This window comes from Castanea sativa, chromosome 2 (assembly GCF_040712315.1).
Source record: "Castanea sativa cultivar Marrone di Chiusa Pesio chromosome 2, ASM4071231v1".
NCBI classification, from domain to species: domain Eukaryota; kingdom Viridiplantae; phylum Streptophyta; class Magnoliopsida; order Fagales; family Fagaceae; genus Castanea; species Castanea sativa.
The window spans coordinates 12,129,568-12,201,656 of record NC_134014.1 but is presented as its reverse complement, the minus strand read 5'-3'; the positions used below and the strand labels follow the sequence as shown (position 1 = coordinate 12,201,656).

General features: G+C 33.4%; 4 protein-coding genes, 1 long non-coding RNA gene and 1 pseudogene across 6 annotated transcripts; 3 read left to right on the top strand and 3 right to left on the bottom strand.

Moving 5' to 3' along the window:
- The first annotated feature begins 21,727 nt into the window (after positions 1-21,727).
- On the top strand, positions 21,728-26,395 carry LOC142623161 (acetate--CoA ligase CCL3). Its single transcript, XM_075796563.1, has 3 exons — positions 21,728-22,038; positions 24,367-24,954; positions 25,234-26,395. The coding sequence occupies exons 1-3, from the start codon at positions 21,829-21,831 to the stop codon at positions 26,128-26,130; spliced, it is 1,695 nt and encodes a 564-aa protein (XP_075652678.1). The 5' UTR covers positions 21,728-21,828; the 3' UTR covers positions 26,131-26,395.
- On the bottom strand, positions 26,100-27,292 carry LOC142623163 (uncharacterized). The gene is made up of 2 exons (XR_012842066.1): positions 27,010-27,292; positions 26,100-26,956 (listed from the first exon to the last, which is right to left on the bottom strand). It is a non-coding gene; the product is annotated as an uncharacterized LOC142623163 (long non-coding RNA).
- Positions 27,293-39,576: 12,284 nt separating this feature from the next.
- Positions 39,577-46,576, top strand: LOC142624206 (beta-D-xylosidase 1). The gene is made up of 7 exons (XM_075797745.1): positions 39,577-40,050; positions 42,106-42,387; positions 43,277-43,446; positions 43,613-43,710; positions 43,933-44,283; positions 44,901-45,314; positions 45,578-46,576. Exons 1-7 carry the CDS (start codon positions 39,616-39,618, stop codon positions 46,165-46,167), a joined length of 2,340 nt encoding a protein of 779 aa, XP_075653860.1. The 5' UTR covers positions 39,577-39,615; the 3' UTR covers positions 46,168-46,576.
- A 2,084-nt stretch (positions 46,577-48,660) lies between these two features.
- On the top strand, positions 48,661-54,360 carry LOC142623592 (uncharacterized). 2 transcript variants are annotated; one of them, XM_075797031.1, is made up of 7 exons: positions 48,661-49,001; positions 49,248-49,313; positions 52,963-53,025; positions 53,131-53,178; positions 53,282-53,344; positions 53,607-53,669; positions 54,185-54,360. In XM_075797031.1, exons 2-7 carry the CDS (start codon positions 49,263-49,265, stop codon positions 54,191-54,193), a joined length of 297 nt encoding a protein of 98 aa, XP_075653146.1. In that variant the 5' UTR covers positions 48,661-49,001; positions 49,248-49,262; the 3' UTR covers positions 54,194-54,360. The 2 variants fall into 2 exon arrangements, with proteins under 2 accessions (XP_075653146.1, XP_075653147.1); XM_075797032.1 differs by lacking the exon at positions 48,661-49,001 and adding an exon at positions 49,092-49,160.
- Positions 54,361-57,467: 3,107 nt separating this feature from the next.
- On the bottom strand, positions 57,468-60,147 carry LOC142623744 (zinc finger BED domain-containing protein RICESLEEPER 1-like; annotated as a pseudogene).
- Positions 60,148-61,611: 1,464 nt separating this feature from the next.
- On the bottom strand, positions 61,612-62,670 carry LOC142623745 ((S)-8-oxocitronellyl enol synthase CYC2-like). The gene has a single exon (XM_075797203.1). The coding sequence runs from the start codon at positions 62,668-62,670 to the stop codon at positions 61,612-61,614; it is 1,059 nt and encodes a 352-aa protein (XP_075653318.1).
- Positions 62,671-72,089: the final 9,419 nt, after the last annotated feature.

The window sequence follows — 72,089 nt, the reverse complement described above, 5'->3', positions numbered from 1 at the left end:
ATTAAGTAGTTGGGTGAAATGGGAAAAGTGGTGACTCACATGCAGTTTAAAAACAAATGGGATCATTTGAGAAAACAGTGGAAGGATTATAAGGAGTGTTTTGAGCATGAGACTGGGTTGGGTATTGATGCTGGAACTGGGCATGTTACTGCCAGTGATGAGTGGTGGGCCCAAAAGATTGCGGTTAGTTCATTTTACATAATTGTGAAAAACTCCACTGTCTACAACTATATATTGTGTTCTAACTACTGATTGTCCATATGTAGGCATGTCCCATGGTAGGAACCTTAAAAAAAAAAGGTTTGCCGAATCTTGACTCCATGGACATCATGTATGGAGGCATGATTGCAACGGGGAAAAATGCATTCTGCCCGAGTGGTCAAATACCAAAGGAAACCACCGAAGGGTTTGGGGGCTCCACTGATGCTCTTGAATTTGTTGACCCGTAATGTGACCCCTTTGTGAATGTTGACCTAATGGAGGTTGAAGGCCCATCATTATCAGGGGCAGGACCGGCAGTGAATAAGGGGAAAGGCTTGGCAACCGGTGTCCACATTTTCAGGTCGATTTGCAAGAAACCAAGAAAAAAGTGTTCAGTTGTCCAAGAGCTATCCGACTCTTTGAAGAGCATCTCAGATGTTATTGTTTAATCTAGAAGTGTAAGTACTCGTACACCATGTGCTTCGAAAGCAGCTGCTGAGCTTAAAGCAATTCTGGACATGGTGTTGAGTCTTCCTAGGGTGCAATCGAGTGGTCGCCTTCATCTTTTTAGCACCCTCTACTTCATGGAAAAAGTAAAGGGTAAGAACATGTTTACATCACTTGAAGATAACAAGGACGTCCAGTTGAAGTGACTATAGATGTAGTACCAAATGAACCCTCAACTTCATTTTTCCTGAAGGAAAGGGGATTGGCTCGATAGGGTTGGTTGGGCTTGGTGTTGTACTAATCGGATTTTTAAAATGTACTTGTTGTACTCTTTTTTTCTTTTTTCTTTTATTGGCAGAAACTATGCTTACCATGGGTGTGTATGTAAGACAATAGTTACTAATTAATTGTCATGTAGTCTATGCTTACCTGTTCCTTTTTCTTCTGCTATTGTTTATAATTGTCATTACGTTTTTTAGTGAACATTCTTTCTTTTTTCCCCATGGAGGAGTCAGCTTAATCAATCGATTGGTTGATTGTGCTATGACCAGATTTGCTTAACTTGCAGTTAAAATTATACAAGTTACACGCACAGATGCTTCCCCTTACTTGTGTTGATTGTTATCTGCGCATTAATTTTATCATTCCAGATTTATGTATATAGCTAATAACTGAATTCTATAAATTTATAATGGCACATCATTGAACACTTTTCTGTTGTTCTCATCTGTTATTGAAAATCTATTGTGTTTATATGTTGACAGGATCATTTTTTTATGAACTTTCGAAGCTCACGTCAAAGCTAGACTTGGTGGTGAGAATTCATTTCTTTTTTTCAATTGTTTTTTATTTCCATTGTTTAAAATGAACCGACCTGTTCATCTTCAATCACAGTAATTTGCAAATGTTTCACATGGTTTAATTTGTTGTCCTTATGTATGTCCCACTCTTTATCATTGAGTTTGTTGATAAGCAGGAAATGAAAAGTAGGAAGTATTCTTTGTAAAGATTAGTGAAATTTGTACAGAGGCTTTGCTTCTGGTATATATCAGACTTTACTTTGATGGGTTGTTCTTTATTTCCCTGTTGTATGTATATATCAAATCATAAAGGCTAAGATGTGGATTTGGATCAGATTCTTGTTGTTTGTCAAAAGGAGAATCCTATCAAATTCGTAGGTGTTGACCGTGATGATTGCTTCCATCAAGGCCTCCTGTACAGCCCTATTTGTTGAACTTGCATTGCTGCTAGCTAGACCATACAATTTGATAACTCCTTGCACATCCTTAGCTTTATAAGCCCAAGCACTTCTATTACACCTAGAGTTTCTTACCCCTGCTATCTTGATTAGTAGCTGCCAGTGTCCTGTAGCTGTGTTGTGTTCAACTTCTGACTTGAAGCATCTTCTGTTTGACTCATAACTGATGGAGTAGGCTTCCTTGTACCTGCAAAACAGATTTTGAGCTGTGAGGACAACTTCCAATGGTTTGGTTGTATTTCCTCATGTGAGAGATAGAAAAAAATCTAGAGAGAGAAAACCACTATAAACACGTTTCTCCAGAGAAAATCAAATGTATCCCATAGGCAGTTGAAATGTAATGACCTTTTGTGTTAGGAGTCCAACTGTCCAACTGTATGTGTGCATGTGGTGCTAATGGCCAGTGCGTGTGGTGCCGCAGAGTGTGCTTAGGCTGATAATGTGGGGGGTGTGTGTTGCTGATGGAGCATGCGTGCTCAGTTGATGAAGAGTGTGCTTCCAGTGCAGCTTGGGAGTGTATAGGACTGTGTTGCAGATAATGAGTGTATTGGTTAGTTAGCACTGTATATCTGTATTGTAGGATAGTGACACGTGTATTATTGTAGTGGTGATGTGGCAGGTGTGTGTTAACTAATGTAGGAGTTTTTGTTAGAATGCTTAGCTGTCAAGGTAGTTACACAGCTAGCATTAAAGAAGTGGCTGCGAGTATTAGACTTGGAAATGGGTTGTAAAGGATCCACAAAGTAAGACATATGTTCTGCATATAATCCTTAAAAACCTCATCATCTAAGCTATGAGACACAATTAATCCCCTTAACCATTGCTGCACACAGATACTAAGAAGATCAGATGTGTGAACAGCTAATGGTGACCCATGCCAACAAGCTCTGTTTCACAGTTGCAAAAGGGGCAAAGATCAACATCAATGATTCCCCTATTTCTTAAAAGTTGTCTTGTGGGAAGACCCTCCTGCAAGAGCTTCCAAATAAAAATACAAATTTTATGAGGTGTTTTAATCTTCCATATCAGCTTCCAAACTTTATTATCAGCATGGGCTTGGCTGTGATGATCATTGTAAAGTGTCAGGTAGTCCTTAAGCATAATACTATATGCTTTTTTAACTTCAAACTCACCACTATTTAAGTGCTTCCATAGCAACTTATCATCAGCTGAACAAATCCTAAGCAGGGGAGTTTGTAATATCTCCTTCCAAAGTGGAAAAGGATAAATATCCCTTTATAAATCAGCTTTCCACTTATGATTTGGGATGATCTATAAGGTCTGCCACTGTACCAGTAGTCAAATTGGGGTGAAGCAGATTATGAGGCTGACCCCTGCACCAATCTTGATGACTAGAGGAATATTGTTTCCTTTTCCTACCCCTCACTGCCCTTCCCTAAGCTTAGGGTTATCAAACTTGATTATATTCCTCCAAGCCTATGACTGATGTGGTTTAGGGGAACAATCCTGTATAGATCCCCTAGGAAAGTACTTAGCCTTGAAGGTTGTTGTAATTAAAGAATTAGGGTGTTGACTATTATTCAAATTATTGCTTAGCCAACATAGCTTGGTTCAATAAATTGAATCTCTTAAGACCTAACCCACCCCAAGACTTAGGCTGACAGATTTTCCAATTCAGCAAGTGCAACTTCCTAACCCCAAGGTCATGACCCCACCAAAAAGCATTGACTATGGACTCCATCTTTTTGCATATTGTTTCAGGTTCCTTGAAACAGGAAAAAGTAAATAAAGGGGGCATTTGAAGAACAGAATATATATGGTTAATGTTAGGCTAATTATTTCTATATATATATATATATTGAAAATGAAATCTAAACCATTGTCTGTCACATACTAATAGAGCTATTGTCAACCATTTCCTGTACAAATTGTTATGAAAACCAAAAAACATTTGGTTTAGGCTCTTTGAGTTTAGGCATTGAACAATAGTTCTGTTGGTCAGGCTGTAAATTTCAAGCAAACCTAAAAGTTGTGCATGCCCTTCTTGAGGTTCAAGAAGGATGATGCAATTGATATAGGGGCTCAGGATTTGGAATTGAGGCTACCATTTGGAGAGATTGAGGTCCTTCAAGAGAACTAGGACTTGATTAGGAGACAAATTGGTCTTGAAGAGGTGGAGACCCCCTAGTCTGCAACTGACCCTGATGCTCTTGCTAAAGCTGGTACCCTTGTTTCACTGCTAAATCAGAATCCTCCATCCCCTGGAAATCCAACTGCCATCTACTTGACTAGGTAAGACAACTTTGTGCATTTTAGTAATTTTTTGTGTTGATTGACATACACTTTCTTTAGATTTCTGCTCACCAAATATGCTTTTCTTTTTTAAGATTATATATTTCCATAACTCTTGATCCCCCCCCCCCTCTCCCATTGTTGTAATTAAAAATGGAAGTGTTAATTGTTTTGTCCCTCCATATTATTAGCTGTTGAAAGAAGAGTTTACTGTCTCTTTATGTTAAGAAATTGTGGATTTGAAAATTTTGACAAGTTGACAACATTAAAGTCGCCATTCATTTTTAGTCAAATGGTGCCAACTTTAGCTTGTAGTTCCATCTATTTATTGCCACTATTATTAATTTTGTTGTTGACAGTTTATCTATCCATCTGAACTTCTTTAAATGAAACCTGTTACACCCATGTGAATGGTGTTTGAACTCTTGCTTCCTTGTTTACTAAAATTCATAATTGGCTTTGGGTGCTGAATTAGAAACACAAAAAATGTGGTTGAGAAACTGCTGGACCAAGGACTTTACAACTTATTTTGCTTTTCACATGTTGATTAGCTACATTGTTGTTCTGTGATCAGGGGTTGCTGCCACCATCTATCTAAAAGTAATTGTGTAGTTATTGCACTAGTATTTGCTGCTACCCTGACTAAGCAATGTCATAGCACTAGTTATTGCTATTATTTTTCCTTGACTTTTTTGCATCAACTTTACTAGCAGGACCCGAAATGTGCAGATGATGAGATGATTTTCTTTTGTAAAGCTAAGTTTTTAATTCCTGAACAACTTTTGTAGTCTCATCCACGACCATATTCAACTTACTGATCTTAGTTTTCCTTGCTGGCATCAGGTACATGATCCCAGCACCAGGTCCCCAACCAAATAAAGAGCTTTCTATGAAGTAGGCCATATTTTCCAGTGTCCTTGGTGTTCCACAGGCAGAAAAAGAAAGAAGTCTTAAGGTATACAAAAGGATGGATTTGCTAAACGACTCATCTGATTCCTAGCACCATTGAGTTTCTATACTTTCCCCTCTAGATGTGAATATACAAATTTTAGAAATCTTGGATGAAATCGTGAAAGTATATGCTTAGGATTGTTAACCATTAAAGGTACCACCATAGTTTAAGCCTGGTACTAATCAAGGTTCAATAAAGTTTAACAACGTGTTTTTAGCCTACATATTATAGTATCACATTAATATTTGTACATGCAATTAAAATCGGTAACATATGCAGGGACACAGACTTCGACCTGAGCGATGACATTGTACTTGTAGCATATATAGCCGGGTGTGCATGTGTAGCTTACGTGGAGACCTATATGACCAAATTACCATTGCATACAAATATACAAACAGGGTATGAATGGGTACAATATATATTAAATGGAAATGAGCAAAAATGTTAAAGAACTTTTAGAATGTCAAGCCATGTGTTTCGACAAGTGTGTACTACATTGCGCACTTAGTATGGATATAACGGTACAAGAACAGTTTGCTTGGAAGAGTTTGTGGCAATGACATTGGTGGTACTTGCTCATGCCTCGGGTTACAGAATAGTGCAGGATAGATTTCAGCACTCGGGTGAGATAGGGCATCGACACGTGGCCACGGTAGTGACATTGTTAGCCACCGTTATGGCAACAGCCATTATCCAGCCTGCTGATCGTGCATTTTGTAACGTGCCAGAACATATTCAGCATTCAGATCAATATTGACCACATTTCAATGTTCTTTGTGAATTTGGTATCTTGACTTGATTTTTTATTCAAATTATTTTTATGGTCATATCATGTATTTCATTTCACATGGTATTTTTGTGGTAATGGTTAGGGTTGCATTGGTGTGATTGATGGGGTCCACGTCCCCGTAGTCATACCAGTTGATAAGCAAGACCAGTATAGAGGCAGGAAAGGGACCACAACAACAAACTGCATGTGCGCATGTGATTTTGACATGAAATTCACATTTGTGTGTGTTGGATGGGAAGGGTCAGCGCATGACACAAGGATATTTTTAAGCTGCCTCAATAATGAGAGTGACAACTTCCCAAAACCTTCAGCTGCTTTGTAAATATGTAGTTTAATTACAGTATTAAAGTATGTATTATGTAGTGAAAATGCTAATGTAGTAAACATTTTCATTTGCAGGAAAGTATTATCTTGTTGATTCAGGGTACCCTATGAAGAGAGGCTTCCTTGCACCATATAAGGGGGAGAGGTACCACATATTCGAATTTCAACGAGGTGAACGTCTGCATCGTCCAAAGGAGAAATATAATTATCTCCATTCCTCACTTTGTTCGGTCATAGAACGAACTTTTGGAGTTTGGAAGAATAAATGGAGAATTTTGAGAAGTATGCCACCCTTTCATATACGCACTCAATGTCACATTATTGTTGCTATAATGGTTCTTCACAATTTCATTAGAGCACATGAAAACAATGACGTTGAACGTTCCAGATCTACGCGGGGCACATATGGACATAGTGAGAGAGGTTATTACGATGCCATGGTAGATATGATCTCAAGCTTGGACGAAGCTGAGATGAAAGTCGTTCGGGACAATATCACAACATCGATATGTAGGATGCGTCTATCGTAGGACTTAAGTTGTTATGGTGACTATTATTTCAAACTTCAATAGAAATTAGTATGGTTGTAAATACCATTAACATTATGGTAATTTCTTGTGGGGACCATAACTGATGATTCACAAACTTCAATATAATACCATTTTGTTTTATAGTGATTTATTATTGTCGGTAAGCAGAACTGGTGGCTCACAAAACTTGATTGTAATACCTTTGATTTATGCATTTGTATATATCATTACAAGTGAAACTCATGGGTATTGCAACAGTAGATTTCAAGCTTACAGGGGACTTCTGAATAGACTCTAATCTTATTTGAACAAGAAATAAACTCAATGGATTTTAAGATTGCAACAGTAATCTGGAAGAAATTTGAATAAAAAAAGAATATAGAAAACAATATCTACCTTGAATTTGTTTTAAAGACATCAAGAACCACTAATTATCAATTGCTGGCAAAGTGTATATAGACACACATATACAACAATAGAACTTACAATCTCCATCAACTTGGCCATTAACATCATAGAGCAAATTCAAATGGGTCCACATTGTTTTAAGAAGTACAACTACATACATATATCATAAACCGTTGCTTGCAATAGTACAATTAACATACAAAACAAATGTAATAATGCAAGTCTGTATTATTACATACATACACATCCCATTATGGCAAACACATATGCCTGATTTTGACTTCCCTAAACCTAGTAGACAAGTTAAGCAATACTAGAAACATGACCCAGGATACTACTAGAGCTATTGTCAACTTTTTTGCTTTCTCTTCAGAAATCATGCGTACAGCCTTGGCTCTTTCAGCCTTTCGTTTTGCAACTCCCTCCCTTTCCAATGCTACGGCTATCAGGGCATGTGCTTGTCTCGACTTTTCATTGGCAACTTCCACCGCATGCTCTAGTCACTTGAATTTGGCGATAACAATTGGTGTTGTTGTTGCACCACGCGCACAACAAATGTTGGTGTCTAACCCTTGAAGAACTTGCATGCACGGTCATCATCCTGCACAATACAATACAACATATAAACAATAATACAACGAATTGGTTCTTTAATGTACAATACAAATATTTTGCCAATACTTGGATATGGTACTTATTGGCGACCAATAGCGACAAGTATAAAACCTCCTACCAAATGTATGAAGTTTCAAGAAAGTCCTAATGATGTAGTTGTCAACGTCACAAAAATGGCCATCATAACTAGAGAGATAGTTACTCGTTTCCGACATTGGCATATCTTGGGCTTGAAAAAGAATAATAGATGATAAGGTGCATATGTAAGTAATGAATATAACGGAAGAAATAAGAGAGTTATAAAATAAGCTAATTTGGCCACTTTTACAAATTACTCATATATATGATTATTGATAAATAAAAAAAACGGTTGTGTTCTTAAACTTATCTTATTTGGAGCTAACTATTGCACTATTCCCATTTTCAAATTTATTCAGAGTGAGAGAGCTTGAAGAAACCAATTGGGTAAAGATTGGATAAAGATCCATAAATGGGATTAAAAAAAGTCCCTCATTCTTTTTGTCATCTTCAGGCGTTGGGACAATCCCTTTTTATGTATAATGTGTGAAAGAGCTTCGTTTTAGACCATATGTTTACATACACAAATAGTAATAAATTATGTTGTTGTATGCAGAGACTTTTTACTACCATAATTTTGCAGTTAAAGCAACAAAATCTAGAATACTAATCAATTGCTATGAATTGAAAAACTAGACGGGAGTCGTAAGAGTAGAAATTGTAATTTTAATAATTTTTTTTAATTGGTAAGTTAATCACACAGCCAAAATGTAAGGAATGTATGAATTGATAGTTGAATTAGAGGACAACTAACCTCCAAGAACGGAGATAAGGAAAAACAGAGTCATGGATAGAGATATAGAGAATAGAGAGAAAGGAAGTATTCAATTAACAAAACTCTGCTAATGATCTTTTACAACACATTTCCAAGTCTAATACCCTCAGCCACTCCCTCAATGTTAGTTGTGTAACTACCTTGACAACTAATCATTTTAACTAAAACTCCTACATCAGTTAACACACACCTGCCACATCACCACTACTGTAATACACATGTCACGATCCTACAATACAGGTATACAGTGCTAACTAACCAATACACTCATTATCTGCAACACAGTCATATACACTCCCAAGCTGCACTAGAAGCACACCTTTCATCAGTTGAGCATGCATGCTCCATCAGCAACACACGCCCCCACATCATTAGCTTAGACACACTCTACAGCACCATCCTCTGCAGCACCACACGCACTGGCCATTAGCACCACACGCCCTGACCATCAGTCCCACATGCACGCATACAGTTGGACAGTTGGACTCCTAACACAAAAGGTCATTACATTTCAACTGCCTATGGGATACAAAGACAATGACATTCAAAGACTAAATTGTAGCCAGTAGTGGAAATTCAATATTGTATTCAGTTTCTCTGTTTTTGTCAACAAACCAAATTGGCCTCTTATAGTTTCTGTGTATGGAAAAGAATAAAAATCAATGAACCTTTTATTGACTGATTGAATTCAAAAACGTAGAACATGTAAAATATTTCCCTTTTTTTTTGTTCCCTTATTTTCTTTGTGGAAATAAATGCTATAACTCTCATTGTGTATAAAGAATTACTTTCACTATCCCTTTCTTCCTTAAAAAGCTACCAAACAACCAAGAATTTGAAGAAGCTTGAGGGAAGCACTTTGTCTTTTCAACAAACTTTGATTCTTATCTAGGACCTGCACTATTTCTATTTGTGTCAGATTAATGGAAACAAGGGAACCTTGTGCACCAATAAAGCTATGAAATATACCTGAACTCATACTCACCTGAGTTGATGGTATAAGGTTGTGGTTGGTACTGTCACATGGATATACACAGTCAGAGAGAATCAGATATTTTCCAATCTCAATCTACGCAAAGTAGGTCCATAAATATGTAAATACATTTACCAATCTCATTGCTAAACAAAAAACAGAGCTGATCATAAAGCTAAGTCTGAATCTTAAGCAAAAAGAACACAAAAAAAACCCCCAGCAGATCCACATAGAAAGAAACCCAGCTTTGATCATCACGCGTTTCAAACAACAAGTATTGAAATCCAATTCTCAAAATAGAAAGAAACAAAGAGAAAACACACACACACAAATCACAATAATGAGAATATTGTCAAAGTAAAATGTACTTGCAATCACAAACTCAAAAACCCATTTACACAGAAATTAAACAAATGGGTCAGCAAGTGAAATTGGAAGAGGCGTGAAATGGGTTTATGGGAAGAGAGGTGTTAGGCTTTTTTGAGGAGTGAAATTGGAAGAGGGTGAAATGGGTTTATGGGAAGAGAGGTGTCACGGGTGGGAGGGGAGTGAAATTGGGGAAGAGGGTGAAATGGGTTTATGGAAGGAAGAGTACATGCCGACGTCGGACTGGGGTTGTCTTCCTCGTGGATTTCTCATCTGACCTCTTCGTCGGCGTCGGACCAATGTAGGATTGTCTCGTGGATTTCTCTGGTGGGCGTGGAACTCTCTGAAGGCACAAGCGTTAGCTAGGGTGGGTGAGGAGTGAATAGAGAAGGAGACTTTTATTTGCTACAGTACTTTCAGATGAGCTACAGTATTCGTATCAAAATTTTATCATCTGCATTTTTCACTTATTTGCTATAGTGTTTTCAGTTTTCAGCAAAATAAGCGGTATCCAAATGGACCTTTACAACTTAAAATTTGTTGTGAAAAATGTTACTAATGAATTTTTTTAAGGAGTAAATGCACTTTAAGTCCCTATGTTTTGGGTTTTTTCCATTTTGGTCGCTACATTTTAATTTTACCACTTTAATCCCTAAATTGATTAATGCGTGTTATTTTTGTTCTTTTGGTCGGTCAACAGACGGAAATAGTTGAGGTGGCAGTCGAAAGAATTAAAATATTATAAAAAATGCCACATCAGCATATAAATTCAAAAAATTAATTTATTAATTTAAACTAAATTAAAAAAAAAACAGAATTAAAAACCAAAATTTACATGAATTAAGATCTAAAACTTCTTGAACAAGAACACAACCCAAAAATTTTAAAACCCAAAAAATTAACATAAGATCCAAACATGAACATTGTTCTCAAACCGGCCCTACACTTTCATCTCAAACTCAAACTCTATTCTCTCGTCTCAAACTCAAACTCAAATACTGATACACACACAGATTTAATTCGAGTAAAGAAATGTAAAGTAGAATCAAATCGAAGAAAAAGAAGCTGAAAACGGAAGAAATCAAACCCAAAAAATACCCAAACCCAAAAAATGAAACCAAAAAAACAAAAAACAAAAATCAAATCTGGATTACGGGTACTTGTTGTTGCGGCAACAGCTGGGCCGAGCGACAGCAAGAGATGAGAAGAGGAAAGGAGCTCGTTGATGGCCTTGAAGTCCTTGCGGCGGCCGAAGTAGTCGACGAAGAACGACACCGTTTTGTCGGAGTGAGTGAAGTTAGGGTTCAAGAGAAGCCATTGGTGGAAGCCGAGGACTGTACGGCCGGCTTTGGGGGAGAGATTGAGAGTGGAGAGGACTAGAGAAGGCATTGGGTTGATGTGAGAGAACTTGAGGTGGAGACTTTCAGAGATTGGAAGCGGGTCGGAGTTCGGGTTGTTAAGAAGCTTCAAGGAAACAGAGAGAGAAACGGGATCATCAGAAAAAGGAGAAGGGGATGGAGAAGAAGAGAAGGATTGGAAATGGGAGGAGAGGAAAGTGAGTTTGGGAGTTTGGTCGTTGTATAAGCATCTTCGGAGAAACAGCCGGGTTATTATCATTTTTTCTTCAGTTCAGTTCAGTTTGAGTGAGTGAACTGGCTGGGTTTTTTTGGGTTTGTGGGTTTGTTTGATTCAATGAGTCGAGTTGGCCAGGTTGGTTGATTTTGTTGTTGATTGTTTGAAATAAACTGGATCTTGTTTGAGTTTTTGGGTTTTTGAGTGTTTGAGATTTTTGGGTTTTCTTTGATTTTATGATTTTGGCTATGAATCTTTGGGGAAAAACGAGAAAAACTGATGGGTTTTTAGCATGGGTCTTTTAGCATTGATCTTTGTTCTCTTCTCAAATTTTATTTCATTATTGATTTGATTTTAAGTGGGAAAGGAAGTTGATTCAATGGGTTTAATTTTGAATTCATGTTCTTGGGTTTGATTTTCTGGGTTTGTGTTCTTTGTTTTTTTAAATTTGAGTTTGTGTTTTTAAATTTTTTTTTTTTTTTTTTCAGTTAAAATTGAAAAATTATTTATAAAAAAATAGATGCTGACGTTGTATTTTTTATAATATTTTAATTCTTTCAACTGCCACCTTAGCCATTTTCGTTAGTTGACTGATGAAAAAGACAAAAATAATACACATTAATTAATTTAAGAACTAAAAATAACAAAATTAAAATGTAAAAATCAAAATAAAAATGAGTCAAAATGTTTTACGCCTTCTTTTAAATTAAAGTCATAATTGTGAATTGGTCTCTCTTTTATTTTATTATTTTATTATTACAATGTCGACAAGTCAGTTTCAGTCTTTTCTCGGAGATTTCACAAATTTTGGCGCAATGCAGAAAAGTCATATAGATGTATGCCAAATCATAACAAATTCTCGAAGCTGCATTTCAGGATTTTCTATTAATGTACAGTGTTGCCAGTGGCTTGATTTGCTTTCCTAGGCTAAATCTTTTTTTTTATGGAATAGGCTAAAAATCATTTTAATAGACGCAGTTGTTTTCACTTCGTTTAACCATAACCGGAGAAGGTGATACGGTCGTTTTCTACTAATAATGTACAGTAGCCAGTGGTTTTCACTTCATGTAATCATTTTGAAAGGCCAATAGGCATATGATGCATATGTAACCAAATTGGCTACTTTTTTTCTTATCAAAAGGGAAATGTTATACGGTTTAACTAGTGTTCATGATAATAAATATATATTTTTATTTACATGAAAAGAGAGGTTGATTGATACTATCACTTTTAAGTTAATTAATGTAGATAATAGCTTCTTCATCTTTTTTTCTTTTTCTTTTTTTCCTTTTTCTTTTGGGTCTGTGGGAGCTAATAGCTTTTTAAACCTTGAAGCGGTCACTAACTTTCATTGCGTTAAAGAGATCTAAACTTGTATGGTATATTTAAGAGTTAAGCCCTTTTGTATATACAATACTGTAAGTTTCTTTAAAATTTTCTCCCTTCTCTCTTTGTGTATGTTAGAAACATTTAGTATTATAAAAAAAAAAAAATCTTTCATTGCGTTAAACTTGACCTTAAAAATAAAGTATATAAGTAAAATACTAGAGTTAACCACAGAAAAAAAAAAGTTTGAAAAAAAAGAAAGAGGGTTGTAATAAACTGATGTGCAGCTTAAAATTTAATCATATTAGTATGAATAAGAAAAAAAATACTGCTTGTATGCAAACAATACACTATTCATTTAAGTACTTAAATTAGGAAATGGTTTTTCTGTAAAACTAATGATACAATTTTTTTTCAACAATTATTGATTTGGATTGTTCTAAATGGTGAATAATAAAAACAATGTTAATGGTAGGTTTATATAAAAATGAGGGTATTTTAATTACAACTAATTACCTTAACAAGCCTATTTATATATATGAGTTCAAATTTGATAAAAATGTGGTATAAAACCCTTATTTTACACTATCCAATATTAGTTTGGCACATCAAACTTTTAAAAGCAAGAGTTTAGATGCTACCACACATGATAATATTCTCAAACTGCTTTCATCTAATTAAATAACTTGTAAATTAAAAACTAGAACCCAAAGGAGTAATGCTATTGTAAGTGCACAATTGCACCTGGACCCAAAGAAGATTATGGGCTCAGGCCCAATAAGCCTTAAACAATAAAATTTGTAGAGTGTGGACTTGAAACCTAGGTTAGAAGTGCTGGGAGCTTGATAGCAGGCTTTTATAAACAAATACAGGTAAATAACGAACGATAATTGCAAATGGATCTCCTCGGACTCGAGCCGAGGACTACTTCTTTATTATTTTTCTTTCTTTCTTACAGGTTATAATCCTTAATTTCTTTTCTTTTTCTTTAGAGAGAGAGAGTAAGCGAGAGAGAGAAAGAAAAAGATCCCCCATCCTATTGCATTCCTCCCCCTTAAATACCCCTTTTTTAGATGCCCTTTGGGACCCTGACTAGAAGTTTCTGCCCTACTGTTCAGGGGTCACTTCTCCATTAATGCGGCTAGGGAGGTAGGTGCAGAGTCTTTAATGCGGAGGTGGCAGCCTTTGCTCTAGATATTTTCCTTAACACTGGTGTATCGAGAAGGTTCAGGGTTTCCCCCTTTAACCATTAGTCTTTCTAGAGTTGAGGTTTGACCTTCATAATGAAGTTTTGAATTCTCTTGGGCTTGTCCGAGGAGAAGCTCGTCCTCGGCTGCACCCTTGGACCCTCGGCGTATTGGCCAATTCGTAGAGTTTAATTCTGGAGTAGGTCGGCCCTTCATACTACAGTCCAAAGGCCCATATGCCCATTGAGGTCCTTTTACTCCCCACAGCTATAGTCATAAACTATTTTACAACATTTTTACAAAATGTTGATGTGGCCAACCTCTTATTAGTTTTTATTTAGGCTCACCATTAATATCATTTTTTCATTTACCAATAAATAATCACTCATCACATTAACAGTGTGTATAATTTTTTGTAAAATACTTGGTATCTCTAATATTATTCAACCCAAAGTTGTTCTTGTGTATGTCGTCCAGCCTAGAAGCCGCTAGTGTCATTGAACCCAGATTCCAACTCTGAAACCACTGACCTTAAACTTTCCTTTAGAAGCTCAAATTCTTGCAGAACCCAACTAGGTATTTTGAATTTTAAATTGGGTTCTGATATTTTTTATGCCAATTTCAACTACGTAAATTTGATGTCTTTTTGTCTATGTGTGTAAATTAATTTGTGTTTTTTGGTTTAGAGATTGGGTTACTATACCATCAACAATATGACCATACGACCCCACCTACCTTGTGGTCTTGCAGAAGTGGTGGATTTGCACAATAGTGTTGCCTTGTTTGTTTGTTTATTTATTTATTTATTAATTAATTAATATTTGAATATATTGAAGGGGTTTCTCAAAAAAAAGAATAAGAAAAAAGAATATATTGAAGGGGTGTGTGATCATGTGTGTTAATACCTACTCTCTTATGTGAAATTAAGAAAAAAAAAGCCTGATGTGGTATCATTTGACTTGAGACTGTAAATTCCTTTGTTTACACTACATCCTCATTAAATTTAATCTTTATATAAAAGCAAGAAGCTTATTTATGAGAGTTCAAGAGCTTAAAATGTGACACGCATCTTAGAAGGAGAATTAAAATTTCCTCATGGTTTTCTCTCTCTCCCTCTAATTTAACCTATCCATGGTCTCTCCTTGAAATGCTTTTTCCATTGCTGGGATTGGAGAAGAAGGTTGTCTTTGGAAAAATTCCAAACCCTGCAAGTTGAAACATGACATTTGATAGTTCTCAAGTCTGTGGGAGTTCAAGTGGCTCTTAACAGCTAACAGGATACACAAATGTATACTGAATTCCCTTTATAAACCTGCTAGGGACCCACTTTATTTATTATTAGAGATTTTAATATTTTTAATGAAGTGTTATTTGGGTTTTAATGAATAATCATTGTGCAAAAGCAAAGGCTCTTTTTCCGGCCAAAAAGAGACAAAATCCCACTGTGCAAGAGTGCTAGATTCAACCCCCTTTCTCACTGTGAGTCTGTGATACACGTATCAAGTAGTACACACCGCACAGGAAAAGAAAATGACCGCCACAAGAACCCCCCAACACGGATATTAGTGGTAATTGATGGGGGGATATTTGGGATTCTAACGTCTGGATTAGGACAAAAAGAAAAAAAAAAAAAAAATCCTGTAACACTGTACCAAAAATATTAAAAGGATTTTCATAATAGATTTCGCTTCTCTATAATGCATTAAAGTATTGAATGCTACATGGATAACATATAAAATGAGTCAGGTTAACAGGTTCTTTTCAAGTATTTATTAATACATAATTTTGGGATGACTTTGATTTTACTTTATGAAAAATATAAAAAGTTGTAAAAAAAATTAGTTGTTTTTTATTTTATAAAAGTTTATAAATATATTTTAAAAATTAATTGTTTTAAGATATTTGTTAATTTTTTTTCCATATAATATTAGTCATTTGCAGTCTCCTTTTTTATTTTTATTTTTAATGTTCAAGTGCACTTGGCCAAAACTTTAGCACCCAAAAATATATTTAGCTTTGTACAAATAAAATCTTTTCTCTCAATTTTGTGTTCTACTTTATACTTTAGAAATCACAACTATCTATGTTTACTATTGTTTTTTTTTTCCAATTTAAATCATGGTTATTTTATACATAATGAAAAATATATATAATAAATTGTGATTGATGGACCATAAAACGCTAGCCTCTGAGCACACATGCTCTTCTATTTTTTTGGTAAAATTTAATAATTTGTATTCATTATGATTTGGAATTAGTGGCTTAATACATTTTTCAATCACAAAAATACTTAGGAGTGTGATGAGTGTTATGTGCTTGTAGGTGAAATAATTTTTTCATCACATCACCTAGGTATTTTTGTGATTGAAAAATGTAATAATTTGATGCAAATTATGTTTTCCAAAAAAAAAAAATTTTGATGCAAATTATTAAATTTTACAAAAAAAAGAGCTTTGCGTGCGTGCTCATAGGCTAGTACAAATAATATCCTAATTTTTAATAACTTTAGAGTCCGTGACTTGAAAGCCAGCTTTGAGTTCACGGCTTGAAATCAACTTATAGATAGATAATAAAATATTTTTATTAGTAAATAGTAATACTTATTAGAACATAAATATAGAAATAGATCAAAAAATTTATTAATTTATTTATTTGTTTGGTTGTACAATAAAACTATTTGCTCACCACTATTATTTTTTTCTTGATGCAAAGCTTGAATTATATTCAATCAAGCAAAGAATACAACAGAACAGAGCATAGCATCACAGCACAAGAAAACAAGAAGAAAACAGAGTTACTATTTTATACAGTCAGATTGAATAATTTCCTGCACTACCATAGGAAGAGCTCCTATCCACACCTGCGGGCTCTCATTTCTTCTTGCAAGTTGAGCAATCTTATGAGCAGCTCTGTTGTAATTCCGATTCACGTGATTGACTTTCCAGCAGAGAAAGAACCACTAACTATTATTCACCTTAAGGGAAAAGAGGGAAAAAAACAATTTCCCTTTTTTAGGTCAAGGATAAGGAATCCTTCATCCGCAATCTATGATTGACGCAACGTCATATTTATATAAAAGAGAAATTCAACTTCTCTACGAAATTCCTCAAAAACTATGCAAATGCCTAAATTTTTAATGGGAACAATGCCTCAAAGAGAAATTCAACTTTTCTACGAAATTCCTTAACAACTATGCAATGCCAATTTTTTTTAATTTAATTTTTTAATGGAAACAATGCCTGCTAAAATCTATAAACATGATACGGTTGCCCAAATATGTGTACCTGAGCTGGCAGTGTCACTTTCCATGTGCATCCATCACATGAACGGTATTAAACAAAGACCATCGAAATAAATATGTCAGGTTTATTTTGAAGAAAAAAAAAGTCAAGTTTATTTGGAAAAATACTAAAATTATTTTCTATTTAAAAGATTTATCACAAATTGAAATAATAATAAGTATGATTGATAGCTCACTAATAAAGTAATAATTAAAATTTTTAATTACTTCTATCTTTGATCCAAACAAAATGGTAAATTGCAAATTATATCTATAAAGTTTGGGAGTGTTTGAATTTCACATCCTGAAATTTTAGAATTTGGAAGTTACTCCTAAAGTTTGGGGGTGTTTAGATTTTACACCCAACGTTTAAGAATATGGATTTTATCTCATAAAGTTTGGGGGAGTTTGGATTTTACATCTCAAATTTCAAAACTTTAGGGTGTAAAATCTAAACACTCCCAAATTTTAAGGCATAAAATCCAAACACTCCTAAAATTTAGGGGGTTAAATATGAATTCTGAAACGTTAAGGTGTAAAATCTAAATACCCCCAAACTTTAGGGAGTAAAATCCAAAATCTGAAATTTTAGAGTGTAAAATCTAAACACCCAAAATTTTAGAGATGTAATTTGTAATTTACCCTATTGAGTGATGTTAGCGTTGTGGATTATAGTAAACTTAATTGGTAAAGTTTCTAATTATTAAATAAGAGATTTGGTTTTGAAATCCATAGACACAAAAAAATCAATTGGTATTGTGACAACCACAAAGGGTAATTATGGTGGAAAAAAATGGCATAAGTTCAAATCCTATAAAACTAGTTTACCTTATTAAACTAGTTTTGATGAAAATTCCTTTAATCCACTACATGACAAAATAAACAATTGTCAACATGTGTTTTTAGTCAATTGACTTCTTTTTTGATGAAATTTAGTCAAGTAACTTATTTAATGAATCATGCAACTTGTTTACAATATTCGTTGAATCATGTGATTTAATACATAAATGGTTTATGAAGGATACAACAAAATCTCAATGAATTGCTTAGTATGGAACTGTTGTGGGCTTGAGAACCTGTGCACAGGAAAGGAGCTTGGAGATATAATTCGGGCAAAAGATCTATCTGTCGTGTTTATAGCTGAGACATTGGCAAATGAAGCAAGGCTAGACATAGTACAAAGAAACATCAATTTCAAGGAGCTTCTATCTTGGCTCATCTCAACGCAGCATCACCTGGAGTTATTCTCAGTCATGGCATGGTCAGTGTGGACTCAAAGGAACCTGATTCGCTTAAACAAACCTAGCAACAGCTCCCACTGAATTGCCTCACTTGCAAAAGAGTACCTTGCTGAGTTCAAGGCGGTTTAGTCTCCCACACCAACTTTGCGTACAACTCCTTCTATGACACATTCTCAGTGGCAGCAACCAGCACAGGGAGTGGTGAAAATAAATTGCGATGGAGCTGTGTTTATTGACAAGAAAACAATGGGTATTGGTGTGGTAATAAAGGAAAGTCATGGTTCGGTTTTAGGCTTACTTTCCAAAAAATTACCATAGGCCTATACCCCATTGGAGATCGAAGCAATGGTAGCAGCAATAGCTCTTCAATTTGCCATGGACCTGGGATTTAATCATGTTGTTCTAGAGTTTGACTCACTAGTCTTGGTAAATGCCATTTGCAATGACACTACTGTCTTGTCTTTGAATGGTTTGTTGATTGAGGATATTAAACTTCAAGCTAGGTTTTTTAATCAATTGCATTACTCTCATGCAAAGAGAGAAGGCAATAAGGTTGCTCTTAAGTTAGCTCAGCATGCTTTTTGTATTTCTGATTTTATTGTGTAGATGGAAGATGTTCCACCACCTATATTTCCTATTGTCCTAGTTGATATTACTGGGTTTTCTTAATAAAAAGCGTTACGTTTTCCCTAAAAAAAAAAGAAGCAAAATCTCACTATGTTTTTCACATAAGTTGAGGTGTTTGCTTGCCATAGGTCAAAATAAAATTCAATAAAAATTATATTTAGACCTACCAAAACTCAAACACAAGGGTGTTGTGAAATTAGATTTTTTCTGTATGAATTGCCGCATAATAGGTTAGAAGTAATTTTTTCGAAGTAAAACTTTGTCCAAAAAAAAAGGTGATGCTATAGTTTTCCATAAACTTGAGAAATTATTATGTGCTGTCAGAAAATAGAACGATAATGGAGTGAATTCATTTTAAGATTAGGAATTTACTTCTTAGACATGGTGTATAGATTTGTAGTGTCACTTCATAATTTCTTATAAATTTATCTATAATTTTAAGTATATCTTTATTAATGAAAAATGTTTTGCTAAAAAAATTGTAATAGTTATGGGCAAATTTACAAGAATTAGAATTTTATGAAGTGGGGCAGGCTTCGTGGGGCCCCAAGGGGTGGAGATAGGACAAGAAAATTTTCTATGTCGTGCAGAGCGGGGCAACGATGGGGCAAGACAAAATCATGCAGAGCGAAGGCAAAGATCTCATCCTTTGGCCCCGCCCTGCCCCATTGCCATCCCTAACAACATCACATTTATATCAAAGAGAAATTCAACTTTTCTACAAAATTCCTTAAAAACTATGCAATGCCATTTTTTTTTTTTACAAAAATTATATAAACAATGCCTAAAATCTATTAAAATGATACAATTGCCCAGATATGTGTACTTGAGCTAGTAGTGTCACTTTCCATGTGCATCCAGTACACGAATGAAAACTTAATTGGTAAAGTCTTTAATTATTAAATAAGAGATTTAGTTTTGAAATCCATATGCACAAAAATTAATTGGTACTGTGACAACCATAAAGGGTAATTATGGTGGAAATAAATGGCATAGGTTCAAGTCCTATAAAATATATCAAATGGATAGAGTTTTCCTTTAAACTAGTTTTGATGAAAGTTCCTTTAACCCACTACGTGACAACATAAACAATCATCAATGTGCGCTTTTAGTCAAATAACTTGTTTAAATAATTCGTTGAATTATGTGATTTAACACGTGAATGGTTTATGAATAATACAACAAAATTTCGCTACATTTTTCACATAAGTTGAGGTGTCAGCTCACCATAGGTCAAAATAAAATTCAATAAAAAATTATATTGAGACCTACCAAAACTCAAAATAAGGGTGTTGTGAAACTAGATTTTTTCTGTATGAATTGTCACATAATAGGTTGGAAGTGATTTCTTTAAACTTGAAGTAAAACTTTGTCTCAAAAAAATAATGTGATGCTATAGTTTTCCATAAAGTCGAGAAATTATTATGTGTTGTTAGAGAATAGAAAGATAATGGGGTAAATTCGTTTCAAGATTAAGATTTTATTTCTTAGATATGATTTACTGAACCATAAATGATGCAATCAGGGACAGAGGCATTCATGGACCTTGAGGGGCAGGGCAATGGCCCCCATTATTGATATTTTTTTATTTTAAAAAAATATTAGTTTATATATAGGCAGTAATTTTATCGTTTTTGTTTAATAAAATCACATCTTGCCTCCTAAACAATATTATTGACCAATTTAAGAATAGTGCTACAATTATAAACTTTTTTACAAATTATTGAGGTAGCAAATTTTTATTGGTTCGCATCTGGGTCCATTACTTACATCACTTTTTTATTTACCAATAAATACTCACTACATAAACAATTTGTAAAAAAATTTGTAACTTTAGTATTTTTCTCATTTTAGAAGCCATAAAAAATTTATAGGTTTAAAATCTAAAAAAAATATATAAGCCCAATATAATTATCCTAACAACAAAAATTATTAATAGTAAAACTAAAAAAATTAAGCATAGTCAACTAATTTTATCCAAAATAAACAACTAACGATTTTTAAAAAAATTTTAAAACAAAACAATTTTATCTTTACTCAACATTAAATGCACACGTCAGCGCCTAAGTAGAAGTATAGCTGGAGGTTAAAGCTGCCACACACAACCAATAATAGAGCCACCTCACCTTAACTTCAAGTCCTAAATCCATCCTCGGATAAGATAGATAATGAAATTGTTATGAATACATAGAGAATACAACTGGTAAGTACTGGAAAAATTATCTCCTGACTTCCATATTTAGTACTGGATAATCCTGTACGTATTAGAAAAATGAGTGAAAATGAGTTGCGGTAAGAGTTGCTTAGTCATAGTCAAATTTCAATATCATTAAAAAAAAAAGGGGTGAAATGGTTATTTTAGGACGTGGCGGCACATTCGTGCAAAAATGTCCAAACTAACAGGTCCCACATTTCAGCGGACTGAGAGCCGCAGGATCATCACATTCATTGCATCATCAGATCAGACCCATGCACTAGCACATTCCTCGAGCTCCTATATAAACCTTCACAAGCTTTCGACAACATCAACTACTTCTCATTATTAAGAAAAGTAGTACGAAGTCGAAGAGAGAGAAGAGGAAGAAGAGAGAGAGAGAGAGAGAGAGAGAGAGAGTGGTGGTGATGGGTCAAGACATCGACGATTTGCCAAAAAATGCAGCCAACTTCACAGCTTTGACGCCGCTTTGGTTTTTGGACAGAGCTGCTTTGGCACACCCCGACAAAACTTCACTCCTCCATGGATCTCTACGCTACACGTGGCGTGACACGTACAACCGTTGCCGTCGATTGGCCTCTTCTCTCTCCAAACACTCCATCGGCCTCGGTTCCACGGTACACACTCTTCTTGTTATTATTGCATGCTATATAGCTGTCTCTCTGTCTGGTTCCTGAGATAAAAAAAAAAAAAAAAAGAAAAGGAAAAATTATTGCTCTAATGTTTTTCATGTTGCTTTGAATATTCTAGAAATGAAAAGGTCAAATTTTGGATATTATTAATTTTTTATTTTTATTTTTTTTGTGCTTATCCAGTCTGAAATAAATAAATACATGGTTATATTAGTTTGTGTGACTATTTGTCTATTATTTTTTTGACTGTACTATTTGTCTATTATTAGATGTCATGTTCGGTTGATACAATCAAACTTTGGTTGAATTTTTAGTGTTAATCACTTTTTTATTAGATTTTTTTGCTTTGGATTTTCTTCCTTTTTGAGATTATAGCTTTTTTTTTTTTTTTGAGAGAAATTTTGAGATTATAGCTTGATTTAAGCAAGTATGGTGGATGATATTGTGAAATCCAGAACTCTTAATCTAGATTAGCAAGTTTCTACTTAATGGAATATTTTAGGAAATTTTAAATATCACTTTAATTGGAAATCAAAAAAATTGTTTAAAAATCAGTTTTTTATTTTTATTTTTATTTTTTAAAGTTTTTAAAAATATTTTTTTCTTATGAGGAAACAGTAACATTACGACACGAACACGAAATGAAATTAGTATATAGAGTTTTTTAACAGAAATTAGTATATAGAGTTTTTAACAGGCTTATAATATTTTCTAAATCAATTTCTTCAAGATATAACACTGTCTTTTATGGTTTGTGCCATATTCGATTTGGGATGTTACAAATTATGGTCCACTTTAGCAAGTCATTTAATAAGTTTGGTAATTGGAAACAATGCTAGAAGCTACTGCTAAATTCACTACAAAAAAGCTGATAAAAGTTGCATTTCATTGAATTTGATTAGTGGGTCCTCAATAACATAATAAATAAATTTTTTTAATTACTTTTAGCCTAAAATATTATTTTGGTCTTAAACTTTACCAAAAATTTGTTTTCGTTTTAAATTATTGGAAAAAAACTCTTGACAAAGTTTAGGGATAAAAATACAATTTTAGCCTTATTTATATTTTTTATTTTATATTTAAAAGTTGACATGTAAGCTTTTGAAGTTTATGTAGTGAAATTTGCAATATATTTATACTCTCCTGGTTTGTATTGTACATATAGTATTTTCCTTTCAAGTATCATAAATCCATGATACCCTTAAAGACCTGCACTTATGGTTCATTTGGATTGAGGGGATGAAGGGAGTAGAGTAGAGTAGAATAGATTTGACCCAAAATTAGTTTATTTTTAGCAAACTCTACTCTACTCCCTCTACTCCCCTCTACTCCCCCTCCATCCAAACGGGCCCTTAAAGTACATGGAGCAATGCAAACATTTCACAATGGGTAATGGGTCCGTCATTAATGCAGAGGAAAGACCATTGCTCCAAGTGTATTGAATAATATATTCTAGTGATGAGACAGAGCCGATCCAATGCTTATTGAAACATTGGAAATAATCAGGTTCTAATGGGCTTAATTTCAAAAAGATGTGAGATTTTTTTAATTGCTGTTTGCATTGTGTGTATTCAAATACAGAGTTCATAAGATTCTCAAGAACAGTCTACTTCCAGAGTAACATGTGCTACACAAGAATATGAATTTTCAATGAAATTGTGGTCTTAATTCTGTTCCTATAATTATATGTAAGCACATGGGGAACATATTGAAATGTACATTATATATGCTAGTCTAGCCAGTGGTCCTGAGTCTAATATGAAATCCTTCAATTAGACCCCTTATTATTAGTCACCTTGCTACAAGTATATGGCATTACCTGCAGTATCTGCATGTTTTAAGAAGAGCAGTTTGAAACAAGTGCAATATGACTGTCAATTTTCAAGAGCATCATGTATAGTGAAAAGAAACAAAAATGAAGACTTTATGGTGATCTACAAATAAATTACTTAACATACTTGTTCTTAATGTTTCTTTTGTACTGATCTTGCTTAAACTCATTAACGTGTCTCTTAATTGTTGAGGTTTTTGCTTCCTGCATTTGCTTTCTTGTTTCAAGGTTATACAAAGCTACTTGTACCTGGGATACTTAATTCCCTTTCTGTTATGGTCTTGCTAGAAATTTTAGAATCATTGGTTATGTTGATAGTTTTTATTTTGTTAACATCTTAGTTACATGAATTGTCTGGATGGTTTTGATGCATGTGTTTTGAAATGTTAAGGGTTCTGCTCCCATGGCCTTTATCTTCTACTTCTTTATGTTGTATAAGAGCTAGAACACATTAATTTCATCTTTCTGAGGTTTGCTAATAGGTAGCCGTAATTGCACCAAACGTCCCAGCCCTGTATGAAGCTCATTTTGGAATTCCAATGGCTGGAGCTGTTCTAAATGCTGTAAATATTCGTCTAAATGCATCAACCATTGGTTTCCTTCTTGGTCATTCATTAGCTGCAGTAGTAATGGTGGATCAAGAGTATTTTGGCTTAGCAGAAGAAGCTTTGAAAATCTGGGCAGAGAAAAGCAGAAGTTTCAAGCCTCCACTTCTGATTGTCATAGGTGACAAAAACTGTGACCCCAATGGACTCAAATACGCTTTAGGAAGAGGGGCTATTGAATATGAGAAATTCCTGGAAGCTGGTGATCCTGAGTTTGCTTGGAAACCACCAGAGGACGAGTGGCAGAGCATTTCTTTGGGTTATACATCTGGTACTACTGCTAGTCCTAAGGGGGTGGTGTTACATCACAGGGGGGCATATATCATGGCTATGAGTAATCCTATTATCTGGGGGATGAATGACAGACCTGTATACCTATGGACTCTGCCCATGTTCCATTGCAATGGTTGGTGTTTCCCTTGGACTCTTGCTGCTATTTGTGCGACAAGCATATGCCTTCGCCAGGTAAATAGTTGGGTTTGTAATTGCTTAACATATTTACTTGTGTCTGAAAGAAATTATACAATGACAACAACCAAGCCGTAGTCCCAGAAAATTGGGGTTGGATATGGCTTCTCAATAGACTAGTTAGGGTCAACCACATATTTTTTTTTTCCGCCATTCTATTCTATCCGAAGTTTGAAAGAAATTATGCAATCTTCATTATGTAATCTGAACCCTTAATACCTTGCTTGTTGATTTTAATAGATATGCATGACCTTCATGATGTTTTTTGTGTTTCAGGTTAAGGCTAAGGAAATCTATTCAGCCATAGCCAAACATGGCGTGACACACTTTTGTGCTGCTCCTGTGGTTCTCAACAGCATAGTTAATGCTCCACCTGAAGAAACTATCCTTCCCCTCCCTCATACTGTTCATGTAATGACAGCTGGTGCAGCCCCTCCCCCTTCTGTCCTCCTTTCAATGGCTGAAAAAGGCTTCCGTGTCACACACACTTATGGTCTCTCAGAAACCTATGGCCCCTCCACTGTTTGTGTGTGGAAGCCTGAGTGGGACTCACTACCCCCTGTAACCCAAGCCCGTCTAAATGCACGCCAAGGTGTTCGGTATGTTGGTTTAGAGTGCGTAGATGTTGTCAACCCTAAAACAATGCTACCTGTTCCTGCTGATGGAACTACAATTGGGGAGATAGTATTCCGGGGTAATGTTGTGATGAAGGGCTACTTAAAGAACCCAAAAGCAAATGAGGAGGCTTTTGCAAATGGGTGGTACCATTCCGGAGATCTTGCTGTAAAGCATCAAGATGGATATATAGAAATTAAAGATAGGGCCAAAGACATCATTATATCTGGAGGTGAAAATATCAGTAGTGTGGAGGTAGAAAATGCTTTATACTTGCACCCAGCGATTTTTGAGGTATCAGTGGTGGCAAGGCCGGACGAGAGGTGGGGTGAGTCTCCTTGTGCTTTTGTGACATTGAAGCCTAATGTAGATAAATCGGATGAGCAGCGATTGGCGGAAGATATAATAACGTTCTGCAAATCTAAGTTGCCTGCTTATTGGGTACCAAAGTCGGTTATATTTGGACCATTACCAAAGACAGCTACTGGGAAGATACAGAAGCATTTGCTGAGGGCCAAGGCAAAAGAGATGGGGCCTGTCAGGAATAGTAAGCTATAGCTCTTGATGGTGACTGTAGAAAGAAAGAAGAATAAGAGACTGCTTTCAGTTCTTAACATGTTTTTCTTTTGTTGGTTTGTACTTGTTGCATCCAATCCTAAAATCTCTTTGTTTCTATTTATAAGTGCCAAATGTTGTGCTGGCAGATTGTAAGAAATTAGCTGGTATTCAGCAAAACGTTATCCTAATCTGGTACTGTAATAACTTTGAAGACTTCCATGATGGGTATTAAAAAAAAACATTATTGCATACTGTTGGAACAAAACTTCCTCGCACGGTTAGCACCAAGGTTTGCATTCACTTGGCCATTGAAATTTCATCAACTGAAAGTACCAAGGAAAATAAAGCCACATTGTCTAAGCTTGATGGAAGGGCATTGCCAGTTAGTTATGCAGTGAAAAGAGTTACTGCTGGACTTGTTACTGGTTGTGTCTTCAATTTCCTTACCTCTTGCTATTAATGGTTCTAGCGTCGCACAGCTCCCATATGGGAAGGGCAGGGATGTTTTTGGGCCCCCATGAAGCAGAGAGGGCAGCCAAATTGGGCTAGTCCGTTTGCCTCAGTTTCTTTTGTTTTAATCTAAAAGCATAATTTTTATCAAGATACAACTGTACTTTTGGACAATGATCAAAATAAGGCAATGAAAACAAGTTGATTCAAACACACAATGACAATAATCCTAACAGGGAAAAGAGTCAGAGCCTTTTTGAGTGTCTAAAATAATTGGAGAACAAATTGTGAGGAGAGTGATTAGAATCATGAATAGTTTCAAACTTTCAATAACAGGTATATTGCTACCTTCAAAATAATGTAATTGAGCTTCAAGCTAGGTGCCAGAGATGATTTTGCTAAGAGTAAGAGGCATGATTTAACTTCAACCCAAGCCAGATCAGCAGCAGGTTCGTGGCATCCATGGCCTCTACAATTTTTTTCCCTTACTTTCTTTATGTATCATTTTACTTATTTGCTTAAAGGTAAGACAAAAAGTGAAAGTTTTCAAATACGCAATATCGTATTAATTCTTCTAACAAGGTGAGTACTAACTTAGGATTGTGTAGGTTGGTGTCATGTTGAGACCATCCTAGTTTTCTTGCCTATTTCAAGTGCTTAAGTTTTCTTGTAGTTAAAAAATTGATAGACCAGACTTATTTAACCCACTCTCATTCTCATTCATTCTCAAAAAAAAAAAAAAAAAAAACGACTCCAGAATGGGCTTATATATAAACAATTTCTAATATTCTTGAATAATTACAAATAAATATATAAACACTTATTTATATAGGTACACTAATTAAATTAAAAGATTAGTAAACCGAATTATTATTTTGTTTAGAAAAATTAATATAAACAATAAATTATTATTAAAAGATCTCATGCAAAACTTTTTTTTAAGTGATTGTCAAGAATTGAATCAATTAATAAAAAATTTATTATTTAATGAAGGATCTAAGATCAAATTCCACCTATAACAATAAAAGAGAGATGGATTTAAGCAAAGAGACATTAAAACGAGTTTTGTAAGAGCATCTTACTAGCCATGTAAATTGGGACAAGATCAGTTTGGATTAATGTAATGTGTGCCTAATACTCGTTAAAACAAGTTTATTATATTGGGTTAAAAGTTAAAACGTGAATTAGCACTTTAGTTAAAATAGTAAACTTTAAAATTTTAAAAACTTAATATAAGGTTATCTAACACTTGGGATAAACCAAAATTTACAAAAAGGCCAAGGTTGAAGTTGAATCTTTAGAGTCAGGATGAATCAAAGTCATCTCTAAGGTAAGATTAAATTTTTTTTTCCTTAATATCTTTAATCTTTTCAAATTTCATAACCTAGGGTTTTAAAATTTGGGGATTTTACAAGATCAAAGGTTTTAAGCCAAATGAGTGTGCATAGCTTCATATTTTGATGAATTTTGAGTTTTAATGTAAGATTATTGACTCTAGTATGTTTATAGCTTGATTCTTAGAGGGAATTAGTAAGCAAATTAGCCCTAAGCGTGATTTTAGCATTAGATTTCATAAAAAAAAAACTATATATTTTGATTGTACTAGAAGAGTCGATTAGGAACCTAATCTAGAACCTGAAAAGGAGTTCTATAAAGAAAGAAAAAAAAAAAAAAAAGAGAGAAAAAGTTATAAAATCCGAAAAATAAGGATTCTTGATAAAGCACACTTGCAACTTGCAAGCAATATGGGTTGGGAGGAAAGTGTGGCCCCTCGCGCCCACCTTCGGCTCAATTGGGTCCAGTGAATATCCATTATGGCTCACTCGCCTAGAAAAGACTAATGAACCCCACTTTGGGCCAAAATTCAGACTAGAACATTTAATTCCTCAAATAAAAATTAAGGGATAGTTTCATGATAAATTCTTTTTCAGAATAATTAGGTGAAAAGGCATTGGCGTGGTGATTTAGAACTCTGAAGGTTTGGTGTTGGCCTCCCTGTCGCAATAATATCACAGAGTTTTACTTTTGGTTTACTTCTTGATGATGTTTATTTAGTTGCTGGTTCTTTTAATCAATTACATTACTTTCATGTTAAGAGAAGATAATAAGGTTGTGCATAGTTTAATTAGATTTGTTGTTAATGTACTTGACTTTCTTGTATGGGTAGAGGATTTTTCACCACAGTTAGTTCTTGTTTTTCAGGCGATATAGCTTTTTTTTTTTTAATTTTATTTTTAGTTTTAATAAAATTATGTTTTGGTTTATCAAAAAAAAAAAAAAAAGGTGAAAATTTTAATTGTACTATAATTAGCATCATATAATTTTGGTAATATTTCAGTTGTGTTTTTTTAAAAAGAAAAGTTCAAATTAGATGGAATATGCGTATATCTGGGTTAATTAGTAATGTTTGGGGCTAAAATTTTGTGATTTTAAAGGTAAGTAATCTTTCCCCCTGGCTAGTGATTATTTTTAATTAAAACATATTGTTTGATATAAAGAAATAGTTATTTGTTTCTCATTATGATATCAATTGTTGAATTATTTTAATAAAGTTTTTATTAAAAGAAGAAGAAGATGATTTCCTTGATGAAATTATAGAGTTTTCAACTATAATAGTTCTATTTATAGTTCTATTCATATCCCAAATACGTGAAAAGGGATCAATTAGAGTACTTACAGTAGTGTCTTGGAATTCTGCCCTTAAAGGGCTGTGCACTCCTCTATTGTTTACTGTAGATAACTAGTTATCACCCCAAATCTTAACAGATTTTCCATTCCCAACCGTCTATTTTGCTCCTTGTCTAATAACACCCTGCCCTTTCAAAATGCTCTTCCAAGCATAAGATCAAGCCACCATGACCTTCTTGAGCTTCCATGATAGAACAATTTGGAAAGAACCTTGATTTAAAAACTCTATGGAACAAAGAATTTTATTGTGCAGCAATCGCCATGTTTTTTTTGCTAGAAGTGCTTTATTGAAAAGTGACAACTCCTTAGAACCCATTCCACCATCTGACTTTGGGTCACACATATCACCCCATTCAATCCAATGTATTTTTCGACGATCTTCTCTTTGCCCCCACCAAAACTTATGGATAAGCCCTTCAATTTCATGACAAAGACTTAGTGGAAGTATAAAACAACTCATTGTGTAAGTTGGGATGGCTTGAACCACATTTTGATCAAAACTTCTCTACCCGCTTGTGACAAAAACTTCTCTTCCCAACCTTGTAATTTCCTCAAAACTATTTCTTTAATGTAATCAAAACTTGTTTTTTTGTGTCTTCCAATAAGAGATGGTAGCCCTAAATACTTGTCATAGTGCAAGATTTCAAGAACCCCTAATGCTTCCTTTATTTTTGTTTTTGTTGCATCAGTGGTTTGACTTGCTAAAAAATAGAGATGTTTGCATTTGGGTTAATTAATAATGTTTGGGGCTAAAATTTTGTGATTTTAAAGGTAAGTAACCTTTCCCCTGGTTAGTGATTATTTTACTTAAAACATATTGTTTGATATAAAGCAATAGTTATTTGTTTCTCATTATGATATCGATCGCGGAATTACTTTAATTAATGGTACATTTGGTATGCATGCTGTAATAGCTCCTGTAATGGAATAGTTATTCATGTATAATAGCAATTTGGTCATTTGGTTGCATATTTATTACATGGATTAGTTATTACATTGGAATAACTATTTTTCTTTAAATTGAAGAATAATTATTCATCTTTTAAATGAATGTAATAGCTATTCCTTAGTACATATAATATGTTTTAAAATTAATATATTTTCAAAAATATAAAGTTTCCTTGTACATTATTATTTACAAGCTTTACATATGTAACAACCAAACTTATGAATAGTAATAATTATTCCATTACAATGTTTTTTATTCCTAGTAATAAAGATTACTATTCCTAATGTAATCTACATTCAGTGTACCAAACGTACCCTAAGTTTTTTTTAAAATAAATTCCTTGATGAAATTATAGAGTTTTCAACTATATTAGTTCTATTTATTGTACATATTAATACATTTATTAAACTAGGAACAAGCATGAAAAAAAAATCAATGTTTTGAATAAAATATATATATATATATATATATATATATATATATATATATATATATATATATATATATATATATATATATATATATAGTTTGAATACGAATACAATGAAAGAAATTGATATGTTTTGAGACAATTGAATTTTTATAGTTTGATTATGTTTTGGATCCTGCCAATGGGTTATATGCAGTGCGTTAAAAATCGGCCTGGAATGGCCGTCTCAACAAGGAACAGAACCTTAAATTGGTTCAATAAAATGGAAAAACCAGCAAAAAATCCGGGAACCGACTCCTTTTTCGGTTATTTAACCATTCCTAAAATTAGTTTCTTCTATGACTACCATGCGTGGCATATGTGAGGTTTTAGGCCTAGCGACATGGATGTAGCATGTTCATAGTCACATTTGTGTAGTATATGTAATATTTGAAAACATTTATTGTCAAAGTCCAATAGCTGCTTTCAACCGTATAATTGTTTTATATGTTTCATTAAACTAGTTAAGGTCACTGGTTATTTTTATTGAGCTATTTAGCTCACTCCTTTCTTTCTCTATTTCAAAATTTGAGGATGATATACATATTGGGCTCTTTGAGGTGTTGCACGTGAGAAAAACTTTAGGACTAATATTCATTGAGATTAGCGCATCAGTGAGTCTGCAGGGGAGTTTTTTAATTTGAGGATTTTGTTTCGAATGTAGTAGATAGTTTAATTTGAGGGAAGTTTTTAACCTCTGAATGATTTCTTAGAGATTAGTTTTTGACCTCTAATTACTCACTAATAAGACGAAGTTTTATAGTTGTACAACGTTATCACATGCATAACCTCATGAGTCATATAGTTGAATTTGGGGGTGTGATAGTTTGATTCATGATTTGACATGCAGATTAGCACCAAGAAAAATAAGATGACAAGGTATGAGGTGTGTAGGTGAGATAAATACTAACCAATGAAGTATTGTAATAAAACACATAACGACTTGTTGGGCATGACAGTGTCAGGTCGGCCTCGTTCTTGACCCTTGTGGTTATGGAGTCTAATCAAGCTAATCCCATGCGATTGTCGATTATTATGAAGCTCTTTACAAGCTATGGCAGCCAGTGGTCATATTCACAATGATAAACTTGTCTCTTTACTCTTAACATTTGACGATTATGATTTTTCTTTGTTCACTTTTGTAATTCAGTGAATAAAAGAATTACGATGCGATTTGAGTTGCGGCTTAAGGAATCTAAAAAGTAAAAGCTTTGAAAGGATTGGTGCATAAATCAATTGGAAGATATAGGATTTAATATTATATTAGATTACGGTTTGTAAATGACTTTTATACTATCTAAATCTAATCATCTTAGGATTATGATAGCTTTCAAAGTTTGACATAGTAATGGTAACGAAATATAGATTCTTTCTTCTATCTATGCATGTTCCGAAGTTGCTTTTTGTAGTGTGTTTCATGTGGCCATGAAAATGCACAGTTGGAACTTAGACTTGAGCTCCTTGGCTGGACTACCCAGATTTCCCATAGAGCTTACAATACTTATGGCTACGGAAACTAATAACTCAAATTTCGTAAATCTAAAGATGTATTTAGTGTCACATACTTACACTGTCAAAACAAAATCTAATTATGAAATGAAGAGGGTCTTGTTGGTTCCATTAGTCTAGCTGGAGGCATAAACCAATTAGTATATAAAGTTTAAACATCTTTCTTTGACAAAATTGCAAAGGCAAATACGGATTTGATTAAAGAGGTTTCCAAAGAATTTGGGAAGCTAATTGGAGGAGGATAAGGAAAAAGCTTCATGTTGGTTTGTTGGCAGAGCTATCTTTATATGTCAGTGATGGTATATTGAGGATAAGAATGTGATATCCAATTAGCAACACACACCCATATCTAAAGCTAAAGGCCACTGTTGTAGGCTTAAAGCATGTAGTTCTGAACTAGTATAATACATGCATGGTATCTTCGGATAGACATGTTCCTTCTCATCCAAGATTTGCCCAAACTTTCAAGCAATATTGGTGGGTCCATATATATATATTATTCATGATCCAGTTAGGCGGTTAGGCCACAATTTCAACCAATCATATCTTCTTGTCTTTCACTGCCGAATTGTCATTTATGGATGGCCATATTCCCTGTCGATTCACAGGGCAACTAACCACTCATACATTGCATGAAATGAAAGTCACGTTACGCTGGCAATCACAAAGAATCTGATTGGTTGACATTGGAAACTAGCAGAAAGCTAACTAATCTTTTCTTCAAAATAAAGAAAACAAAATTAAAGAAAGTTATCTGATTGGTTCCCAATTAAATATTCAAATAATATAATTTTTTTTTTTGGGTGCAAGAACTATAATAATTTCTCAGAGATTGTTGATCCACTACCTTTTTTTTTTATTATTATTATTTGGTGTCAGGGCTGTTTTATAAACTTATAATTGGCCTCAAATAAGACAATTACTTTATTGCTTTTATATATATTAGAAGCAGATGTCATAAGTTGTAAAATTTTTTTTAAAAAAAAATTAGGAAAATAATTTGCAAAGAAACTATGTAATATGTCATTGAGCAAGCCTAGATATATACAGGAATAAATATCATCCAAGTGAAGCCCAATAGTTTGCAAAAAGAAAGATATAATCATTCATAATTTTATTATTTTAGATAATAGAATTTGACCCGTGTCTACTCTACAGTAGTTGGAGACTCGGAGATTATTATTTAGTCAAGCTTGGGGAGTTAAATATATGATTAAGAAAAGATTAATTGTAGTACAATTTAGAGTATTGGTATGAAATTTTGACATATACAACCTACTTTCACCCGGTCAAGACGTTCCACGCAAATCTGCTCCATTTTTATCTGATTATTAGGGAAAAAATATATATATATATATATATATATATATATATATATATATATATATATTTATATGTGTGTGTGTGTGTGTGTGTGTGTGTGTGTGTGTGTGTGTGTGTGTGTGATAATTTGCTCAATTTAATTGGTTCTAAAAGTTGGTCTAACGGTTTTAAGACCTCATGCAATCTTTGAGATCTTAGATATTCTTAGTATTCTAACCAATATTTTAGAGTCATACTCGATAAATTCTTTTATGTAATTATTTGATGTACGCGGGATGAGAAGATTATAAATATTTACTTGTTCTAATTAAAAACCATGATCACTGTTAACTAGAAAAAAGGTACAATTTAAAATTAAGTAAAACCATAAGAAACATTAATCAGCTATATATATATATGCTGACATATATCAAATATTCATTATGTTCATGTTCAAACCTTAAGGTGCCACCACATAAGACACATTAAACATGAAATGTAGACGGTAGAGTGAGTTTCATGTTCGGACCAAGGAAGTCAATACCGTACCGGAGGCTGTACCGGTTTGGCCACCGGTACGATATATTTCAGATACCGGTCAATACCGGTATACCGTTTCGGGTTTACCGCTATTTTATATATATATATATATATATACACACACACACACACCAAAATCTCTAGAACCATGTTTATAAACATATAATATTTCACTTATATTATAGTAAATATAAAAGTTTATTATAAAATATTACCTCAATTCAAAACAAATTATTCATAGTTTTAGACTTTAATATCAAATAAAAGAAAAAAAAAACACAATACAAAAAATAGAAAGTTTAGTTGTTCATTACATACTAAGAAAACAAATAATACTGAGAAGTTAATGTAAATAAGTTACCATTATGCCTTTACAAAAATTCAAAAATTACAAAACTAAAAAAAAAAAAAATGCTTTTTTCTGTACCGGCGGGTACGCCCGATACTGGCCGGTATTGCCCAAAATTGACCGGTATGACCGGTACGCGGTTGGTACGGCCGGTATTTTTTCTGGTACAATATAGAAGTATACCGGTACCGGTGCACTGGCCGGTACGGTATCGGCCACACTGGTTCGGACAGAGAGCCATACCATTTGTGTTAATATTTAAGGCTGAAGTTGTTTTTCGGTGAAATAGTCAATATTTACGATGTTGGTTATTTTACAAGCAATAGGAAGCTTTTGTTTGTTTTCTCCTTCTTTCTGTTTTGTTTTATCTACTTTTTATTTTTTCAGGGTTCAATTAACAGGTGTTCTCAGAGCATTTATTATGGATTATTTAAAAAATTAAAAAAAGTTGTAAAAAAATGAATTTTATTTTTATTACAAAATATTTCTAAAAATGTTTCTTAAACTAATGCTCTTAAGGCATATATTAATTTTTCTCATTTTTTTTTAGAACTTGTGAAAATCTGATTTTTTTTTTGGTTGTTTCTGAGATGTTGAAGTATAGAGAATAGAAGAGGATGATGCATAATGGATGCAAACGTGTACAATATTCCTATTTGATTTGTTTTCATGTGCCATTTATATTCAATATTTCTTGTCTACATCATATATTGATCTGTATATTAAAAACTATCTGATGACATATCCTTACTACTTTATTCATACGGTTCATCTTTTCTTCCATTCCATTTTTTTTTTCCTTTTTTTTTGGTGGGGACCTTACAATAAAGGGTTCTTGAAGACGCATGGGTATATTCATAATTATAACTTTATAACTCATGGCAAATCCCATGAGTATAGCAAGAGGAATACCCAGCTGTTATTTGAGAAATATGTGTATTCTCAGGCTTAGTTTAACAGTTTGAGTTTGGTACACCCATTTGAAAAATGGATTTTTTAAACAATAAACTAAAGTTACTACTAATTTTATTATTTAAAGGCTTACAAACTTACCCAACAATAATTAGGATTGACGTCATAAATTCATTAATTACTCTTTTGTCTGATGTGTAAAAATTTACACATAAATTTATAGGACATATATTTAGTAAAAATTGTGATATTCTAAGCATAACTCTTTTGAAAAACTTTTGATTTTAATAATTGCTTAGTTAAAATGAGTTATTTCAAAATTTTGAGTGTTCGGTAGAGTATGTAAAAAAAATGTTGGGTCAATAGTTTGAATGTTTGGCAAACATTGTAAAAAAGTGTTGCTTGGCTAACAAATTAATGACCAACAAACAAGCAATTATCTAAGATTTTCTTTCTATTTATTTGGTTTTTAATTACTTTTTATGCCCTAATATTAATAATAGTATATATTGATGATGACAATGACAATAATATAATTTCTATCATTATTATTATGATTATTATATTAATGATTCTTTTAATTTTTATAATTTGAAAGAGGACTAAATAGATACCAATATTCACTAATAAAATTATAAAGAGAGCCATGCATTCTATTAAAATCGGTATTTGTGGGTTTTGTATGTGGCTTTCTCAAGTAATACAATTAAGTTTGTTGTATTGAGTTCAGTTGAGTTTTTTACCCACTACAAACTATTTTAAGAAATTTTTTTTTGGAGAAGGTTCTGTTATTTTGTAGATGATGTCATGTGACCTATATAGTATAAGTACTCTATGCTATTGCATCAAATAGGTGCTCTAAAATGTTAGGTTTTAGATGTTGACAAATTCCTTGGGACAAATATAGTATCTAAGGTTTATAATCATGGTATTAAAAATATTGTAAGTAGACTATTTGTAATCGTGTTCTTATAGTGAATTTTATACAAGATTGGATCTCCAAAGTGGTTGTTTTCATTAAAGGGGCCGGGGTTTTTTAAAAAAAAAAAAAAATTGTTTTCTAATTTGTCACAAAAATATCTTTACATTTTATTGCTTTGTTTGGTGATTAGTTACGGTGGTGCAATTAATGTGTTAAATTATCTTGTTGGAAAATATGTGATTTGATTAATCCGCTGCCTTGGTTGTTTGGAGTTAAAATAAGATATTTCATTTTTTATACGATCTAGGTGGTTAGACTTTTTTTTTTTTTTGAGAATCTAGGTGGTTAGACTTAGACCTCAACAATTGACACCGAAAGTTTCTGTCCATATTCCATAATGCATCTCCTTAATTTGAATGATACTTTTCAATTGTATAATTAATATATCTCATTAATCTAAATAATTTATACATCACTAGTTCATTTATATATCCGATTGGTCCCATTAAATCAACTAAGAAGACTATATGTAAAAAGTTTGGTAACTTATCTAGTTAACATTTCTTAGTATTTCCAAGATATCTACATGGATTTAAAACAATTGGATTAAAAAAAAAAAAAAAAAACTAGGGAGACTATGCCTCCGTTTGGATAGAACTTATTTTGCTGAAACTGAAAACTGAAAATTGAAAACACTGTAGCAAAATAATTTTTAATTGTGTGAATAGTACTGTAGGACCCATTTTTAATGAAAAAGTTGCTGAAAAGTGAAATTTGTAGGACCCATGAACAGTGCATTTGTGCACTGTTCATGGCTGAATAGTCAAATCTTGCGGCTGAGTTTAAAAAAAAAAAAGAAAAAAAGAAAAAAGAAAAAGGGAAGCAAAACGTGGACGTGGGACGCAGACGTGGGACGCAGACGTGGGATCCAAACGCCTTCTATATATATTTTCAATCTTGTGGGAAATATCAAATATGCTTGAGAAATAAAAATAAATAATAATAATTTGATAAATGACATAAATTGAAAAAATTGATCCAAATGATAGTACAAACGTGGCTAAACAGGAGTCGCGCTAAGCATGTGAAGCACACTCTTTGATTGTCTTGTGAGTTGTGAGTCTTTTCATACTTGAGACATGGGGAGGAATCCCGTGGACAATGCAGGCTTTATTATTTTTTTTTTTGGGGGGTGGGGGGTATGTGGAATGGATGGCTTATTCTTTATTTCTATTATGAGGACACGAGCGAACTATATAATAATTACGAAATGTTATATTTATAATATTTTTATAATAAATTTTAAGTGATAAGTTGTTACGAGTTATTATTAGTCGGATAATAAAATAATTTTAGTGGTATGTTCAAATTAGAACCAATAATAACTAACTATTTATGATTTGTTGTAAAAGTATTGTGAAAATGTTGTGAATGCAATACTTTTTAGATAATAATTAATGGGTCCCATCTAATCAAATATTTCTAGATGAATGCTTATGATATTTTAAAAAATAATTACAACATGCTTATGATATTTAACAATATTAATTACAATATATCAAACGTTCAAAAAAATAAAAATATTACAATATATCTATTCTACCAACAGAATCATATATTTATAATATCATTTCCTTAAAAAAAAAAAAATTTTATAATATCAGAACAGAATCATATATGTATAATAATATAAGCCTATCTATAGGTTACACAAAGCCTGCATAACAAACTTCATTAAATTTTTTAAAAAAAGCTTGCATATAAAACTAGCATAAAATTATTATTAGGTATTTTTTATTTTGGTTTAAAGCCCCAACCAAAGCTCACAAGACAAAAATAAAAAAGTAAGCAAGAAGACAAATGTTTATGTTTCATGATCTGTGGGACGGGTGAAACACGTTGATGTAATAGTCACGAGATCATCTTTTGTGGACGTGTGGTCAATCAGTCAAGTAATATCACGAGGACGAAAGTTTTTCTGGCCTTCATGAAACAAAGTGAGACCAAACTCGGTTTTCTATAGTAATTATCAAAGACTGCATATGTTGACAAAGAGGTTTCATAGACCATCAAAATTTTGACCTTAAAAATTACCCAACTCATATATATATTTAGGATTTTTCCCTCTGTTTTGTTTTTCTTCTTTGTTTGTATTAGAGAGAATCAATTTTACAATTAAGATTTTTTTTTTCTGTAATGATATATAGGCTGTACATATCATTTAAAATTTTAAACTACATAACAATTTGTAAACTATTAGAATTGTGTTTGCGTTGTTGTTGTTATTACAACAATAAGTAAAAGATAAGGGATTTGAACATGGGTTGTCCTCAAAAGAAGACTGGTCAAAGACATTAATACTTTAGCGAGAGGGCTTAAGAAAATAAAAAAGTCATGTTTCAAATTAGATTCTCTCCTTGCTATAATGTTTCTGTACAATTATTAACTTCCCTGAAACAGTGCCTGATCCTAGTTTGTAGTATTTTTGTTACCAACTCCCTGTACAATAATCAGCCACAATTGAAGATTAGTAAAAACTTACAGTTGATCCTTTCAACAAAAATTAGGGTTCAATACAATACTAAAATTCAGGATTACCTTTTATTTTGGATTACAAACAAAATTTTAAGGATCTTTAATTAACACCTATATTTCTGTTGAATTGGTCAGCTAAAACACCAAGGATTTTCATTTTCTCTAATTAAAGCCTGGTTGTTGTGTACATTTTAGTTAGCAAATTTAATTCTTATCATTTTTTTTATATTCTAACTTCAACATTAAGCGAAACCTTTAATTATATTATAATTATAATAGTGTAAGAAAGAAGCAACTTTAGAAGTCTTTCAAGAGTGCGGCTAACATGAATATTTTGTCACCCATGAGATTCTCTCGCCCGTGAGCCACATTCTAAAACCTTTGAACACTTTTTGGCTAATCTAAATCTTTCCTTTATAATAATAGTTCTAACGACATAAAATTTTTCACAATTTTTTTCTTCACAACCGTTAATGCATGAACAAAACTCATACAAGGGATGTTAAGTTTAACAAATTATGAAAAAACATATTGTGAAAAATAATTGTCCTAGCATTGATATTTTCTTTATTAATTTTTGCTAAAGGTTATGGCTAATGTGTACTTGTTTACTAGTCTAAGTGACTTCCTTATTGTTGTTTAATAACTAGCTGCGTGTAGTACTCACTCACTGATAAATACTCAACCACTCATCACACTCTTTCCATTTTGATAATTCCTTATAACAATCACCTACGTGGAAAGCCAATCATGAAACTATTGCCTCATTTCGTTACCACACTCTAAGCGCAACCCTTTCCTATATATACAAACTCCTATGTAAGACTCACAAACCAAGCCCATCTCTCTAGACTTCCCATATGGCTTATAACAAAAAAAACAATAAGCCCCATTGTCACAAAACACCCTTTTCTCTTGTCATTGTCTTCTTATCGGTACTATGCGTTTCATTTGGTGTCATTGAAGCTCGTTCACCGTTCGCATGTGACCCCAAAAATGGGCTGACGAGAAACCTCAGGTTCTGTAAAGCAACGTTGCCAATACATGTGAGAGTGAGGGACTTGATCGGACGTTTGACATTGCAAGAGAAGATAAGGCTGCTTGTGAATAATGCTGCGGCTGTGCCTAGGCTTGGCATTCAAGGCTACGAGTGGTGGTCCGAGGCTCTCCATGGTGTCTCCAATGTGGGTCCTGGTGTTAAGTTTGGTGGGGCCTTTCCTGGTGCTACTAGTTTCCCTCAAGTCATCACAACCGCTGCTTCTTTCAATGAGTCGCTTTGGGAGGCAATCGGAGCGGTAAGGATTTTTCTATCATCTTATTCTATTACGTAAACCTCGTTCCTTCTCTCTTGTATGCGTGTGTTTTTTATATGAAAAGAAATCATAAGAATACAAGTAAAATTATTGGTATACATTCCTTGCACACAAAAGAGAATCTCATATGTAAGTCCAGATGTAATATCTATTTTTATGTGGGATAGAAGTGTAGTATAAAACATGTGAGTGAAATATCTTCTAAGAGATTATAAATTATAATTCGAGTGAAAAAGTTATGTTAATGATAATATGAAAGAGATGTTAGACCATGTGTTCCTCTAGATGTTTGAGGTCATTAACCTTTAACATGCACTGTTATATTCTTATGAACCATTAAGAATAGGTTATTCTCAAGTTATTAAAGGAAAAAGGAAAACAAGGAAAACCTCTATTTAATTGGCTACCATAATTTTGTTTTGTTTTTTTATGATAAAAGAAAACAAAAAGTACTTCTGTTTTTTTGGCAGTGAATTTCGTTTTTGGTACTATTTTATCATTTATCCAAAAATATTTAAATTTTTTTGAGTGATTAAAAAAAAAAAAGGCACTACTTTGGATGGATTAGACCCATCAAAAGGTATTAAAATATATATATATATATATATATATATATAAATGGTGGTAGAGGCAGCATATGGTCCGCACTTTTGACCCTTAGTTACAGTCACATGTGAGACAAAGATTAAAAATCATGCAAAGTATGCTGAATAATATATTTTATTTGCTTGATAATTGGAGAACTATAATATATATATAAAAGAGGAAAAGGTTAATTGTCCACATTTGAAAATAAATAAAACAAGTATATGTTTCAATCAGGAAAAAAAAAAAAACGAATTGATAATACACATGAAAAAGACACTTCTACCAAATGCAAGTAGCTGTAAGTTTCATGATCTGCTTTCAAAAATGACACATATAGCAGCCATCAATGACATTAACAACTAATAACAAGATGTACAAATTTAATGGTGGTTGTTGTCCTTGGATTACATTGCAAGGTAATCTTTGATATTGTCAACAAGTGATAATTGAAACTAACATTATTCAACAGGAGTCCTTTTAAAAATTTTTTTTTTCTAGAGCAATTGTACAAGGTTCACTGTTCTTTTAAAAAAGCATTCTAGCTAATTATTGCAGCTTCGACTAATAATAATAACAACAATAATGTATATGCGATCAATAGCTGATGAATTGAATTGCTGAAGCTGGTATAGTCAAAGTGACATTACAGTGGAGATGGGACCTCCCTAGTTATTGAGATCACGGATTGGTATATATGAAAACTGTAACCTACTTTATATACTCATAACTCATGAAATTATAACCTTATAGGACCGTTTGATGTCTTTGTCTAAGTTGAACTTGTAGTGATAATTACTTTATGCATTCACATGTTATTAGAGGTATGTTGTATATGTTTGATACAGGAGATATTTTCTCAAAATTGAAGGTGAAAACAAAGACTTATGAGTAAAAATGTTGAAAAAAAATAAAGTACAAGTTTAACGAAATTTCTTTGTGGTGAAAAATAGCATTCATTACTGTAGAAGATATGCTACTGCTACATATGTCCAATTCGGGAAATACTTTGTTAGCAGTAGATGAAAAAAAAGTTAAGGGGTAGAAGGTTGAAAAGTGAAAGTACATTATGGAAATTTGTAGGTACCATAATCTATTATGGTTAAAAATTGAAACTTAAAAAGTCCCATTTCTATGTAAAGCGAGAAATATACTTCAGGGCCTCTGGCATTTGATATTTTCAGTGACTGTATGACTGTAATTTTTCTTTTCTTTTGAAAGTTAATTGGGAACAAAAGTTAGAGTGAAAGTGAAAGGTTGTTTGGGACCAAGGAAAATTAAAACTTGTAGTTGTTTATGAGAGGTTGTACGAATTGTGAGTGATAGAATCCTATGCTAGCTCACTAGGCTAGTATACTTGACTTTGAGTATGATGAAGGATTTTTAGATGCTCAATTATGCATACTAATTAGAAGCTCAATTATATACATTGATAACATAGTTGCTGTGCAGGTAGTGTCTGATGAAGCTAGAGCAATGTACAATGGAGGAACAGCTGGTTTGACATATTGGAGCCCAAATGTGAACATATTAAGAGACCCTCGATGGGGTCGGGGGCAAGAGACTCCCGGCGAAGACCCCATTGTAGCCGGAAAATATGCTGCCAGATATGTCAAGGGACTTCAAGGTTATGCAAAAGGGAACAGGCTTAAGGTTGCTGCATGTTGCAAACATTACACGGCCTACGATATTGATAATTGGAAAGGGGTCGATCGGTTTCATTTCAATGCAAAAGTAAGCTAATTTCAACTGCCCTTAAATGCAAAATGCATTTTTATCATAGGAAAATCAAGTATCTTGTGGTACCCCCTGACCCCTGTAGCTAACAATTCTTGTTGATTAAATGCATATTTGGTTTAACATTTGACATTTATTTCAAAAATGTTTTTTTACTGTTTGACTTTAATTCTTATATTTTCAAAACTATTTCAAATGATCTTATAATTATCTAATGGATGGTAAATTTTGATACGACAAACGAAAATCTATATTATGGGCTCTACATTGTCAAAGAGATCTCAATTTTAAAAATTTTATTTGTGACACCATCACTTTTCTATTCATTAGACGACAGTAAAAACATTTTCGAAAGTTAAAGTATACGATGTTGAAATACAGGTCAAATATTGATTACCTAATATACAATTTAATCATTCTTGCCTTTTTAGTAAGTAACACATACTTAGTAGGTTTTAAACGCAAAACCCATTCTCTATAAGAGGATGTAACATTTGAACTTAAAATAATTGACTTTGGCTTTGTAGTTAAAAGAAGACATTATATATAAGCTAGAAATATCGATAATTGTGTTAGAATTTGGAATCACACCTACATTTGCTTACACAGAACATACAGCAATAAAAACCGTAGTTTAGCCAAATAATTAGGGAGTTTAGACATCACATCAACAACAACTAGCAGGGACCATTCAATGGCAAAAATAAGCTGTGGTCCAATAATAGCAAGTCGTTTTCTTTAGCTGTCCAAAATGTGTCACATGTAGTTTAGCTGGGACAGTGGCATATCATATGGTTAAACAGTTCAAATCCAATGAGGATATAGGATAAAGTTAACCTAAATGTGTATGGCAGCCTTTGAAATTAGTTCATTTTGATGTGTGTAGGTCAGTCCGCAGGACTTGGCAGACACCTACAATGTGCCATTCAAATCCTGTGTGTTGCAAGGAAGAGTTGCCAGTGTTATGTGCTCATACAATCAAGTCAACGGAAAGCCCACTTGTGCTGATTCTAATCTACTTAAAAATACTATTCGTGGATCATGGGGTTTAAGTGGGTAAGCACTGGCCATCACAGTGGATATTGACCGTGGCAATTTAAAGAATCTCAATTTGTAAAATAATTATTTAATGCATCTAATATATACAACACATTTCTCAGAGAAAATCTATGAATGATAGTTCTATTCAATTATTGATTCTTTTTTGGTTGGGCCCAATCAGGTACATTGTCTCGGATTGTGACTCTGTAGGGGTTTTGTTTGACAACCAACACTACACGAGAACACCCGAAGAAGCAGCTGCAGAAACTATCAAAGCAGGTTAGAATCCTAGTGTTATATCTTAATTGTGTAACTCTCAAATCAATCCAAAAAGTTCATGGTTTAAATTGATTCAATTTAAAGAGTTTAGGGTTTGATTTAAAACCTGCGAAACTGTAGATATAATTTGTTACAAGTCTTAAACTTGAATTTTTTTTTTGAGAAACTTGAAATTATAATTTAACAAAAGGACTATTTAAAAAAAAAAATGTAATGTTACAGGGTTGGATTTGGACTGTGGACCATTCTTGGCAGTGCACACACAAGGGGCCATAAGTAAAGGCTTGCTAAACGAGTTTGACGTGAACAATGCATTAACAAACACAATTACAGTCCAGATGAGGCTGGGCATGTTTGATGGTGAGCCATCAGCGCAGCCTTATGGCCATCTGGGCCCAAGAGATGTTTGCACCCCGGCCCACCAAGAGTTAGCCCTTGAGGCTGCTCGACAAGGCATTGTTTTGCTTAAAAATCGCAAGTCTTCACTGCCATTATCCACCAGGCGTCACCGGACTGTAGCAGTCATTGGGCCCAATTCTGATGTTACAGTTACAATGATTGGAAATTATGCGGGTAAGTCTTTTAGTTTATATTTTGGGTGATAAATACAATAGTATCTTTAAAATTTATGGTATCTTCTTTATAATAAGAATTATTTTTATTATCATGTCAAAATACCAATGAATTTTATTTTGGTGTAAAAAAGATTCGACCATATAGAAAATTAATTTATTTGATAACTAGAAACTTTATCACATTGAATTAATTAGGACCCATTATGGCTATGTTTAAATGATGGCCAATTTTATTCAATCTGATTTATGGTCTTTTTTGGTTGATTGATGTTTTTTACAAAAACTGCACTTCCAATTTTGACATGTTTTATATTGAGTGTTTTAAGTTTTATTTTTTCCCCCATTTAAGTCATTGAACTTCTATTGGTTTCCAATGTAGTCTCTTGGTCCAATCCACACCATTAAGTCCACCAAAACTAGTAAAAAATGCTAAAACTAACAATGAAATTGGACAAATTTAGATGGAAGAACTAAATTGAAAATATATTAAAGTTAATAAGTTGAAATGAAATTCAAAGTACAAGATTGAAAACAAGTTAAAGTGAAAAAGGTTTAATTTGCAATTTAGTCAAAAAAAAAAAAAAAGAACAATAAAATGATGCATATTTGTTGTAGGTATTCCTTGTGGTTACACAACACCACTACAGGGCATAGGGAGATATGCTAAGACCATTCACCAAGCTGGGTGCGCAGGGGTTGCCTGCAAAGGGAACCAACAATTTGGAGCCGCAGAGGCTGCAGCCAGGAAAGCCGATGCAACTGTTTTGGTAATGGGGCTTGACCAAAGCATAGAGGCAGAAGCCTTAGACAGGGTAGGGCTACTCTTACCGGGACACCAACAAGAGCTTGTTGCAAGGGTTGCCAAGGCCTCTAAAGGACCCACTGTGTTGGTGTTAATGAGTGGTGGCCCTATTGATGTGTCCTTTGCTAAGAATGATCCAAGAATCAGTGCCATAATTTGGGCTGGCTATCCTGGTCAGGCTGGAGGAACTGCCATTGCTGATGTTTTGTTTGGTACAACAAATCCAGGTAGGGAAGATATTATTTTTTTCACAACTATTTGACACGTTTTGTTTTGTTATGATTGACGTGTAATAAAAGTTGTATTAATAATGAACCATATAAAAGTGTTGTTATATTCCAATCAACCAGTTATATATAAAAGTGTTTTGATTGGAATAACATCACTTTCATATTGACCCACGCATTAATACCATTGTTGTTATACTAACTAAACTTATTGTGAACACAAAAGGCTTATAATGATGCTCTCATTATGTTTTGTTCTTTAGGAGGAAAGCTACCTATGACATGGTACCCACAGGACTTTGTAGAAAAGGTGGCAATGACAAACATGGCAATGAGAGCAGACCACTCAAATGGCTATCCTGGAAGAACCTACAGATTCTACAAGGGCCCAACAGTGTTTTCTTTTGGGCAAGGTTTGAGCTACACCTCATTTAACCACAAATTACTCGAAGCTCCAAAAGAGGTTTCAGTAACCCTTACCAAATTCAATGTCCCGATAAACTCAACCATTTTACGCAATGGGATCAAGGCCAAGCACACCAATTGCAAAGAACTCACACTAGGTTTTCACATTGATGTAGAAAATACTGGAACTATGCATGGGACTCATACTCTACTTGTATTTTCAACCCCACCATCTGGTAGATGGTCCGCGAACAAGCAGTTAGTGGGCTTTCAAAAAGTCCATGTACCAGCTGGGTCTAAGCAAAGGGTGTGGTTTGGTATTCAAGTGTGCAAGCATCTCAGTGTGGTTGACAATTTTGGAACTCGAAGAATTCCAATGGGTAATCATAAACTTCAAATTGGAGACTACAAACATTCAATCTCAGTCCAATTATCAACAAGAAATTAAGTCTAAACAGTCATCATAGTATGGTGATCACATCAAAGCTCGATGACCCTATATATATTTGTTCCTCTAATTCCTTTCCCATTAAACCATTAAGGAAAAGAAAAAACAATATTGGTCCAAAAGTGGACATAATATTGTAAGATTATAAATAGAATGAGAAAGAACAGAACGGTATTTGGAATTGTAATTGTTCTATTATAAAAGTCAAGTCTCAATCCATTCCAAGTGTAAAAAGAAGAAAAAAGAAAGAGAAAGATTGAAACATTTTCAGAGTTTGGATTTGTATTTCTTACTGTTCAAGGGAGATTTGGAACATAGATGTATTGATCTTGTGATTCCTTGTTTGTATCATTATTACATGTAAACCAAAGTGTTTGAAATATTTGAATATTAAAATCTTTAATTGGAATTTAGGATTTCAAAATGTAATGAATTGAATTGAGATCTTATTTGACTCTCTAATAATTTAATTTGTTAAAGTTTTTAACGATAAATAGCTATTTAAAAAAAAATTATATAACATTCTATACATTATCAAATCTAAGATAAAATCTTAATGGTTAAACAAAGTATCTCTATTGCAATTGAAAGGCTTTGAAAAAACTTATCCAACGTCAAAAACCAGCTTTGCATCTTTCCAAAAAAATAGTAATAAATAAATAAAGGGTAAACTACATATTTAGTCTCTAACCTTTATACCATATTTTAATTTGGTCCTTAACCTTTTAATTGTGTCAATTTGGTCCCTAACCTTTTAATGTTATGTCAATTTAGTCCTTGCCATTATATATTAGATGAAAATTGCTTACATGACAAACGGCCAAAATAAAACTTTAGTTTATTGTCATATCAACGGAAACTAATTTTTTAATTTGGCCATTAGACACGTCATCAATTTTCATCCAAAAGATAACTATAGGGACTAAATTGACATAGTACTAAAAGGTTAGGGATTAAATTGACACAATTGAAAGGTTGGGGATCAAATTGAAATATGATGTATAAGATAGAGACCAAATACGTAGTTTACCCATAAATAAATAAACAAACAAACCAGCGTTTCACAATAATAGATAGTGGGGACCAAATCCCCTGCAATCTTTTAATATCCAATTCTTGCACTTTGACCAATCGAAATCTGCCATATCATCCAATCAAACAAAAAATCTGCCATATCATTAAAAACAACTCATTAAATTATTAGAGTTTTTTTTTTTTCGAGAAACATAACTTTATTAGAGTTTAATCTGAATTCAGGCAAATATCTAAATATAAAAAGTCATTAACTTGACCATATACTAATTAAGTGGCATTTTTGAAACGTTCGATTTTCCACAAGTTCAAACGTCATTGGTTTTGATGGTTTTGACTTATCTATCACAATAAATTAATATAAATGAATAAATATATATTTCACTAGACGGTTAGATGTAATTAATAACATTAAAATACAATCAATATCTTAGGTTGTTAAGTTGGACACATATATACTACTATAATTTTTCTGGTCAATTTTTTTTAAGGATTTAAAATTTTCATTTATATATTCTAATAATTGAGTATACTTTTGATTACTAGACTTTAAACCTTCTTTTTTTAAAAAAATTAAAATTTTTTGATGGCTGGTGTGTATAAGGCCAAAGACGAACAAGTGACCGACAATTACTAATGATTTCAGTTTAAGTAGTTGAGTTTGCAACCTACAATTCTTGAGGTTATGTCACCCTCATGGGATCAAGACCCTTTATTAAAATTAGTTCTTCAACCAAATGAATACAACCACTATTACATATCATATTATCATAATATTAATTGACTAATTACTCAAAAATAAATAAATAAAAAAGTCTCTTTTTGACAAAAGCACACATGTTTGTGTGAGGGTGAGGGGAATATTAAATGCGTAATGTTAGAGATATTACAAATTGAGTAATGTTAGAAATATTATAAATTTACTATTTAACCTTTACAAATTAATGTATCACAAATTATAAAAGACTAATATTAAGGATACCACAAATTTTATTGCATGCTCTAATTGGTGTGTCATCAATCGGAGAAAATAAATAGACGTTTATTTACTATTTTTTTTTAAAAATCACCAATTATATTCATTGTTAGATCAACTAGTAAAGATTACATAGGAAAATTTGCAACATGTTTAGCATTTTTCACTTACAAATTAATGCGTTACTAATCTCAAAAATATAATCCAAATATATTTTCAATTGTATGAATGGGAGGTGTCGGTAAGAGAGGGTGCTTTACACGTGACAAAATGCACGGCCTGGGTTTTAAGTTTTAAATGGCCAAAACGATGGTGATATTCTAACGGCACAAAGCCAAAAACCCAAAAATCTTGCATTCCTTCAATTAATATTTGTTTTAAAATTATTTGCTTTTGTGTATTAATAAATTAATAATATTTGTTTGTTTGTTGGGATAATTTTAGTCTCCTACCCAATAAGTAGTAGTCCACCACCCTTAAACCTCATTCTCAAGTCTCAACTCTCACCCACCACCATCATATACATATATACTATATGGGTAGAATTAGATAAGATTTTTATTTCCAAATTTTATTTAACTTTCTATATAGTCTTTCACTCTTTGATTTATCTCTTACCCTCTCCCATCACATATCCAATCTTCTACAAACTACAATCTACAATCTACATTCATTCACATATTCTTTACCTTACCTTCTCACTCAAACACCCCCCCACCCCCCTCCTCGTTTTTCATCACACCTCTCTCTCTCTCTCTCTTTTCATTTGTCTCACACTTTTTGTCTCTCTTCCTCTTTGCATCTCCTTCCTTTCTCCTTCTGCAAGGTAATGCCTCCTTTTCTTTTTTTTGCTTTTTCTCACTTTTGCTTTCTTTTTTGTATATAATTGGGTTTACCTCACTACCCATTTTCAAAAATGTATACCCTGTGAAAGCCACTGCCTTAGAGGCCTCTTTCTCTACTCTTTGAAACACTAAATCTTAAGGTTTTCTGGTTACATTATATTGGTAGGAACCTAATGTCTGTTTCTATTTCTTTTCCATGACTAAATTCTTGTGTGTTGTCTTAACAGGAGGGGCTGAGAAAGATGGCAGATTGCGATAGAGGTGAAGAACATTTTGCTTCCCAAGACCGTGAGGTACGCTGTTCATAATCTTGTTGTGATAAACTTTCTTATAAAACAAAGACTAGAGAATGTGTTGTTCAAAACAAGTCCAAACCCATAAAACTTCTTGCTGTTGTTGGTGTTAAGCAACCTAACCCCCATCAATCTCGAACTTTAATTTCAGGACCAGTCTACCTCTTTGACATGAGCATCTATATTTGAATTGTAGATGGCACATCCTAACTCTCCTAATTATTACGTTCACCCACACGATAACTTTTTACATTGATTTCGTATTTGCCTGTAGATGAAATCTAAGAAGAGTTATTTTTAGATATTGTATCTTTTATATTAGTTTTCTCGGCTTATTTTTGAAGAATGTGTTTGAATTTAATTAAAAAACATAAAATATTGCACTTAATGAAGTGTACCTAAATCTTGGCTGGCTTTTCATTCCACAGTTTGTGTTAATTTCATTCAGAACGCTGATTTTTTTACGCTCTTAGGTTCATAAGAGTTGTGTCTCAAAAAAAAAAAAAAAAAAAGGGTTCATAGGATAGGAGTTGAGCCCACCACGTGGGATCGTGGTACTAATGTACTAAAACATCATTCCTAAAAGTGAAAATAACAGCTCTTTTCAATTTCATTTATTAATTTCATTACGTTTTACCTCGGGAGGAGGGGGTGTTAAAAACTTCAAATGTTACTGTAATTTATCTCTGTGTTTTTATTTATTTATTTATTTTTTTATGAACTTATCTCTCTCTGTGTTAATTATGTTCATCAATGATGGTGTATATGAATTGGCCTAGAAAGAAGAGTCATGAATTTTTTTTTTTGGGTTTAAACTTAAACCCAAAAAATATTAAGAAGAAAAGAAGAGAGATACTTATGGGGTCAAATCGAAGAAGGATAAATGATATGAGGCCTGCTTTGTTGTTATGGCATATCAAATGGGCTCCACATCAAACGGTTAACAATAGAACCCAAGAAAATGAAGAAATGATATGGGTATTGTTTTGGTGTTTTATACATTTAAAGTGGTACATGCTTGCTTGGATACTCTGTTTGATTTGTCGGCAGAATGTAGGATGCTACATAATAATATATTATAGTATATAGTATATAGTATATACAGATACCTCTCTCTATCTCTATCTCTGAAGACTCAAACGCAAAATATCAAAACCCAATTTGCCAATTGTAACTGGTTGTTAGGCTGTCAACTTATTCACGTGGACTTTTCTTTTGTCATTGCTAATTGGACATGACTCTAAGTCTAAGATAAGCCTTATAAAACGCTTACGTTAACGTTACAAAACGTGGCCGATTTTGTTTTTGTAACTTGTAACATGTAAGTATGTTCCTATCAAAAAAAAAAAAAAAAAAAAACCATGTAAGTATGTAACCCCACTCACCTTAACGTTACTGTTTCTTCCGCTAACCTAAAGGCGTTTTAGGTACAATTCTTTATCGATTCCTTTTTAAGTTTTAAGTTAAATTCAATCACGTAACTTTATTAGTCAAAGCATGCTAATTGATTTTATCTTTTAAAGACAATAATAACAATAATAATAATAATAAATTCTACTATATGACTGATTGTTAAGGGAGCCTTTGGCTCAACTCTCTTTCGTGCTTAGAGTTTTGTTTTTTGTTTTTTGTTTTTTTGTTTTCTTCTATGTTTTTGATTTGAGTAAAAGGAAAGAAAAGAAAAACCCACCTTTGCCTTTTGATTTACTTGACTTTTTATCAATAATCACTATGGAGTTTGTTGAATGCCAAACTCCGAGTCTAAAATCTTTGAGCATGTCCAATGTTGTCACTCATAAATTTTTTTCAAATTGCCAAAACTTGTTGCTGGTTTTTGAATTCCTCAAAATTAGGAAAAAAGTTTCACCCAACTTTTAATGATGAATTATCCACATTCCATTACTAGTCAAAATCAAAATGAATGACCAAAGACTTTAACTATCTTTAGCTTTCTAAATTGACAGCTGATAGGACCTTCTTCATTTTGGGCCAAAGAACAATTGGCAGTATTTAAAAAAAATGAAATGATCTAATTAGTTTTAGTACCTTGATTAGAGTCGTAGGTTAGGTTCAATTTTTTCAAAGTCGAGCATTCTTTACTAATGCCAAAAGCCTAATGTATTTACTCAGTGGAACAATTCAAACTTTCAAAGTATGGAAATTTCTTTGGCATGTGGCTGATCCTTGCACCACGTGGCTAGGAACAAGCCGCCTTTATATGTGTGGTTTAAGGAGACGAATTGCCATGGAGGTATATATAGTGTGGGGGAGCAATTTATAGAATAGTACTTCTTTTGTTTGGTAATGAAAAGTAGTCCATTATTATGGTTGTGTTACCATTAAATTATGCAAGATTCTTTTTATATTTATTCAACCGTGACAAGTCTCCTAATCCATACAGAAGTTCAATCATTTAGTTTATTATACCTATATATAATAAAAAACTGAATAAATAAAAAAATTTATTATGGCATTGGTTTGTAATTGAATTTATAACCATTCAACCAGTTTTTATTTCCTTTAATAAACCTTCTTCTCTTGTATGGTCTATGGAACTAAAGATCCGTTTGGATTGAGGGAAAGTAGAGTAGAGTTGGTTCAATCCAAACGGGAACTAAAACAAATGAATAAAATAAACAGTTTGCGTGCACAATTATTTTTCAAATAGCTAGACTCATGAAAAAGAATGTGCCAAAAGTGTGAGTTTTTAGTGGATAATCGTTAAGTGCAATATGTGGCATAACAGATAACACTAAACAAAAATCTCTCCAAGTTGTGTACTAGTTATGATTTCTTTTAGGGGTGTGTAGTTATCCCATCAACCCACCAAAATCAATCCAACTCAACCTAACCTGTCGGGTTGGGTCAGTTTTTAGTGGTTGGGTTAGGTTATGAATTTTTTTTTAATAGTGAGTCGGGTTGGGTGTGGGTCATAGTAATCATAAACCCGCCTAATCTGACTCAACCCGCCTATATATTTAAAATTTAAATTATATATATAGAAATATATTATATAATTAATAATGTTTTCTCATATGTGGCTTTTCCTATCTAAAACTCAATTACCTTACAAACCCAAACAATCTTATTTCTCCCTTTGCTGCCTCCCACTCCCACTCTCCGATTCCACTTCTATTTGTTTATAATTGAGTTGGGGTACTAGTTCATGTGTATTTTGTTTATCAACTTAGTTGGATATGTTTTGTTTATAACCGAGTTAGAATACTAGTTTATGAATATTTTATTTATTAACTTAGGTGGCCGGTAGGATATATATTTTTGCGGCTCAAGTTAATAATAATAGTAATAAAAAAGTTGTTCAACCCGATCCATGTGGGTTGGGTTAGGTTGTACTCTTGTTGGGGGTTGGGTTGGGTTGGATTTTTTTAAATTCATCATTGTGGGTTGGGTCAAAAAATGCCCTTAACCCGATCCATGCACACCCCTCTTTCTTTTATCAAGTCTTATCCACTATAAAACTGGTTTCTTTAATACTTCCAGAACACTTGAGATTTAATTTTTATGATTTCAAATAGTTAGAAGTTTAAATTAATATGAATCTTATATTCGCAATAATATAAAATCTTTCAAACAAACAAGCCTAAATAGGCTCTAATCATCAAACATTTCATTTGGTGTATTATCACAGGCAAAATCCACAGGGAAGAAGTACGGAGAGCTTGTGCCAAAGAAAAAGCCATTGATTTCAAAGGTAAATCAACACTGAAATATCCACTATGAAACAATTTTATAATATATTAACTTGTACCAAAATGTAGCACTAAACAAAATTAAAATTTTTCTTGTATGGTTTTAGGATCATGAACGTGCATTCTTTGACTCTGCAGACTGGGCATTATGCAAGGTAATAGATCTCAGTTAGGTTTGTTCAGTGTTTCACTACAATACTAGGTATTTGACTATTTGTATTGCACCTTTGCTTATTTTTACATTCTAATGTGATACAGCAAGGTGCTGGAGTAAATCAAAAATCAACAGCTGCAGTAGAGACCTTGCGACCAAAACTACAGGTATAAAATAGAATATAACCTGCCAACCTTGCATTTATGCATTTTTTGATGGTAATGCATAATTTTAGAGTTATGTTAGAGATATTACAAATTTTATTACATAAGTGTTGTACGAAGTACAAATTGATGCATCAATTTTTAAACACGATACATTATTACTATGTCAGTTTATAAGTCTTTCGTAGTAAATTTGATAGTAATTTTATCATTTTCTATACCTTAAATGTATCTCATGAGATTTATGGTCTTATACAATTTGCAGAGAACACCACACCAACAGCTACCCCCTAGGAGACCTGCTTGTACATCTGGTCCAGATAACATGGTGAGTTTAGTTTCCATGATGTAATATTATATTGGTTCGTTTGGATTAAAAAAAAAAAAAATTGAAAACAAAGGATTTAGATTCCTCTTTTTTTTTTTTTTTGTTTAAAGGACTAGAATGGAATATGAAATGATAAACTTTTTTAGATTGATGAAATTTACGGAGGGTTTGAGTTTTACAATATCACAGTTGTTTATCTTTGAACAAAATCTTCAAGATTCACATCATCATGTGTTGTAATTAAACTGTATCAAGCACTTTATACTAATACCACCGCTCACGTTAGGCGAGTTGGTACTTCCCCAAGCCTTAAGTTAAATGTTTGAAGGGTTCATGAACCCAGGTTCGAGTGGTCCCAGGGTGGGGTTATTTGTTGATTGTCCAAAAAAAAAAAGTAATTTATACTAACAATTATTTTTTAAATTTCTTAATTTTAAATTCTCAAATCTAATCGCTGAAAATGGATATGGTATTTCACATATTAACAAATTTACTTCCGTTTGTGGATGTTGCAGGGAGAGTAGAACCGTTCAGGGCTTAAAGAAGTCGAGGGATGTCACAAAATTGTTTGTTCATAAAATGGCATACATTAAATTGGCTGAACCCTTGATATGTCAATAATTAGATCCTTTTTTTTTTGAGGGTGAACAATAATTAGATCCTAATAAAAGAGTTTTCATTATATGCGAAATTTTATATGTCATAATTTATACTTTGTGCTCAGTTCAATCTTCCATTATAATTATTTTCATCTTATAAAAAAAATATATTCACATACGTTTCAATAAGTTATTGTTTTTAACTTATTAGTTTATATTTTATATATAGCTTTTCACAACGTTGTTTTTCTAGTCACAATTATACTTTAACCAATTTTCAACAAATAAACAAGTGAGCTTTCAACAAAAAGCTACATGGAATTGCACAAAGGCTACTACACATATGCTCATACTTCATAGTCCAATAAAGATGAAAAATGCATAAAAAAAAAAATGATCCTCTACATTTCAAGTGAAACTTTCATTTTAAAATGATTGTATTCCTTCTAAGAGTCATTCATGCCAACCATTATAAAAAGTGATACACAAATAAGTGATTCATGATTACTTCAGGAGATATTTGGTAGAATTTTGTTCATTTATTCATACAAAAGCCATTACATGGACTTTTTGCTACGTGTCATGTCTGAAACTTTGTATTCATGTTCAAATGTTTTTAATTCAATGCCATATGTTCAATGGAGTTAACACATTATTTTCAGTGTAAAAAAAACATATTAATTTTCATGTCTAATGATTTATAAATGATGTATTAATTATTTATGTAGAAGGAACTTATCTCGTCATTTTTTAAAAAGTTAACTAGTTCTTAATTATTTAATAAAAAACAAGTCTCTCCATTTCAAAAAATCAAGACGAAGTCTCTCACAAAAGACAATTCATATTTCAAAAAATGACATTGTTTTTAGTGTTAGTGAGTCTTTAATTACGTTTCAGTAATACACCATCCATTTTGGTTCAAAACAATATATTCCGGTTCTAAAACTCCTAATATCTCCACCCCCCCCTCTCCCCTCGTTTTCTCATTCTCATCTTCATCCATATTCATCTTTTCTAATTGTCTAATTGTCTCTCGCTTATGAGAATTTCCTTTAAAAATAAAAAATGAACTCTTAACCTAATTAGTTTTCTTTTAGATCTATTCTGTAATTTTTCCTATATATAAAAGCAAAAACTTTACTTATATAGCATGCTAAGGATATTGAAATTCTATCTTCTAAGCATAATTAAATAACTTTTAATTTATTCAAGCAATATACCATATGCTTAGATATGCTCTTAGCCATTTATGTTTTTCATTCTGCAAATATATATGCATCCTATTTTTTTTTCTCTCTTTTAATGATATTTTATTCTACTTACTTATGTCTCCAAACACGGAAAAATAATTAAAACAATTTTGAAAAAAACATTTTATACCCCACCAAAAACAACATAGTTTATAATATTATACCACAAAATGAGTACATTCAAGAATCTTAATGAAAGTTTCTTACAAATTATTTAAAAATCAAATTATAATGTACTTGCACATCATAAAAAACATCATGTAGTAATAACAAAGTTGGTTGTAATTAACCCAGGGGGTTGGCCGAGTTGGTTGAGCTCTCGGTCTCAAGGTGCATGTACCAAGTTCGACTGGATGTGCTCCCCAATTCGAGTCCGGTTACTTGCACTTTGAAAAGAATTTCCTGAGTCAGCGCTTTACCCCTTCGTGGGTCCACCCAGCGCGAACAATGATTAATCTTTGGTTGAAAGCCTTAAGGATACATTGTACGAGAGCCAAAAAAAAAAAAAGTTGGTTGTAATTAACCTTACCTTGAAGGTATAATCTTCATCTTTCTGAGTCTCTCAACTCACATCCCAACACTCTTTAGTGTGTCTGCATTAGGGCTATCCACGGGTTGGGTCGGGTCAAGTTTGGGCTTGACCTGGACTTGACCCGATTGGATCGGGTTACCAAAAGTGTGACCCACAACCGACTTGATATATGGGTCAGACCCGGCGGTTCGGGTCATCGGTTGAACGGGTCAGATTCGTTGGGAAGGTGGGTTTGGGCTTCAAATTGGGCTAAATTTGTGAATTTGCATGAATTTTTTTAACTCAATTTTTGATAGGCCTTTTGGGCCCAAAATAATGGGCTTACTTTTAACAAAGATTTATATATATTTGAATCATGTATATATATCATATGGGCCTCTTTTCACATCCTTTATTTCAAATTGGGCCTTCAAGCTCAACTTGTATGCCATTACACAACTTTGAATCTTTTGGGCCTCCAAGCCTTATCAGTACAAACTTAATGTTTTTAGCTCACATATAATGATAGCAAATACTGTAAATAACAAGTAAAAATCTGGGCAATTAGTAAGCACATAAAAACACACATAATATCACTTTTTAACCACTTGTTAAAACCACAATACAAGAAAGAAATATTTTTCAAAATGCCTTAGCCTTAAGACCTGGGCAGTACATAAAAACACACATAATATCACCTTCTAACCACCTGTTAAAACCACACAATACAAGGAAGAATTTTTTTTTCAAAATGCCTTAGCATTAAGACTTGGGCAGTACCTTAAAAATCCAAAAGCAAATCAAGAAAGTCTAATAACCACAAAAGCACATCTCAGCTTATTAAACCTGCCAAGTTGTGCCAACCATTCCATACATGTAACACAACTTACACAAGCCAGCAAACAAATTCTGACAAATAAATCAATTACAACCACACCACAAGTATGGCAACAAAAGGTAATAAGAGCATCTTGCAATATTTCCATAGAGTCAAAGAAGGCAGAAAGGTAGTTACTACAAGTGTGTAAGGCAGTAAACTACCAAGGCAGTAGCTAGTTATAATTAGTTACAATTATGAAATACCTAAGTATTTCCAAAAAATAGCTTTTCTAAAGCATTAAAGAGCAACTACCCTATAGTTAAGTCCATGACTTATAGAAAAGAAAACTTATAAACTTAATAAGTTTTCTTTCCTATAAGCAAGAGTTGATTTATAAATTATAAGTTAGAAAAGCACTATGTCCAAAAGAACTTCCTAAATGTATCCAAAAATCTGCCTCCTATACAAAATGTGTCTTTCCTCCTACAAGAAAATGGGCAAAAAGATATTTATCAATAGAAATATAAGAACAAGACCAAAAAATACAGAATAGTAATAACCAAAACAATAGAGAGGGCAGAACCATACTCAATAGAAATAATAGTAAGGGTAGAAACTTTAGTCATCAACACTAATTGAGATACCTTTGCTTGAGCTTGAACTTCCACCACTTCTTGTTGCTTGACGTATTAACTAGAAAAGAGAAAGAAATGAAGGCTATTGGATTAAATTTCATTTGCATAAGAAACATTTAATAGCACTTAATAGACAAAAAGTTTAGAAGTTAACATATTTACTTAAATCATGAAATTCATCTTCCAAGGCCTCTAACTCATCCTTTGATTTGCAAAAAGAAATTGGAACCAAGGCTTGAAGCCAATCTTGTGCACAAACAAGATTTTGAACAATGAGTGGAGATAGTGAACTCCGAAATGGATCAAGTATGCGTCCTCCAATACTAAACGTTGACTCAGAAGCAACAGTAGAAACATGTACAGCCAAAACATCCCTAGTCAATTTGGACAGCACTTGATACCTATTTGAATTGGCCTTCCACCACCACAATATCTCAAATTTCACATCCCCCTTTCTACTTTCACAATTTTCAACCAAATATTTGTCAATCTCATTGCTACACCCTATGGATTGCTCAACTTCAAAGAAATGCTCAAACCTAGAATTAACCATTGCACATGGATCGCTACAACCAATTAACTCACCTTTTATGTGTGTCCTCTCACTCCCACTTGGTACTTGTACATTTGGTGAATCAACACAAGAGTAATAATCATACAACTTGACCAAGGAACCCCTCACCAATTAAATCATCTCATTAGCCACTTCAATCCCATAAATTTCAGAAAAACAAAACTTCAAAAACCTCAACTTCTTTCTTGGATCAAAAACTACAACCACATACAAGAGATAATTAATTTTATCCCTTTTCCCCCAATACTTATCAAACTTAGATTCCATTTTAGTTGCCATGTTTTTCAAGAGGTGGTTTTGAGATTTACTTAAATGGGAAATATTCTCTTGAATGACAAACATCTCATCAAAAAATGTGTTTGCAGTAACATACAAAGAACCTGAAAACTTTTTCGTTGCATTGTAAAAAAGCTTCCAAAAACCCACAAATGTCCTACAATTTTGGTAATCAATACCACTAGGAGATCCCATACCACCACTATTCTCCTTGTTTATAAAGTATGAAGAATAACTATCATCCTCAAAGTCCATTCGTATGAACACTTTCTCAAATTTTGTGCAGTTTCTAACATGAGGTAGGTAGAGTTTCACCTAGTTGGTACATCTAGACAAAGAAGAGACTTATACTCAATACCTAATCTCTCCACAAAACCCATAAAAGTTTTATTCCTATTTGGTGAGGACTTCACATACCTCATAGCTTCACGTACCTTAGCAATGGATGCATTAATTTCTCTCATACCATCCCCCACAATTAGGATATGTGCACAATACTTTATGTGTAAGAACTCATGCTCTAAAATAGTCCCCTCCCAATCTTTAGTTACAGTTTGTAAAAACTTAATGTTGACACCATTTGAGCTAGCGTAGTCCACTGTTAAAGTAAATATGCCATTAATACCTCACTCACTCAAACACATCTCAATCTTTCTACCTATAGTCTCCCCCTTATGGTCTTCAACTTGACAAAAATTAAAAATTCTCTTATGCAACTTCCAATCATCATCAATAAAATGACCTGTAAAGGACATATAATTCAGATTTTGAATACTAGTTTATGTGTTCGTAGTAAGACACACCCTATGACCCTTCAAGGCCCCCCTTAGTTTCTCTCTCTCAACACCATAAATGCCAATCACATCTCTAGCCACATTTTGACGAGATGAGATATCCCTAATTCGCAACTTAGGCTATAAGGTTGTCGAATATCTTTGAAACCCATACCCTTCAACAAACCTAAAAGGCAACTCATCTATTATAACCATTTCAGCGAATGCCTTTCTAGAAGCCTTAATAGTAAAGGTTGTTGGTACAAGCTGAAATCCTTCCTCCCCATCCATTTTGGGTTCAAACGCTAAGGTTTGTTGCCCTTTATGTGTATCTTAATTAGGGTTCTTAACACAAACTGGCGTATGATTCAATAAATTTGCAGATTTTGAATACTAGTCCATGTGTCTGTAATAAGACACACCCTACGGCACTTCAAGACCCCTTTTAGTTTCTCTCTCTCAACACCATAAATGCCAATTACATCCCTAGCCACAGTTTGACGAGATGGGATATCCCTAATTCGCAACTTAGGTTGTAAGGTTGTCGAATATCTTTGAAACCCGTACCCTTCAACAAACCTAAAAGGCAACTCATCTATTATAACCATTTTAGCGAATGCCTTTCTAGAAGCCTCAACAGTAAAGGTTGTTGGTACAAGCTGAAACCCTTCCTCCCCATCCATTTTGGGTTCAAACGCTAAGGTTTGTTGCCCTTTACGTGTATCTCTATTAGGGTTCTTGACACAAACTGGCGTATAATTCAATAAATTAGCAGTATCATGCCCTTTACTATCAGCTAGATAAGTTTTTTGACAATACTTGCAAATAGCCTTAAAATGACCCTCACCAATATCTACTTTTTCAAAATGGTCCCAAGCAATAGACTTTTTTCTATTATTACACACCTTGTCTTTACCTTTAGGTGGAAGTGGGGGAACTTCAACATAAGTTGGAGTGACAGTAGGTACAACTTGGGCAACAGGTTCAACTTGGGCAGTAGGTGTTGTTTGAGAAGGGGGTGCATCACCAGATGGTTCCATAACCTAAAGACATCAAATTTATGCATTAGCAAATTACCATAACAATGATACTACTAAACCAGTAACAAGAACACACACAAGTGACACAACAACAACAATAGGTCAAAGCAGCAACAAAGTAACAAACAAACAACAATAAGTTAAAGAGTAGCCTACTTGAACAAATTTCAACTCTTGTATAAAATTAGGGTTTCAATTTTTTAAATTAGGAAAACAAAATGAATCAAACAAATTAGCAATAACATACAATCAAATAAACAAAATAAAGATGTGTTAGGATTTCATCTTTTAAAATTAGGGGAGGTCATCTTTTTTTTTTAACAGTGAAGATAGACTTATTGCTCATTCAAAAAAAAAAAAAAAAAACACAAAACAAGGAATAAAATTAGGGGTTCATCTTTGACCTAACAAATCAAATCAAGACAATTAGGGTTTTATATTTGAATCCAATCACTTGGTCTGTTTTGGTCCCCTAATCTTTGAATCAAATAGAAAAGTATAGAATCAAGCACATGCAACTCTAGGGCAGTACAACTAAGCAATCTCAATAAATTGATATTTAAGTTTTCAATAAATTGAACAAGATGAACCCCTAATTTTCAATAAATTGAACAAGATTAAAAACCCATATCTAAAAAAATTAAAGAAGATGAAAAGCCCATATCTCAAAATAGAGAAAAAGATAGATGAAAAAGGAAGAAAATATACCTGAGGTTGAGAGTCTTGAGACTAAGAAGCTGATTCGTGAGCAACTGAGCATGAGAAGGCTTAACCCATGGTGGAAAGTGAGGCGAAGCCGTGACTGTGGCAATGAGGTGGCGGCGGCAACAGCTAGGGTTTGGAAAGGAGTGTGGATTGTGGAGGGTATAGAGTGAAGGGTTGAGACTAGTGACTTGAGATTGAGAGCAGAGAGAATGGAGACTAAGATTGAGACTAGAGAGACTTGAGAGTTAAGATTGAGAGTAGAGAGAATGGAGACTGATATTGAGAGTGAGATTTTGAATTATGAAAGAGTGAGATACAGTCATACCGAGTATAGGGAGAAGTCTGATGGGATTGAACATTGAGGCCATTTCAATTTTAGGCTTTTAGCTATTCTGATTATTCTGAAGTTCAGGTGATTTGATATTTGCTTTAGTGATTTGATCTTTGCTTTTGTGTGGTAGAATGACTCTAGATGCCGTGTAGTTCTCAATTAGGTAGTGCTCAGTCTTATCATCCTCAGTCTCACACGTGCTCACCTCAAAAGAACCGAGTTATAAATTTTTTTTTTTTTACTCTAAAACTTCGGTCGGGTCAGGTTATACTGGTTTTTAAACCCTTAACCCACTACTCAAACCAAATACTCAGGTTTTATTAGAGAAGGACCCGAATCCGACCTGCCATGGGCTTCGGGTTGACTCGTTGGGCTTCAGATCGGTTGGATTCGAGCGGTTTGGTTGGGTCCTGGACCCTTGGACAACCCTAGTCTGCATACCCAAAAAGCCCAAATTCACGACTCTCATTCATGCTACAAACATGTTGAAACCCAAAATGTAAAACATTTTTAATTGCAACAAAACAACAAATCTCATTCAATTGCGTCTTGTAAAGCCCATATTTTTCCACAATCTCATCCCAAACTTTTCCTTTAGCTTCCATCATCCCCACAAAATCAAACTCTTCAGCCTCATCAAATGGCACAAATTCAACATTAAATATTTCACACAACACTTTCCAAAAACTCTTCCATGTAAAAACATCACCATTGGTGCAATTAAAGGCTTGTTTCTTAGCCTTCTCTGTAACAGCTGCCCATATATGTTGCTTTGCCAGTACACGTGTGTCTGACATGTCACAAAAATGCTCCCACGTGTAATGTGTACCCGGAAACCTAAACGCCATGCTCTCATGTCGGCATATAGTTGCATACACGGCCATCGTCAGCAATGCGTTGTACATGCTTCTTGAAGATGCACCGATTATGATAGATGAGCGGTGCACGGAATAGGTCAATGATGGCGCATGTGATGCCACAAGGTCTTCAAGCGCGTAGTAAAAGTTTGGGTATGAAAGGCGGGGCAAGTCTTCAATGAATGGTGGCCCATGAGGGATGAGGTGGGCAGAATGGGCTAGATCATGGACTGGGCCCATGTAATGTTGAGTGCCTGTTTGAAGGGTTATGTGGCTGAGCTGTGAAGTTGGACCTGATTTTAGGACATTGAGCACATTGGTTAGCATGGCTGCATTAGCTTCTTCATTTTCACGTACTTGGATGGCTACCCAAAAGACGTGGGTGACCTTGTTAGCTATGTGGGCAAGCTTGTCATGTGTGTCGTCGGTGTTTGTGGCGTCGAAGGTGATGCATTTGTCAACGATGGAGGACGGGAACCAGCTCGGCTCGGGGCGCCTAGCCGTGCCATAGACTTGCCACGGGCTACCAAGGGCATTGGGGCTTTTTAAGGCTTTTGCTAAGCTCAAGCCAGCCATGCCTGTTACGTTTAGTGCTACGTTTGTGACATTGGGGTGGTTCTCTTGCTCCATTTGTGAGGGAGATTGAGAGCTAGAGATGATTGCAATTTTGAGAGCTAAAAGCAAGAGATAAGTTGCAAATTTCAAAGTATCTTAGGCTGTGCAAATTTCAAGTTGCATCTCTCTTAAAAAAAACAAAGAAAATAATAATAAAATAAAATCTAAGTTGCATCTAAAAATTCTTCTAAAAAAAGTTGCATCTAAAAAGAAAAGGCTCCTCTCTCTCATGGAAAGGCTATTTATATAAAAAAGTGTGAATAGCTTTTCTACGGTAGGGTGTAGCTTTTGTTTTGTTTTGTTTAATTTTTTTTTTATGGTTTTAAAAATCGGATAGGACCGGCCGGTCCTATCGGTTCAACCCAAAATTGGTTATTAATCTAGTCCGATTATGGCTTAAAACCTAAAAATAAGAAAAAATAAAGTGGAACTTACTACCTCTTGGTAGACGATGTTGTTACTGCCTTTTGTGCCTTTGGAACTTCTAGAGATAAAGTGGAACTTACTATGCTGTTACTGCCTTTTGTGCCTCTGGAACTTTTAGACAGATAAAGTAGAACTTTTATGAGACTTGAAGATGAGAGTGATATTATTATATTAAGTGGGTGTTTGGCAAAAATTTAAAAGTCAGGTTATTTAACTATTTAGTTTATATTTGTTACTATTTATGGGCTCTACTGCACTTTTTGGTACTATTTATGGGTCCTACTATACTATTTCAACTAATTTTTACCTTTATCTATAGTACTTTCTGCAAAAAGTTTTTAGTTTCGGCAAAATAAGTGGATCCTAAATAGACCCTAAGAGTGAAAGTACGTGGGTAATTGGTGAGAGTTGAGCTTCCAAGAAGCTTCATGACTATAAATTATATATATCCTAACTCCCAAGTAACTTATTCATTCATTTATTTACCAAAGAAACCAAATTTGAATTTTTTAAAAAAATAAGTAAATAAACATAAAATCTCTTTTATTATGATTTTCCTTTTAAGCTATATTAAATTCATTAATTTACTTGGCTTTATAATAGCAATTAGTAAAAATATTATTTTATTAATTACTACATAAAATTCACTTTATTACCTATTATTACTCTTAAATTGATATATATTTACTATTATATGAAAAAAAAATGCTTAGCAAGCGGGTCTAATGCTAATACTTTATTTGTGAATTAGTATATAAAAAATTATTATTTATTTATATAATTTTAAAAATTATTAATTAAATTATTTATGATGTCATCAGTTGGACTATCGGTTGGACCTCGGTTGGACCAAAAAGCTGGTAACCAATCCTTTTTTTTTTTTTTTCGATTCTTTAACCGTACTAATTTTTAAAACCATGGTTTCTTTATTATTATTATTATTATTATTATTATTATTATTTTTACTGAAGTTTGGTTTGGTATAGCTTTTGTCCTTTGTTGAGCCTAAACAGTTAGTTTGTATGAGAAAGAAAAACACTTTAATATTAAGAAATGTTATTTTCATAATACTTTCACAATAAAATCATAAGATGTAACTCTTTGGCATAATTTCTTTGAGTGCTCTCTCTCACTCTCACTCTCAAGATGTAACTCTTTGGCATAATTTCTTTCTTAGCTTGATATTTTCGTTAAACCAAAAGTTCATGTTGTTTTGTTTTCACCAAGAATCTCTACGAAATCTATGGCGTTTGGGGGTGACAGTTAGTTTGATTTCTTAATACTCTACTTCTTGTCTTGGTGTTTATCATTTTTGTGTTCCTTCAATTTTTAATAATCACCTCTATAAAATAAAATAAAAAAATTTACAATCGGTTTGTGTGTGGTTTCCGAAAAAGTGTATGAAAAATATCAGGTTTTTTTTAATAAATGTTTTTCATTTTTTCTACAGTGTCACTAGATTGGGTGTTCAAAAAATTTGTGCAAGTTTTACTTAGGGGTGGCAATTCGTGTTCACGTGTCGGGTTTGCATCTTGTCAACTCATGAGTATTCGACTATTTAGGTCAACACTAACCTGACATGTTTATTAAATAGGTCAAGATTCCTCAACCCTAACATGACCCATTTATTAAATGGGATAGTTGTATCAACCTGTTTATCAGATTTTATCAAAATGAAAAAAAAAAATTATAAAAAACAAACAGATTAATATTTTTAATATAAAATTCAGAAATAAAGAGTAACTGCATTACAAATAATTATTCAAAATTAAAGCATATCCCAATATCATAAATAATTAATCACAATATGTCAAAGAAATAAACCCCCACAACTAATAATTTAATATACCTAAAGTTTGAAGGGTATATTGGTAAAATGTCATTTAATTAAACGGGTCAGACAGGTCAAACAAGTTCTATATGTTAAACACTAACTCAACCCGTTTATTAAACGGGTCAGTCATGTCAACCCGAATATTACCCAAACCCATTAAGCCTCAACTCATAACTTGCTAATTTAGTGTCGTGTCGTATTGGGTTCGCGGATCATGTCAAATGTTGCCATCCCTAGTTTTACTGTTAGTTAACCTCCATATACATTTTAAACTTTTCAATAATCATATAGCCACCTTGCTACAAGTCAGAAAATGAATCTTTTAGGCAAAACAATAATATTAGTCCCTCAAATTTATCTATTGAGCGTTTTTGATTCGTCAAGTTTTGAATGAGTGCAATTTGTCCCTCAAGTTTTAAAATGAGTACAATTGGTTCTTCCATTAATTTTTTTGCCTGTGTGTCCAATAGAGCATTGGTGGGACACTTTTTTTATTTATTTATTTTTTTATACAAGATAAAATTTCTAGTCTAGCATAATCTAAGTGTATATGTGTGTAAAGCTCCCTCCTATATATCCCTCAAGTTTTAAAATGAGTACAATTGGTTCTTCCATTAGTTTTTTTGTCTGTGTGTCCAATAGAGCATCGATGGGACATTTTTTTTATACAAGATAGAATTTCTAGTTTAGTATAATCTAAGTGTATATGTGTGTGAAGCTCCCTCCTATAGATTTGAATCCCGATCTTTACCCCTCACACTCCACAAGCACTTATACTTGTGAAGTGACCACCACATCAAGAGTGCGCGGTGGGGTGGGATATTTTTTCAATGACATGGAAAATGTCATAATTGTGCCATGTCAGTTACCATAAAAACTGAATCGCCACATCAGATTTGGTTTCATTTTATTTATCGTTCCTAAAAAAAAAATTTAATGATTCATTTTATTTTAAAAAAATCAAACACTAATTAGAATAAATGAAAACAAAAATAAACTAAAGCATCCAAATCTTAAAAGATCCCTAATCTCATCGTCGACTCTATACTTCTTCCTTACAAACGGCACCAATCTCGAAATGCACAACAATTGGGGATTCAGCTTCATCATCTCCTATAGCTAATTCTTGTAAACACTTCTCCCTTTGACCTTTTGCTTGACTAGCACCTCCAGCAAAACACAAACCTCTCTCCATTGCCGCCTACTGCTACTTGTTTCAATTCAATGGAAGAAATTTGGAATCAACGATGAGATTGGGCTTTTCTTTTTCTTTTCCCAATTTTTAAATTCTTATTAGTGTTTAGTTTTGTAAAATTAAAATAACGAATAAAACTAAATCTTATTGGGAAATTTAGTTATTAAATAATTGATGTAGCACAACTATGACATTTGCCATATCATTCAAAAAATGCAGGGTAATTACACTTTTTTTCCTTAAAGTTTGGGAGAATGAAATTCCATTCCAAACCTTAAACGGAAAAAACATTCCATTCCCTTGAAATTTAAAGAAATTAACACACTCTCCCCCTTTGTTTATATTAATAATAAAATATTCTAAATTTTATAAGAATTTCTTTAAAAAAATTTAATCATGGTTACTAAATTTAGAATAAAATGCAAAATTTATCAAGTACCAAAAAATAGTTGCAACAGAAAATCTCTTCATAACCCATTGAAAAAAGAAAATAAGAAAAAAAAGCAAAATTCACACTTAATAATTTAAAATACACTTCAATTAAAACTTTGAAATAATGAATTTTAATTATGAAATAAGATAATTTTGGAAACATGCCCTTAAGCAAATGGTAGGTTAATACAAAACATTCTTAATATTTCTACAAAAAAAAAAAAAAAATAATATTAATTTAACAAAGTTGGTCAATTGGATGTTAAGGGGGGAAAGTGTTGTTTTTTTTTTTCTCAAGTTTGGGGTAGAGTGTCATTTCCAAACCTCAAGGGAAGAAAATGTAATTACCCAAAAAAAATGCTACATTAGACACATAGGCAAAAAAACTAACACATGTTAATGGAAGGACTAATAAAACTTAAATTTTAAATTTTAGGGATCAATTGTGCTCATTTAAAACTTGAGAGATCAAAAGCACTTAGTTCATAAACTTCAAGGACTAACGGTGTAGTTTCGCCAATCTTTTGTGACAAACATACCAAGAGAAAATGTCTCTTATGACAAACATACAGAGTCAAATGTTAAAATAAAAGACGCAGGGTGAGGAGGAGAGAACAGAAGTAAGAAAAATTACATGGTTTTTGACTTGACAGAAAACTCTTAGTGAATGCTGAATACATCTTTACTATTCAAAATTGTTATTTTACGGTGAACCCTACACACAGGCACACAGAAGTTGACCAGGAGAATCCCTTAATTGAACTAAAATCAAGGATAATCAATATTCCTTGATTTAGTCAATCAAGCATATCAACATAGTCTAAATGTGATACATTATACACTAACATCCCCCTCAAACTCAAGGTAGAAGTCTAATGATATCTTGAGTTTGAAATGTAAGCTAGTGAAGATGCCTTGAAATTACCCTGAGTGACCGAATTGGATGTAGATACGGGTTAGGCAGAATGTGGAATGAATCAAGCAAAATGTTGGTGATGGCAGCGGACAATGATAATGTATGAATGTCAAAAAACAATTACTAGGGCCTAAGAACGGATGCACTAATGACCAAAGAGTTAAGAGAGGCTATTATGGTTGGAGGGAGACTACATTAATGACCTAAATTATATTGGCAAAAGATAACATTTTGATAAAGCATGTGAGTGAATTGGTGATTTTCGCATAAATTGAACCCAAAAAGAATTAGTGATGGACCAAGTCGTTGGATTTGGGAGCCTCAAATAGAAAAATGGACCCCGGAATCAATGCAAAAAAAAAAAAAAAAAAAACCTGGAGTGGGAAAGTGCCATAGAGAAGACAACTGACGATGGTCATGGCTATCAACATTTGAGCTGAGCGATGTTCGGCTTTGGGTTGCTATGAAAACCCTTGACTTACGAGGAAGATACGATATTGGTTGTACCAATGGTATGTATTGAACTAGCTATCAAATCAGTACAGATACTACTCTAAAACATATTGGATAAAATATTGGCTTTTGTACTAGTTGTCTTGGAGATTTTTTGGCTGTTTAAGCTAGGAGATTCTAGCCTTTTGCCCTGATTGGGCGAAATATTTGGCATTATGCTCCTGTTTCGAAATTATACAGGGGCGTGCCCCTGTTTCGATACTCGATCTAACAGTAATCGAGTTATTTAAGTAACTCGACTATTGCAAAGCCTAGTTCTACACAACTGCCTGCCACCGTGGTGATCCAGCGTGCCTTTTGGGAATAAAATATTCCTGCGTTACTGTTTATAACTCGGCAATGGGGAAACCGAGTTACTGACAGGATTAAGAGGTATTTTGAATGTAACGTCTCCGAAACTGTTTGTCTCCCTTCCTCAATAGTTTCTCTCCCTTCCTTAGTTCGATCTATACCCAGCCTCAGTCCGTTCAGTAGACCCTTCCCAAGTTCAAGCCCTAAGTCCGATCCGTACCTAAACCAAGCCGTTCAGTAGACCCTTTTCGAAGCTCAATCCTAACCCACGCCCAAACCCACAGCTTTTCACTCTCACCATAGCCAAAGCTCAACCCACTCTTCAGAGTTAGAGGATTAAAAACTTATTAAGGTAATTTCTAAATGCTGAGTTTAAAATGTTTTTTTTTTTCCTTTGCATGTAATCTGAGTAAAGTGTTGCTTGTGCATGTACTCCGATTTGAGTGTGGCTTCTTAAGTTTTTCTCTGTTAGATTTTTCTCTATCTCTATTCATTATTATTGTTGCTATTTTACCTTTGTTGAGTTTCATTTTGAACTGGGTTTTGATGCAACGCTAGGGCACAAATTCATGTAAAATACAGTTGGCATGACAACAGTGTTGATTGTTAGGGAAAATTGCTTTTTAATTCATATAGTTTGAAAGTGTATCAAATCAAACTCTATAATTTCAACAAATTATGTCATAAGTTATGTCATGATTTTGAAATAGGGAAATTTCCTTTTTAATTCAATGCTGAATGATCTTGAATTGAGAAGCTATTGGTTTATTTCAATATAGCCAATTAATACTTTTATATATTTATGTACTCTTATTTTCATAAAAAGAATACATAAAGCCCCACACTTGCATAGTTCGAAATTTCAGGTTTTAGAGGGAGATTATTGCACATCATGCCAACTGACAACTATCACTGAACTAAATTGAAGTCATAAATGCCCTGCATATCTACTGTTTTTGGTTCTTTTCTCTCTGTCTGTCTTTCACTCTGTTTCTTGATCTTTTCTCTATTTTTTTCTATTTAATTAATCTTATTAGAGAATCTAGTTTAGTGCTGAAATTCCTAAAAATCCTACATCAAATTTGGTATTAAAGCCCATTCAAGCTTCAGTGTTGTGTCGGATTAGCAGTCATTTGTGGGTTATCAGTCATTTGTGGGTTATGTTTGTTGACTAAGTACATCAAATTATTATTATTATCATCTATTACATTTGGGGTTGAAAAGGGAACTTAGTGGCCTTTTAGGGTCACCCAATCCTTTCGTAATAGGTTGGGTTAGGTTAGGGAGCATTAAGATTTGTGGTGGCTTTGGGAATGGAAATAGTAAATCCTCTGAAAAGCCAACTGTTTTCAGGTGTCGTTGCTTCTAGGGTGCTTTCGACGGATCTAAGGCTTTGTGTTTTTTTTTTTTTTTTGTTGGTGGTTTGGCCTCCTATACTTATTTCCCAAGGGTATTGGTGGAGGTATTGATTTGTCTGTGTCAGAATTATTTTTTTGTGGGTATAAAGGTTTAGGCTTTTGAATGGGAATTCATATATAATTTAATTAATGGAAAAGAATGGAATGTGAATTGCTGTTCTTATTTTGTGTGAATGATGTAGAACAAGCTTTGATGCTAAAATTTGATGCAGATGGAAAATTGCAATAAAGAGTTTTTTAATTTGGGATGTTTCAGATGATGAAGAGTTCTATTGGGACCTTTCTTAGTCTAAAGTTGAATTGACTCTTATATGATTGCAGTTTCCTTTAAAGACTTTTTAATATGGGATGTTTCAAATGATGAAGGGTTTTCTTGGGACCTTCCTTGGTCAATCTAAAGTTGAATTGACTATTATTTGATTGTTTGTTTTGAAATTTTTCCCTGTTGGATTGCTTTTAATTAAGTTCTCCCATAGTAACGACAATTTGGTAAATTCCAGGTCTTCTGGAATGGGCTGACCTTGGCTGCACCAAAGGCCTTGTTGCCTCATACCTTAGGGCCTCGGGTGATATAAGGCCTTGGCACCTTAAACTACCTTGACCCTATTTCTAGTTGACTTAGGAAAGCCAACTATTGATTTAGAAAAATGTGCTTTATTGGAAGAAAATAAATGAATTACTAATAACCTAATTTATGACCAAGACTTGACCAATAAAAATATAATTGACTTCTAATATTAACAAAATATTTAATTTGTAGGTTTCATAAATTTTATGTACATAATCGACTTTGCAGTTCTTGAATTCTGTCTACGGTAAAAGAAAATTTGATTTCTTTTTGTAAGGCTTGTGGCTTTTATAGAAAAATGCTAGATAATCTTTTGTTCTCTTCTTGCAAAAATTTAAGAATTCTTTTTCCACTTCTATCTCGTTTGTATCCATAATCTCAAAATTGTTAACTCTTGGACTGTGGGGTTCATAAAAACATATTAAGAAAAAAAACCCAAAAGAAAAGAAAGCAAAGCTCTTGGACTGTTATGGTCACCAATTCAATGTTCATTTGACACATAACTATGCACACACAATCATTTGATGGTATAGGTTTGACAATAGTTTAATCCATTTAATTAAGCTCAATATTAATTTGATTATTATTAGTTGCCTCCAAAGCTGTGCTTGTGAGTGAGATTTCCATTGCACTAGAGTCTGTAATGGCACCTTTACCTACTTCTAGGTTTGTCTCCCCATTTTTGTTGAAAACACACCTTACTAGCCACTACAATGAACCCTTTTCACTTCTTGCTTTATGAAATAAAATTTCTTTTAGAATGTGATGTCAAGTACAGAAAAAACTTAAAGATTAGGGGAACAAGTAAAAGGAAAGAACTTTACAGTTTGGTTAAAGAAGGGACATTCTACTATTGATGGGTGGTAGGACTTGTTTAGGGGTAATTGGGTACCTTTTAACCTTAGGGCTATGTTTTTGTGTTTTACAATGGTGTTTTTTGTGGTGCTTAATTGATTCTTTGGTTTGCAGTTTGCTGTGTTCATTTGTTGGTTTACTTTGTTTGATTTAGACATTGATTTTGACGTTGGTTGGTTGGTTAGGTTGCTTATACATTCTGCAACTATGTGTCCTTTTTGTTTATGCGTTGCCGCCATGAACATTAGGATGAAGTTAGGCATATATGCTCAGGGTAGCTGTTTTATATTTTAGTGTTTTACTTTAACTCTGACTCTAAATGTGATTAAATGGATTGAAAATCAATGTGTGTGTGTATATATATATATATGCATTATGTATAATTCAGTTGAGCAATTATACGTTTTCAATTTTCTGTCGAATCTCTCTCTCACTCTGTTTCTCTTTCACTTTCTCTGTCTCTCTATTTGTTTCTGTGAGTTTGTTCTAGAACATTCAATTACTTGATCGTGTTTGCTTGCAAATGCCAAGCTTTTCTTCACTATTAAACATAGACCTACGTGTCTAACATGCTTGCATGCGTGTCAGATATGCAGCAACGACAAAATGTGAATCCTGGACCCATGGTTGGTACACAGTTGACGTAGCAGCCGAGTCATCGATCCACGGCGCTGTGGGAGACGCCTGCCGGTCAAGTACGTAGTTGTACTGAACTTTGGACATGTCGAAATTATTTCTTTTTATTTCTGTAGGCTTCTTTGATTATTTGTAAATAGATGTTGGACATGGTAGCATTTCTCTTTTGGTTTAGGCAGAATTTTATTTAATCCAAAGAGAAAATGGTATGAAGCAGAAATAATCCTGAATTTAAAAACACCCTTTTGGGGACAGCATCAAGAAAATGGTATGGAGCAGAAATATTCAAAGTCATTAGATCTCATTTAGAAGCTATAGAATCAATTAAAATAGAATCCACATGAATTATT

Excerpts from the sequence above, each read along its gene's own strand:
- LOC142623161 (XM_075796563.1), top strand. The coding sequence starts at position 21,829 with ATGGGTCAAGACATCGACGATTTGCCAAAAAATGCAGCCAACTTCACA. Across the intron at positions 22,039-24,366 it reads CCATCGGCCTCGGTTCCACG|GTAGCCGTAATTGCACCAAA; the intron begins GTACACACTCTT and ends GTTTGCTAATAG. Across the intron at positions 24,955-25,233 it reads CAAGCATATGCCTTCGCCAG|GTTAAGGCTAAGGAAATCTA; the intron begins GTAAATAGTTGG and ends TTTGTGTTTCAG.
- LOC142624206 (XM_075797745.1), top strand. The coding sequence starts at position 39,616 with ATGGCTTATAACAAAAAAAACAATAAGCCCCATTGTCACAAAACACCC. Across the intron at positions 44,284-44,900 it reads AATGATTGGAAATTATGCGG|GTATTCCTTGTGGTTACACA; the intron begins GTAAGTCTTTTA and ends TATTTGTTGTAG. Across the intron at positions 45,315-45,577 it reads GTTTGGTACAACAAATCCAG|GAGGAAAGCTACCTATGACA; the intron begins GTAGGGAAGATA and ends TTTGTTCTTTAG.
- LOC142623592 (XM_075797031.1), top strand. The coding sequence starts at position 49,263 with ATGGCAGATTGCGATAGAGGTGAAGAACATTTTGCTTCCCAAGACCGT. Across the intron at positions 53,179-53,281 it reads CAGACTGGGCATTATGCAAG|CAAGGTGCTGGAGTAAATCA; the intron begins GTAATAGATCTC and ends AATGTGATACAG. Across the intron at positions 53,345-53,606 it reads CCTTGCGACCAAAACTACAG|AGAACACCACACCAACAGCT; the intron begins GTATAAAATAGA and ends TACAATTTGCAG.
- LOC142623745 (XM_075797203.1), bottom strand. The coding sequence starts at position 62,670 with ATGGAGCAAGAGAACCACCCCAATGTCACAAACGTAGCACTAAACGTA.